The sequence below is a fragment of the Cydia splendana genome, chromosome 10 (assembly GCF_910591565.1).
Source record: "Cydia splendana chromosome 10, ilCydSple1.2, whole genome shotgun sequence".
NCBI lineage: Eukaryota > Metazoa > Arthropoda > Insecta > Lepidoptera > Tortricidae > Cydia > Cydia splendana.
Genome location: NC_085969.1, coordinates 15,827,371 through 15,899,459, shown reverse-complemented (window position 1 = coordinate 15,899,459; position 72,089 = coordinate 15,827,371). Strand labels below are relative to the sequence as shown.

The 72,089-nt window shown below is 37.1% G+C and overlaps 1 protein-coding gene across 1 annotated transcript; it reads right to left on the bottom strand.

Annotated features, from left to right (window-relative positions):
• Positions 1 to 28,205: 28,205 nt before the first annotated feature.
• LOC134794518 (uncharacterized) lies at positions 28,206 to 50,904 on the bottom strand. Its single transcript, XM_063766330.1, has 3 exons — positions 50,549 to 50,904; positions 49,012 to 49,072; positions 28,206 to 30,685 (listed from the first exon to the last, which is right to left on the bottom strand). The coding sequence occupies exons 1-3, from the start codon at positions 50,902 to 50,904 to the stop codon at positions 29,558 to 29,560; spliced, it is 1,545 nt and encodes a 514-aa protein (XP_063622400.1). The 3' UTR covers positions 28,206 to 29,557.
• Between the last annotated feature and the right edge of the window lie 21,185 nt (positions 50,905 to 72,089).

Below are 72,089 nucleotides of genomic sequence, written 5' to 3'. Positions count from 1 at the left end.
TAGCCTACATTCATTCATAATTGTTTCCGTGGAAGAAAAAAGAAGCCCTGTTGGAGGTGACATCTACGTGTACTTTTGCATACACACTTGCCCTAAGCTCCTGCTAGCGCATGATTTTGTCCAGTCGTTGCCGAAATGATTGGAAATTGAAATTTTGAGGCCAAGAATCTATAGTTCGTTTTTTTAGCATTAGGAAGAAGGTAAGCGATCTTTACATGGCTTTTAATAGAAAAACGTTTTTTAAAAAAACCGGTCAAGTGCGAGTCGAACTCGCGTCCCAAGGGTTCCGTACTGCACACATTTTCGAACGAGCGAGCAAAGCGAAGTTCTTAAGTACATTCAACTGTTCATTCAATTGTTGTTCCACACACGGCTGGCTAGGGGCACGCCCCGGCTTTTCCGCGTTTTTGAACTGAGCTATCAGAGGATAGTTATGTAATATTTTTTTTTAATTTTGTTCAAGTATTGTGTTAAGCATAGTGCCTACATTTTTTTGCATTGGTTAGGCGTATTTCTGTTATTTCAAGATAACAGGGCTATAACCGCGAAAATCGAAGTTCGCTAATTGCTGGCATTTCTCTCTGTCACTCTAATTACGGTTTCATTGGAGTAAAAGAGAAATCTCCGCAATTTGCTAACTTCGGTGTTCGCGGTAGACCCTCTGATATACGGCAGTTCAGCCTTCTCATTTAGCTACTCGTACTTAAACCAATTATTTGTTATTATTATTTTTTCTGTTTGAGCACTAACCTCCTACAGCTCATACTTCGACCTTACGTGGAGGCGCACCTCTCTCGGATGCTTCAGGCCTTCGGCCCAACGCAGAGCTTGGCCTTCGACCTTCACACTAGCTGTCCACACCACGTTTCACGTAAACAATTGCGGTTGTGGCCCTGATAGAGCTTATCCGCAATTCTTATTCTTAAGTCCGGCTCACGCTTAATTGCAGACTTCTTATACGTTTTTCCAGTAATCTATAGGTATCGGGCCCAATCGCTTAACAAAAGATAGAACAAAATCGACGATATCCTTTGCAGGAAGCATGCACATGTCAGAGGCTTCGGGCCTTCAGGGCCCGACCTTCGCATTCAGACACTTGTACTATAATTGTTCTGTGTTTGAGAGCACTAACCTCCCGCAACTCGGCCTTCGGCCGTGCGTTTCAAAATGTCTCTGGGGGACACTTCGGGCCTTCGGCGTTTCACGTAAACCATTACGGCTGTGTCCCTAAAACAACCCAACCGCGTTTTTTTTCTTAACTCCGACTCACGCTTGACTGTAGATTTCTAATAGGTTTTCCTGTCATCTAGAGGTGAAGAACTATTATGTGTATTTTTTTCAAAATTTTAGATTCAGTAGTATCGGAGTTAAGGGGGGGGGGGGGGGGGGGGGAATGGTCATTTTTTGCCTATTTTCTTAAATAACTTCTAAACTATTTCATATAAAATTAAAGAAATAATATATTTAAGCTCCTCAAAATAAGCCCTTTTATTTAATATGTAACACGATATGGTTTGCAAAACTTTGTTTTTTAATTTTCTCATATTCCCCCTAAAATGCTTCTGCCCTCCTATGCTTAAAATTCATTTGTTTTTATTACATGTCCGTCTTTGGCTCACAGACCTCCATATGTGTACCAAATTTCAACTTCATTGGTCTAGTAGTTTTTGAGCAAATAGGCTGTGACAGACGGACAGACAGACGCACGAGTGATCCTATAAGGGTTCCGTTTTTTCCTTTTGAGTTACGGAACCCTAAAACTCAGTAACTATTACTTATGATATTAAAGCAGAAGAATATAAATGATCGTATTAGATCGTGTTGATCGTATAGTTGAAAACCATCTGATTTGACAAAGGTTTATTACTTCAGTAACACAGCATTTTGTTTAATGTACTTAATCTAAATAGCTGTAAGCGGCGTAATAATTTGCAAATAGCGTAATAAGTAACGATAAAATCTGGAAGTGTCGAACAATGTCATCAATGCAAAGTATCGTGTTACTGCGCGCTCCCCAAATTTCGTGTCGCCCGTTAAGTTTGGGACTTAAAGAGAGCAGACACTGTATCTACGCCTATATTAACACCCGTATGTCACATTTTAAGAGAAGAACATAGACAATAATATAAAATATATAGAAAACATTCCTAAAATTAAAAACCGTCTGTATACCGTCGTCCGTATTCGGTGTACCTATCTATGTAATAATGCATACTTTTGAAACTAAGTACTTAGACTTCTTTTTTGCGTTGTGTTTGGTGGTGATCAGTGAACGAATGAGGAAACAAATTAATACTAATTCGTACACTGGTGTCTGGGGCATGTGTTAAGCATTTTCATTTCGAGCATTTCCAGACTAATTTATTTAAAGGGTGTACATAGGTATACAGAAATGTAAAATGTGATACTCGTATACCTACTCTCTATGTATAATGCGTCACGCTCACTTGCGCGTTGCGACATATTATAGCACATTTGCATATGGTCCAGCAAGGCAATCATGCAGAAACCATGATAGGGTAAACATGTTTTTACGTCTCTGATTACCTATAATCATTAATTAAGATTCGGTGTGCCGCAAGCCTAACTTGCTTCAAATACCAGCACCATAGGCTAAAGTTACTTCGCTAAAAGTTGCGACGAGAACACCGAGGGGTGAAACGCCACACGCACGCCATCTACATTGGATATATTATTATGTAGTTTCATAATGAAAGGAATCTTTGTTGAAGACAATGGTATTTTCGTACCTATATAAAAATTAGTAGGTAGTTGTTATGTATGTATAACTAGATTATAAAGTTATACATCTACGTCAAACTATTAATAAAATTTGCGGATAAAATATATTTTATCTACTTTAAGCGTGTCCGGGTATTTATCGTAGGTAACTTTGATAATCGATTGTGGCATCCATCATAGCATTGCTCCTAAACGGATAAAACGATTGTTTTACGAACGATGGCGAAAATTATCGATAATGTTAATTATCATATTGGCATATACATATTTAAAAATAGTTATTATGAAATAATTGTTAAAAAAAAAAATAAAAAAAAAACATACAACCGAATTGATAACCTCCTCCTTTTGAGATTTGGAAGTCAGTTAATAAACTTTAAATATACATATTACAAAAAATGTCGTAAAATATAAATTAGAGTAGTTTTGTTTTATTCATGGCCTTTAAAAACCAACCACACTACGAGTAGGCAACTTAACTCAACATTATCGTTAAAAGAACAAGCAATAAATAAATGTTTTTCTTTTTTTCGCGGTTAATGAAAAATCATGGAACAATCAGGAAGCATAGTTGTAAAAAGTCGTAAATCGTTTCCCCCATGCGGAGTGGCTTAATCCATAGCAGGAAGCGTTTGATCTTTTATTAAGGCATGGGTTTGGATAATTCAATAATCAAGGGTAGGTGTACAATGTACATATCTATTTAAGTAGTAGACAATTTTCAAAGAATTTCTTTTCTTTTAAAGATTTGTACGCCCGTCGTGAAACTATGATTCTACCTACTCTCTATGTTTGTTGCTCAAGTTTGTTGTTATTTATGCGTTCTAAATATGGCTTGAGTTTGGTAGCCGGTACGAAGTGTAGTACGATTCCGGTAATGTCGCTAAGGCACTCTTGTAAAGATGACAATACAAATACCAACTGCTGCAACACTAATGAGGCCTTGACACAGGCGCTGTCATTGTTAATTTACTTGATAAAATGAGTGACGAATTGAACGTTTCACGACGACGAATAAAAGGTTCATCATATTACGGCCCCGACACTATCATGAATCTGACATGACTTGTAATGAAACTCCAGCGTTTGGTCCAGTCCGGTCATGATAGTCTTAAATCTCCCCATACACTTATCAGTATTTTTATCAGTATTTTACATTATTACTTTTCACGGGGAGTTTTAAGTTATTATTTTCCTAACCGTTTGGCTTAGTTTTGTTATAGAGTACGCTTTGAAGAACACAAAAAACCTAAGTATTCAATCAACGGTTCCAATTCTTCTAACCTGTCGTAACCATACTATATTGTCGTACTCGTAACTCTATGCTTGGTGAGACAGAAAAATGGAGAAACAGAGATAGGTAGTTAGAAAATTATTTAGGGTAGTGGCACAAAAGATAACCGACCCCCAGAAGATGAACGTTTGGCTTTAAAATCTAAATAATAAATCGCATGATTTTACACAGGAAAGATTCTTGACTAATTCCTCTAACGTTTTTGTTGCTCAGAATTAAATATCTTCTTCCTGTATTATTTGTATTGTTTTCTGTAATGAGGTGTGCAATAAAGAGTATTTGTATTGTATTGTATTGTATCTTACCTTTTTTCATTAAAATATTTGCAGTTTACACATAAAAAACATTTTGATTTATTTAATCTGCTTTTATATGATACCCCACACGTGTATGTGCAATGCATGGATTGTGTATAATACTCAGTATTCTTGTCTTTGGATAAGTAGTTGAGATGCAATTAAAAGTTTAAAAGTATAATATTACGAAACCAAGTGGTTAGGATTTTGCTGACTCAAACAGCCCTGGGTTAATTTGTCTTTACGTATGAATGTGTGTATAATTTGTTGAGGGCAGTCATCAATCGCTGTGTGTTTGAAAATGCTTTGACGTAACCATGGCAACGAAGATAACAAACAATTAATGTCAGACAGAATGACAGACTGAAAGGATTTGCCTCACTCATTAGTGTAACTAATATAATATTATACATATATCTAGATCACGTCTCACATCTAAAAAAAGTGCCGAAGAAGATAGACTCTGACCACGATAGTCGATAAGTTTGCTCAACCTGCGTAGTAAGAATGCATAAATATCTCAATAAGCTCCATACTTGACGTACTGAAAGAACTACTGCTCGGGCACTGAAGAGAGAACTGCTCCCAAGGAGAAGCTCCCTGGTGCATTGTTGATGAGGAGGATTTAACACTGGTGTTAAGAAAGAAGAAGACGAGTACGGCGCCTCGTAAGACAGTGTGATACCGCCGAGCCGCCTAATTCCGGCTTGCAGATTGCTACACCCAGTGTTGCACTGTATGTGTCGCGCCTGCATTACACCGCCACGGCTGCTAGAGAGGTGGAGTACATATCTACACCAGAAGACCGGTTACACGCTGAAGGTGTTCCAGTTTCGATCGCGCCACTACGTGCACTTCAACTCTTATGTGATGCGCGTGCAGCGACCGCTGCAGGGGACCATCGAGTACGCAAACTTCTGGCCGAAGGGTGTAGTGTTTCGGAGGTTCCGCGAATCGGACACAAGAGTAGACGATTCAACGGAACCACGCCGCCGTTCTGTCGCCATAATACTGTTTAATTTTAAGTTAATGAAATTTATAATTATGTATGTTAGTCTGTGAAGTATGTATCTGTGTGCCGTTCTTGTCTAAAAATAAATGTTTTACCTATTTTATTTATTTTTTGTAGCTCTTATATATTATAGTGGTTAGACTCTAATCGGTCGTGGGAGAGCTCCGTCTTTCTAGAGTCTATTCGGAAAGAGAAGAGTCGTGAAATGTATTGAGCCCCATACATTCCACGACTCTTCTCTTTCCGCACAAACTATATTAGGGTGACCATCATCGTCCTAGCACCGTCCCGGCATTTTGCTACGGCTCAAATTTCCATAGTAAAAAAATATTATTTAATTATTGTTAACAATTGAAAGTATTTTTTTCCTGTATGGCAACTTTTAGAAAGCGACAGAGATTTTCTTTAGGTGTCGCATTCTGCATGTTTTTCTTTTTTCTTCAGAGTCAAGTGAAAATAAACTTTAGAGCAATGACAATAGAGTAGGTATACTTCACTTATTGACTTAAATGCCAGTAACACGTAGTGGTTATATTCTCTTTGCCAGTAATAACTCTTGTTAGTATAAAACCTTCTTGTTACGTACTTTAAATGACGGAATGAGGGATTAGAATGATGCGCTCCACTCACTATCAGTATAATGTCATTATTTTGACATTACTTCAAAAATATTAAAAATGTTTAATAACTTCATTATCGTCCATCATTCTTTCTGTCATTTCTGATTCCATCATTCTAATCAATTCACTGTCAGTATTCATGTCATTTCTAGTATCATTACTTTGACATAACTCCAATACTGACGGAAATTATTAAAATAAACTTCATTACTTGCCGTCATTCCTTCATTACAATCCCTACACTATCACTAAAAACGTCATTCCTTCAAAGTAATGTCAGTATTCATGATAGTGTCGGGGCCGTAAAAACAAAACAACTGCGTCTGGGTTTTAGGAGGTTAAATTCAGTATCAAATCTTGTAGGTAAATCTTACATTCCTTTATATTGGATGTTTTTTTCGAAAGTGACGTTATGTTTTTGATCGCAAGAAGGCTTGGTCGCAAAAAAACGCTTAAGCTTATAACATGAGCAAACAATACAGTTAGTTAGTGCGGAACCCGGGCCGCAATATACGACATCGTAAACTAGCGACGCTAAGCTTCGCCGCTTTATTATTGCACAAGCAAACGACGCCCAATTGTATATTGCCCCATCATTCAGGCGGCAAACTTTAAAGCGTCAGCTCTCGTGTATTCTTTTACCGTATTTTTTCTTTGATCATTGCTATAAACTAACTAAAAAAAGCACTGACGTAGGAAATATTCTTCCTCGTTTAAAAAAATAGAATAAGTTTTCTAGCAGTATCGTCAGATAATAATGTACGGGTAACCAGTAACTAAGCGGTAAGGTGAAAGTCCATTTCCAACGCATATATATGTCGCAACGCCACGTAAAATCCCGTCTTGGGCTCCCCTACCATAATTTATAACATTTTTCATCTGTTATAGTCCATTTTAAACGTCTATCTCTCGTATAACAAAGGCTTAAGAATACTCCATCAGGATACCTGACCTAGAAATGGTATAAATTGCACAGGTATAAAAATGTTTCAATTCGACTTTTGAAAACACACCCTGGAGAAATATTTCACTTATTTAGATCCCGGGTCTGACTGTACACGGCAGTCACGGCACCCTAGGGCAAAAATAGCGTTTATCTATGGAGGCTGATTCTATTTTAACTATTTGATTTGATTATCATCTTATTTTGATCGTGAGCACCAATAAACGTTAGCAGTTCATGTTGATTGGTAGTCATTAAATCAATGAAATGCATTAGAACTTAGAAGTCGTCCTGATGCAATAGTATCTGGGGCGAACCAATTAGTCCGAGACTTATTGGTTTGCATGAAGCTGTGTACGGATTGCGCGTACATTGGCACGCGTAGTCGGTTACGCGTGTCCGGGAACACCATGTCCGTACTTGCAGCTACGCGTACATGTAACTACATGTAAATGCGTACATGTACATACGCGTAACCGACTACGCGTGCCAATGTACGCGCAATCCGTACCCAGCTTGAGATCCTCGATAACCCGGCTCATGGTCGTGTCAAAATGCAGGATCAAATATTAATTTGTTATTACAGAATCAGCTTCCTTGTCGTATATAAATGTTCAGTTTATCTAAAATACTCTTAAAGTGCAAGACGTTGTAAATATGTACTTACCTAGTATCTATGGAGCGGATAAATAAAATGATAAATGTATACTTTGTATACTAATACCCACGCATGCTTGTATTACGTACACATACATACATACACAATGATAGCTTTTATTATTGATTTTACGTATTAAGATTAAGTATATAATTTAGCAGAGTCGGTGCCACAACACAGATGGAAAAACGTGATAATCAGTTCAAAGTGTACATAATTTGGCGTAAAATTGAAAGTCATAGAAACTATCACGTAGCTTGGTGTGAAAATAGATACCCCATACATTTTTATAAAAACCGTCCCTCACCGCGCGTTAACGCTTGAGCACCTCCCACGCGGAAGCGTTGCAAATCCGCAATCACAGATCATTTACGCGGCTATCATACAGATACGGATTCGCATGCTGTTTCAGTGTGTAGGCGAGACAATGAAATGAATGAATATAGCAATGTCTCGCTCGCACACTGTCTAACACACAACCTATGTTCAGCATCTTCGACAATGAATCACCTCTAAGCGCCACTTGCACCATCCCACTAACCCGGGGTTAACCGGTTAAATCGTTAACCCAGTGTCAAATTGTACTGGTAACCATGGTAACTCCAGGTTTAACCAGTAAATCCGGGTTAGTGAATAGTGCATGTGGCCCTAAGACATGGTTTGCATGACGTGTTCACCTTTTCGCTCATAAAACTGTATCTAATTAATGCTCGGGGCAGCCATGAGTGACCCGAGTGCATCGAAAAATTTAGTGAAATATACATACATTTTCTTGAACTTCTTAACCTTTAGTGCCCCACCGTACAAGAAAAAATTACAGTCAAATTAGAAAAAACACCGGGCAAGTGCGAGTCGGACTCGCGCACGAAGGGTTCCGTACCATAATGCAAAAAAAAAAAAAACAAAAAAAAGCAAAATAAAACGGTCACCCATCCAAGTACTGACCACTCCCGACGTTGCTTAACTTTGGTCAAAAATCACGTTTGTTGTATGGGAGCCCCATTTAAATCTTTATTTTATTCTGTTTTTAGTATTTGTTGTTATAGCGGCAACAGAAATACATCATCTGTGAAAATTTCAACTGTCTAGCTATCACGGTTCGTGAGATACAGCCTGGTGACAGACGGACGGACGGACGGACGGATGGACGGACGGACGGACGGACGGACGGACAGCGAAGTCTTAGTAATAGGGTCCCGTTTTACCCTTTGGGTACGGAACCCTAAAAATGGTATTAGAAAATAGAATTTAGTTTGTTTCGTTTTAAAATAGAACGAAACAAATCAAAATCGACCCTGTTCCATTTAAAAATGAGTCAAATTTCATTGGAGGTAACTTGTACTAGTATCTACATATTAGGACCGTCAGGGCGCTAGAGGTTAAACACTTCATAAAATGGAGCCTGTCGGTGGTAGTCTATGTGCGCAATAGAATCTATTACCGTTGCTTGTGAGTCGGCAAATTTGGGATTTCCGGCGTTCTGGAAAGGAAGTGTATTTCGCAAGATTTAGAATACACGCTGGGGACGGAATTTGACTTAGTTTTTGACAACACTTGACGTAACGACTATTGCTTTTCTCTTATGATCATTGTTTTGTTTTGAGTAAGTATATAGGAACGGTAACACCAGCAGCCAGAGCTTAATTCGATTCCAGAAAGGTTTACGTGACGCACCCATATTGCTACTTTCACAATGCGATGTAACAGTCAAAATTTAGTAAAATGTAGGTACATTCGTCAGGGTTTAATTTGTTCCAAACGCGATGACCATGATTAAAGATTTAATTTGTACCTAAAGTTATCTTCTTATAAATATCTCAATATCATTTCATTTCCCACAACATCTCCATCTATTTTCATTTAGGTACCTAAAATTCTTAGTACATACCATCTCTTTCCACTCTACACAAACCTTTTATAATTGCACAATACGTCAGCACGTCTCTCGGAAGAAGGATGGTGATATATCTCCCCGATAATCAGAGGGGCGGGAATCGGATCAGCAAATTAGGTTTGGCTCCTGGAGTAAGGATTTTTAAAGTATCGATCCAGGAGTTTTTCAAACGCTTGTCGATGCTGGGCGAGTTTGAGCGAATATAAGAACATATTTTTAATTCGCATGGTTATAGTGGTTAAATTATAAGGAAGCTCGACTCTGTAGTCTAAAGGTCACATACCTCAAAAATCTTGACCCATCGTTATCGCAACACGTGGCTTAGCATAATAGATTAATTATTCTTAACATAGTAGCTCCACTTTTTTGCTCACACAAAATGGCAGGTGCAAATAGAAGAAGGAGGTCGTATCGTTTTGTGTATGACAAAGAGTGTTATACTTAAGACAAAGATAGGGGCGCGATTTGAGTTCCTTTTATTCGGCGCCCGCATGAACGTGCTTAGTAGGTAGTGATTTCTTTGGGGTATCGAAAACAAAATTAAATTTTAGTTTTTATTATTACAAATCTTTTACTTCATGTCATTAAGTGAAGACTGTAAATAGTGTAAATATATCACGTTTTAAATTGCATCCTGCGCTTATTACGAAACTTCATTAAATTATTTACTCAATTTGAACGCACCAAAAGGTCCATACTTTTATTGTGTCATGTAGCTAATAGGTAACTTAATATCAAGGAGTGTTATAAAATTCCTTCATCATATTCTGCAACTTAACAATGTACATTACGAGTTTATGCTTCCTCTGACATACAAATGTTGGTTGCATATGCACGCTGACATATTCTTATTATGCTCTTGCAAAAGCTAATAATTTCTGCTTCCAAATTGAGTTTTGGAATGACTTCAACAAATGGTTTAGTTGTAGTAGCGTTGTTTTATGCACTTGTTCCATATAAGGTTTGTTTAGCATACACTAGAGTACCTACTTACCTAACTATAGCCAAGAATATAAGGTAACAAAGTGTAGTTAGGCACATATAATGAAAATGGCATTAGGTCACAGTAACTTGCAGTGATTTTACCTACTATAGTGTAAATAACATTATTTGCGGTATTTGACACATTATGACTGACGTATATAGAGATGTAACTAACGCAAATCGATTGTCACAGCAAGCGATTACGATTGGATGGCACGTAGACTGAGGTATCGAATTGTGTCGTATAATGAATTTTTATTTGAGATTTAAATAAAGCTAGAATTATATGGTTTTCCCGCAAGCTACCGGTCGGTCGGTGTATTTAATACACCGACCGAGTAGGTCGCACCCATTGTCAAAATTGAAACTAACTGGGGATCTATTTTAAAGTTTATTTATGTTATTTCTGTGTCAAATTTGTTGTCTGTTAAGTGACGATAAATATATCCATATTTACAGTTAATTATCCACCTTTTCCTTATTTTTATTAAAAGAAAAATGAAAAATTCATATCGATTTACTTAGACGACTACCGATTCATAACGGTGGTGTCCGGCCAACCCTAAAATTAAAAAAAAAAGACGTAGAACGTAAACGTTCGCAGTGCAGTTGTTTTCCTTTGTGATTTCGATGTGCAAAACATTTTACGTAGTATTGCTGTTGTGAGTGACAGACGTCAAATACCGCAAATAATGTTATTTACACTATACCTTTAATTAAATTCATGCACTACACAAGGTGGACTGTTTTATTTTTTTCTTTCTCACTGTTGGTTGTTGTGTGTCTTTTTCCGTATCGTTGTTGTGTAAATTTTCCGTATAAAATAAGTAGAAGCAGATCATTTTAGATTCGTCAATATTTTCATACTTGAATATAACTTAAATACACACAATACATAAACATATTATGTCTTCACCCATATTTTATCCCCATCCCGTATCATTGTTTCGCGAACCCGGTATATTTTACGATGCCTTAAAGAACACTCATGGAAAGTAATCGCGTTAGGCTTAATGGCTATTATTTCCCTTATCCCAGACTTTTGTGAATAATATCGGGACTTGCGGTAAATGATTATGATCTTTTGCGTCGTTAAGTGATAAACTTCGCCTTTATTGCGGGATAATTTGAGAAATATGATGACGGCTTACATACCATTCTTTGTCTACTAGAAAAATAGGGTACCCAGCAGAGACTAAGTTGGTTGAGTAAATTAATTAAATTGATAATGGTCAACAGTACCGTCAGTACTTATATGAATTTCCATCGGCAACTATTTTGTTTCTAGGGCGTGCATAAATTTATTTCTAACTGAAAATTCATACAAGTTCATCGAAACATATTTGATGTTAAATTACGGTTGGAACACCAAAGAAAGAAAATGCCACCCTGGTGCCACACCTATACCCACACCCTCTTGCTTCTTGAGGCCCTGAACCAACGGTTTTTGTGTTTAGAATGTAGACACTCTGTTCCCGTGTAAAATCTGAAAATATTCTTGTGATTAACCTTATAATGTGACTAAAATAATTCAATATTTGCCAAACACAATTTTTTTGTAGAACTATAATATTTTCCTAGGTACAATATACAATTCCACCTTCTTCAATCTGAATTCTCCAAACTCGCGTCTACTCTAATCCTAATGGGAAAAAAAAAATGCCCCAATATTTTTGTATCCATTCCGTTACCGTTTTATTGTAAGACGGCAACGGAATGGAAGGAATGAATAATTTATGGAGATTATTGTATGTTTTTTTCTCCTATTACTATCGAAAGATAAATGTGTGGTGTATCTACAACTTTCAATAAAATGGCCCGAACATGTTTGTGAACTCAACTGTACCAACATCAACACTTACCTAACAATGTGTAGACCTTTTGTCTTGGCTATAAGGTTTAGATTGTCAGTTAACAGTGTTAACGACGGGAACTCCGTAAAGTCGGTAAACAACCCTTGCCAAACTATGACATCATGCGAGTTCGCTGCACCGCCGCTCAATAAAACTTGCCGACATGACAACACAATTTTCAGCACGATATCACAGATAAAAAAGCACTAACAGTACGTTATCGTCAGAAATAAATTGAGCATAAATGTATTGTGTTCGTATGGATAAATCTTACTTGTGGCCCAGGCCGCGTAGCCAACATGCCAATCGCTAACGCTCAGTAGCGAACGAAACGCAACTGTCACTGTCACACTAATATGGAAGAGTGATAGAGAGACACGAAGCGATTCGATGGCGAAGTGCAAGCGATCGTCACCTTGGCTAGGCCGCCAGGTACGACGACACCACCAGACTGTCAACATATGTGGCTAAAAAATCTGATTATTGGCTTTAAGAATGAGGAGATGTTAATTGCAAATATGGTATTGAAAGTACTGCACAAGTATAAACTAATTTATGTTCGTTTTTCGTACCAGTAAACCAGTTTCGCGAACAAGTAGTAAGAACAATGCAAGGATTTTCTGTCCAAGTTTCACATTATTTTGCACATTTCTCTTTATAGTCATTTCTTTGATTTGTTTACCTATGTGAATTGTGTATTAAATGTTATTTGTAGTCACTGTAGATTAGATGTAGTGTAGGGACGCCTATCGCCCAGCCGGAAACAGGCGGGCTGTCGATCGCTTTAGTCATTGTATTGATCCTAATAATCAAATTGTGTAATATTGTTGAGTGAACGACCTCCTTTATAACAAACAAGGGGAACTCCACTTATCGTGATCATATTTTCTTTATGGATCACTTGTTGAATTTTAAATCGTAACGCTCTTGATGGATCTTTTCCACTCTAAGGTTTGGAAATTGAAGCGTTATTTTAAGACATACAGGCTAATATTTTAGTACTTACTTATAAAGAGAAAACTATAGCACCTATATTAACAAAATCAATTTTGAACACTAAGCCTGGCCTCATAAAATGAAATTAATTTTGTAGACCGAAGAGCAAGTCAAGTAGGCATAATAATTTACCTACTCTCCTGAATCTTATTAACGTACTTTAGGCTGAAAGGTTGTGCCTAAACAAACATTTTAATCCTACTTTGCCCACAGACAGTCCTTTTTACGTTTAAATAAAAACTAAGTTATGTTTAATTAAATTTCACCTGCTTAATATTCCAGGCTTTGTAATATGCTAGAATAAGTTAATCAGGAAAATAAATCATACTTAAGTGCCAACAAAGGCCAATATTGTTTGGCTTGCACCCAATACGTGCCCGTAATAACGAAAATCCACTTTCAGTTATGTTTTATGCGTCTGGCAACACTCAATAACCTTTGCACTGTTGCTGCCAACTTATCGATGCAGTTTGGAAAATATATTGTTACAGATATTTTACCTTAAAGTTCATTTCCCAAGAGATACAGAGGAAATCATTCGGCTTTATTGATTGTAAAATGTAAGTTGGTTTTCAAAAAGCAAATGGCTTCCTCCTAGAAGGTGACTGTTCATTCCCGTCCGTTCCACATAAACTTTTTGGGTGTTAATTTAAGTTATCTCCGCGTTTTCAAAATTATGAATGGGTACTTATTTAAAACCAACTTATTAGAATTGCAGCCCAATCACCTTACAGAGAACAGCCAAATAAATTTTGAGTATCGCTCGTAGACGTCTCTGCTTGATAAAAAATTAATGTAAGGTAACAATAAATCTATTTCCGTCTGAAAATATTTAGTTTCTTTTCTAAACCTTTATAAAGTCGGCTTTCATTTCTAAACAGATGGTTCCTCATACCTAATATAGCCTCCGATCGATCCAAAACTTTCCAAAAGTGACGTCATAACTGCAGTTGCTCGCAACTCGTAAGCCGTCTGGCCCAAATCATGCATGCGATAAGTGCGCGCTCAAGAGCGCCGTGTTCAAGTCAAGACTGCTCTTCAGTGGAGTGCAGTCACGTTCGATTAACGATTCAACGGCATACAAATGACAAACAATATCTTGTGAAACTTGGGGTTGAATACGTTAAAATAAGTTTATTAACGAACCATATATATTTTTAAAGCGACAGGTTTGTAATGTAGTGTGGGCGAATCCATTGTTAAGGGCAGTCACCGTTCGACGTTACAAAAGGATGAACCGATTTGAGAAAGCCTTATTGACTGTCGAGATGGCTTTCAGGTACGTTTGATGGAAATGTGTAGGGTTTTATAATATTTAATTTATAGATATTAACTTATTAAAAGTATTTTGAATGTTTATCACTTCCTAGTCAACTCTAGTTCTTAACACATTTAATTAAACAAGGAATTATGAAACGAAACGACAAAAGCGGCAACAAGAGGCATTGAAATTAATTTCCCGAGGACTTAGCACAGCGCTGAATGAGCCCTGTTGAGGGCATGGGATAATTTTAAATAAATTATCCCGGAGCAAATAATTAATGGGCCGCTGGGGTGAAAATTCCGAGCTTAGCGGAATTTCCCGATTTTCGCGCGAGCTGTGCGCTGAAAAATGTTTGGTGGAGAGTTTTTGTTCCATGGTTATTGGTGTGTCTGGGAAGAGAGACTTATGAAGTACGCTTGCAGTAAAACGAGATAAAAAGCAAAGTAAAGCTCAGAAGCGGAAAGAGTCGCTGGAATGCATTTGACTAAATTGGCTTTAGTTTAGAATAATGGACGAACAGTGTCTGAACTGCATAAGCCCTGGTAACAAAGTTGTACCCATGATTTTCTCGGAAGTTTTTTACAGAAGAAAGGTAACATTGGGATTGGGACTGCACTAACCTTACTGCTGCCGTATTGCGGTGCAACATTGATGCAGTAAATGCCAAACATCCAGCTATCAACATCGAATTTGACATTTCCTGCAGCCATGCTACTATGTCTGTCTTAACGTTTATTTGATTTTATTAAACATACTATTACAACAACAACAGTGGCATAAAATCTATTAGTACCATAATACCAACCGACAATGATCCAAATCATCAATTCATTAATACCAATGTTCTTTCCGGTGATTTTTTTGCCTCCGAACTGCATCTTATAAATAACTAGCGACCTGCCTGGGCTTTGCACGGGTTATACAAAACCTTAAAAAATTATACACCTAAACCTTTTTCAAGAATCACTCTATTGATAAGTGAAACCGCATGAAAATCCGTTTTTGTGTTTATCGCCAACACACATACACACAAACAGACAGACGTGACGGGGCACTTTGTTTTATAAGTAGTAGTGATAGTCACAAATATATTCGGGTTAGCTTTAGACTATAAATAGTTTGACATTTTAAGACTATAGTTGGGTGAATTTACGGTATCTAAGACCGTAAAACATGCACAATTAAACTGCTTTGTTGCACCCGTTACAATGACCCAGAACCTTTACTATGGACTAAACCGAACTAATATAAAAAGTAATTTCGATATATTTCAGCTTTAAAAACACGTGCCTGTGTCCCGCTCTCAGGGCAGATTAATCCAGTAACCAAGCAACACCTAACTGGATAGATCCGCTCCGAACTGGATTACGGCGGCTAGGACAAATTGACTTAGGTACATTGCACCTATTAGTCGATAGCTCTAAACTAGTATTTAGTAGGTAACACTGCAGTATTTAGATCTCAAAATTGTACTGTGTGTACATTTTAGATAGAAAAGATGCTCCTGAAATGCGTTCAGAAACCGCTTCGCTCGTTTCATAAAAACATCGTGTTTTAAGGCCTCTAATTATGCATCAGTATGCATCAGTTGAATAATAAAGTACTATAAACTATAATAGTACCTACCTATAAGGAGACAGTTTCAGAAAAAGAACATGATTAAAGATTGGGGCAAATCACAGGCGGTCTTATATTTGGTGATATTGTATATGAACTGACTGCAAACTTAGAAAATTTGTTCAAAAATACATGAAAAATGTTATTGCATTAGACAGCCCGAAACCCATCATTTTCGTTTTTTCTATTTCGGGCAGTAAAAAAAGGCAGGTACTATTTTAAAATTATCTGTTTAATTTACTGCTGTGACGTACCTAAATTTTCACTTATTAACAGCGAAAAGTCTAACAATATAAAGACATTTTCTTTAGGTACATCTGTAGAACGTAACAGAACTCAAAGAGATGGAAGTAAGTGCAAAATTTAATTGAATTTCAGACGTTTCTTCCAATGCACTTAACATTTTGTTCTCATTCTGGTGGCTTCTATAATTAAATAATAATTGTATTAATGTCAACGCGCTAGTTAATTATATGTACTTGAAATTAAAAAGAAGGTAATTGTATTGTTTTCTTTTAATTAGGCACAGAGTATAGTTTGACAAAAAAAAGTGGAAATTTAAAAGTGGCAATACTGTAGTGTCGCGTTTTCTTAGATTGATTTGAAAGGGACGACACTACAATATTGCCAGTTTTTAATTTCTACTCTTTTTTGTCAGACTATAGTTAAGTTAATCAAGAATAATAACCTCCATTCCATACAACGCCGCGAGTATCGTCATTGTTGTAAGTGGTATATATGTATGACGGAGGCATAGTACCTCAATGTATTACTTCACAACTAAATTAGTATGCGATGCTAACTGATTTGTTGTAAAATAAAATATCACATCCTTTCAAAACAACACATCCTTTATTTATTTCACAAAAGTAAGCTTCTAATGAAACATAAGAAATCAAAATAACACTTGGAATAAGACACTTAGCTAAATGGATAAAGAACGTTGGATTCTATAAGCTTTCAGAATAATCCTTCAGGTATAAGCCTTCAGGAACGTGGCGAGTTAGGCACGAGGTTGGCTAACGAGTACGTCCGATCTCTAGCGCGGTCCGATCAAGAAGAAGCACCAGCGGCGGAGCCTCGCTGCTCCAGTGCTCCCGCCTCAACGTCAAGTTGGTCAACCTGCTTAACCAGTCTACCAACATAACGACAAAAATGCCAACTCGTGCCTACGTTCACCCAAGAGAACCCTCTTGACGTTCCAAAGCCTTCTACCTGTCATCTTAGTTCAACAACACGCCAATAGATGGCGTTACTCTCTACGTTATGAATTTCGTTACAACTTCCAAACAGCAAACATTGCTAGTAGCCAAACATTGCTAATCAATTGTAAACAGGCGTCTAAAACTATGAACTGTCACGCTGCAATACGTCCTTCTGGAGTTACGTCCCGACACGGCCGTCCTGCGGTTCACACGTCCCCGTGTGAGAGAGCCGTATCTGAAAAGGAAAATAAATTTGCAACAGTAATTGCTCTAAAGCTCGGCCAACCTGACCATGTGAATAATAATAAAGAGTTGACCCTGTCACAAGGTATTGTCTTTATTTTATGACAGTAATGTACAAAAAGTATTCACATGAAGATAACTGACAACAGATAGTTCATTAACCTTAAACATGATACACAATTACAAGTCTATTCTCTCTCAAACTCTTTGCTTAACTGACCGATATTCCTGGACAATCCTCCAGGGTGACCGAACCACATGGACAACCCCGGAAGACAACCGACATTCCTGGACAATCCTGGGGTAACCGACAGCTACCTTGCCTTAGCTAGGTAACTCCGAGGATAACCCCAGGACGACCGACTTTCCTGGACAATCCTCAAGAACGACCGAAATCCATGGACAGTTCCTGAGGACGACCGATACTCCCGATCAACTCTCAAGGGCAACCGAAATCCATGGACAGCCCCTAAGAAAGATCAACACACATGAACAATCCTCAAGGAGGACCGAACCTCTTGGTCAGCCCCAGAGGACAACGACAACTAGAGAAACTCGCTCAAGAGTTCTAAACAGAAGTAAAACATCTCAAAATAATCCCAACGAAATGGGAACTGCTCACCAGATTAATAAAGTATGATGCACGCGTCCAAAGGAAGTCCAACCCAAGCATGACGGCTGATGCTTTCCGCCTTGCAGTTGCCGTTGCTGCAGCAGATGGCAGGATGCACGATGTGGTTTATCGTAGCTGGCTGATACTGAAATCATCATTTGCACGGTATCAGTTCCATCGTGTAAGTAGGTTAAAATTCAAGGATTACGAGTGTGCTCTAGAAGCGGAAACTAAAACATGTTATCAATGGATACAGGACTTTTAATTCTTTTATTTCAAATTAAAAGTTAATACTTCAATGAGTGTGTTTTATTTTACTCTGTGAATAAACACGTTTTCCAAAATAATCAAACTCTTTAAAAAAAATAACACGAAAAGCGACAGCTAATTAGTTAAACTAGACTATTGTTTAGCAATTACACTCTAAATAAAAATCACGAATAAACAATTGGAACGAAACCTGTCCTTTTATTTCCAATGCTCCAGCACAGCAGATACTGCACAGCTGCTTCTGTGTTACAGGTTACAGGTGTGATGGCGTCTCGCGTTGTCTCTGCTCAGGTTGCAGCACACTGTAACATTAATTTTCATACGCGTAGCTCATGTTTCCAAAGTACGCACGACTTGTGATCTATCACAGCATTACGGGCAATAATTTGTCGCAATTTTATTAAATACCTACTAAACGTTACAGGGTAAAGATTACATAATCCTATGCATTGGCAAATCAGCAGGATCAATTTCTAACGGTGCATTGTATTTTCATGAAAAAAAATTTTTTGAGGGTAGATGCACAAGTGAGCGATGAAATAATATCATGTCGCGACAGCCAATATTTGGTTTTAATTAACAATATGGATTTTACATTAAAATAACTTAAGATCACTTAGAAATCTAATTGTATTTTCATGAAAAATCAATTATTGAGGGTAGATTCACAAGTGAGCGATGAAATAATATCACGTCGTGATAGCTAATACTTGGTTTTAATTAACAGTATGGATTTCAAATCAAAATAACTCAAGATCGCTTCGATTTAAATGGATTACAAAAATTAATTACAAAGAAACCTAACGATCCCAGAGATGACGTCACGTAACAACCGTTATGCTAGACTGCCTCAATCATAATTCACAAATTCACAATAATTCTCACCAAATAACATAATGAATTGCACTCACCTTTCAATGAAGGTTAGGCACGTGAGCTTACCATTACCACGTGTCCAGATTATGGAATGTAGGTCACCAAAACACACGGAAATACACCACGCTCCCAGGTGGCTGTGCAAGCAATCCATGAGACACGGGATCCCAACTTCTGATGACGGAGGCACGGGCGACGGCAGTGGGCATAGTACCTCAATGTATTTCTTCACAGCTAAATTAGTATGCGATGCTAACTGATTTGTTGTAAAATAAAATATCACATCCTTTCAAAACAACACATCCTTTCTTTATTTCACAAAAGTAAGCTTCTAATGAAACATAATAAATCAAAATAACACTTGGAATAAGACACTTAGCTAAATGGATAAAGAACGTTGGATTCTATAAGCTTTCAGAATAATCCTTCAGGTATAAGCCTTCAGGAACGTGGCGAGTTAGGCACGAGGTTGGCTAACGAGTACGTCTGATCTCTAGCGCGGTCCGATCAAGAAGAAGCACCAGCGGCGGAGCCTAGCTGCTCCAGTGCTCCCGCCTCACCGTCAAGTTGGTCAACCTGCTTGACCAGTCTAGCAACATAACGACAAAAATGCCAACTAGTGCCTACGTTCACCCAAGAGAAACCTCTTGACGTTCCAAAGCCTTCTACCTGTCATCTTAGTTCAACAACACGCCAATAGATGGCGTTACTCTCTACGTTATGAATTTTGTTACAACTTCCAAACAGCAAACATTGCTAGTAGCCAAACATTGCTAATCAATTGTATACAGGCGTCTAAAACTATGAACTGTCACGCTGCAATACGTCCTTCTGGAGTTACGCCCCGACATGTACATATAGTTTTCTTTTACAAGCTTTTATTTATTTATTTAACTTGCAATAGATATCTGTTTGTCATAATATGTTTGTCGGGTAAAATCTTCCAAGCAAAATTAGACACACTCTCCATTAAGTATTCAACTGAGCTGAAAGTTCACATACATAAATGAGTACTGAGTATGCAATATGATGGTATCATCGAGTTAATATGGAGCATGTTATAAATATCACAAATATCACAATGATATTTGTGATATTTCGCTGCCAAAATATACGGCTTGATTCAAACAATGCTTATAAGAAGTCAACGATACCGATCTGTCAGTGTCAAAAGTAATGACACTGACAGATCGGTATCGTATCGCTGTGACTTCTAAGAAGCATTGTTAGAATCGGGCCCATAGGCAGTGTCAATTCTGTACTTTAAGGGGCACACTGATTAACAGTCCGCCAGACGGTATCGGCCTGTCAGTTGTTCGGAACTGTCAACATTTTGTTCTAACTGACAGGCTGATACCGTCCGGCGGTGGACTGTTAATCAGTGGGCCCCTTTACGCAAATAGTTATCTATTCTGTAACGTTAGTACAGTCTACAGGCTGCGTAGCGGCGTGTTCACGACCGTGTCATGGTGTGTACGCAATTTGTAGTGCAAGCTGACTGTGTACTTGGCCGTCGCTCCTCGGGGGCCTATTCTGATGGCTCGTTATTGCGATACATGGCAGCAACAGGTGAATTCACTTACGAGTACGTTATTATTAAGTCACTTACGATGGTTTTTTTTAATACAATGACATCAAACTATATATGTAAAGTTACAGGACCATTAAAATCTGGACTAACTTAAACATTATATATCAATGATATATATTTTCAACAAATGATTGGTAATGTCATCATCATTATTCTTAAGAGCCTAGCTCTTGTCGGTGGAGTAGTCGCCATTCCGTTCTTCTCTCTGCCACTGTTTTGAGCTCCTGATACGTCACTACGTTAATTTTCTCTTTGGCCTGGTCAATATATGCACGTCTCGGTCTTCCTCTACCTCTCTGTTTTTCTATTCTGCCTTCAATTATAGACTTTATGTAAGTATCGTGCCGTATTAGGTGCCCTAACAAGTTTCCCCTTCTGTTTTCAATTGTTTTTAGCAGAGATCTCTTCTCACCTACCAAATTTAATACTTCTGTATTTGCTTTCCTCTCTTTCCAGCTTATACCTTCCATTCTTCTCCATGTCCATATTTAAAAAACGCTCAATCTGTCGGTTGGTAATGTAGGTATACATACTTAATTCATTTAAACATTATTTAAACAGAAGTATAATTTCGATCAAATTTTCAATACATTTTCATTAGGTACCTACACCTATATTGAGGGCGCTTTGAGATAAATAACATATTTTTCAAATCGAAATACGAGTCCAGTTCTAAAAACTGAAAAACTTTGAATAATTAACAGATAAATCAAGTCTAAAAGCTAAATAAGATATTAATTCATGAAAATAGCAGCGTCACGTTGGTACGGCGAAGTAATTAATGCAAAATTAAATTGTAATCTTGCTACGTTAGGAACATAAATTAGGTCTTTCGCTCATCTATTCATTGTGTTCCTAACGACTGTTTGTGTCCAGAAATATGCTGGAGACAGATTTACATTTTGTGGATTTATTCTAATAGTTACACATGCAGAAACATATTTCATAAGTTTTTAATTATGAAAATTATACTAAAGCTTTCTTTTGAATGAACGGCAACACTGATAACGGTGTTTGCAAATGTCCCATGACTATTATTGACATACTAGATAATAGATAAACATTATAAATAGGTACTTGATTTTGAGATTCTTCATAACATTTATCGATCTAAGTATATAACAATATATTTTCAAACTAATAAGTAAGGCACTAAACTAAGGTGATGAATTTCTTAATGTATTTTGCTATTACAACAGATTTTTCTTTCGTTTGCATGTTTAATTTACTCATATGATTAAAGTTTAATGTCACAACTGGTTACTAATAATATATAAATAAGTGCCGTACTACAAGTACTCACCTGCGCCAGTTCTCGAAAATGGTCGTGCCACGCTCTATTGGGATCGATCTATCATCACTGACAGGACTATTGTAGCCAATAAGCCTGACATCGTGCTGATAGATCGATCGCAGCGCCGGACCGTGCTCGTCGACGTCACCATCCCCCATGATGAGAATCTCGTGAAGGCCGAGAAGGACAAGTCCAGCAAGTACCTAGACTTAGCCCACGAGATAACCGCTATGTGGGATGTTGACTCGACGATCATTGTTCCTATAGTCGTGTCAGCGAACGGTCTCATAGCGAAGAGTCTCGACCAACACCTAGAGAGACTCTCGCTGGGTGGTTGGATCAAGGGTCAGATGCAGAAGGCGGTAATTTTGGACACGGCGCGTATAGTACGTCGATTCCTCACTCTGCGGCCCTGACCACCGGCAGCTTGGACCCTGCCCCGCTGCCGGCGGCACCCTAGGTTAGGTTTTTTATAATGTGTTTATATATTTTTGTTATGTTTTGTAAGTGTTTTTATATTTTACTTTTATACTCACATTGTAAAACCCTAACCTAAGACCCTAATTGAATAAAGAGAATATAATAATAATAAATTCTTTATTTCAGGCCAGTTTACTCATATAATAAAATATTATTTTAATGTATCCTTCTACATATGTTTTTATTCTCAAGAGGATTATGTAGGACTAAAATCTACGCCTTGCGGCCTTTTATAATCCCAAAAGCCCTAATAAAGGAATCAGTAAACTATATAAAGCCTTTCAACTTTCAACCCGCTCCAACACAGTCGGGCCCAAACAGTATCTCGTATGCACCTCAATCTTGCACGTGAATAGGCCTGAATAGAGTCTTTGTATGACCTTGGTGCCGCAGCGCCACAGGCAATCCGTCGTGATGGAATTTTTAATAACGCCCGGCCGTTTCGCGTTATGACAATTTTCGTATATTGTCGCGACACAATAGAGATTAATACGAGCTGCGGGCATTTTGTTATTTGAATATGAATTTCGGACATGATTGCGTATGTGGTCTTATACATAATGCATGGGTAGTGATGTGCCCTTCTGTATAATATTGTTCTGGTGACATTGACAGAAGATATGTCATGCCTATTTACGAAAAGAGGCATATCTTCTGTCAATGTTTCCTATTCTACATAGCCGAGGATCTGATTGTAGGGAACCGTAGGACATTGTTTAAAAAAAATCTGCCTATATATACGTTTCACTGCAGCACACGATGGCCCAATGCGAACCTGCATACATCCGCGAAGAAATTCAAAGGTGTATATGTGAACTTGTGAAGTCCCCAACCCGCATTGGGCATTTTTTTAAATAATATCAAATTAAAATTACACAGCATTGATGATCACGAAAGGTATAAGTAGTTATGTGAAAACGAAAATGCTTTGCGCTTTCGCTTCACCTAGGTACCTAAACATTAATGATTTTATTCAAGAATTATCTCATTTAATTATCATTAAAATTTGTCAGACTATATCTCTATAATACGTCGCATTTGTAACAAATGGCCTCCCACTTGTCTGTATTCATTCAAGGTGACCTTTCCTGATAACGGGCATCGTCACCGTCAGGTGTCATAAACTACAAACCTCTTCCTCGCGTTATCCCGGCATTTTGCCACGGCTCATGGGAGCCTGGGGTCCGCTTGACAACTAATCCCAAGAATTGACGGAGGCACTAGTTTTTACGAAAGCGACTGCCATCTGACCTTCCAACCCAGAGGGGAAACTAGGCCTTATTGGGATTAGTCCGGTTTCCTCACGATGTTTACCTTCACCGAAAACCGACTGGTAAATATCAAATGATATTTCGTACATAAGTTCCGAAAAACTCATTGGTACGAGCCGGGGTTTGAACCCGCGACCTCCGGATTGCAAGTCGCACGCTCTTACCGCTAGGCCACCAGCGCTTCTACAAACCTATTAAGTAATGGTAATCGAAATTAATTAATAGTAGCTAAATGTTTAAAATTTAGGTCTATCTCTCGATTATTTTGGTATTTATGTTTGATCATGAGTCATGAGACAGCCTGATACTGTAGCTACATAAATGAAACATTATAACTTCTGTAAATAAGAAGAAAAATCTTACAAATTACGTAGACAACAATTGCCCTCAGCTATAGTCTGTATCTTTAGGTATTTAAAAAAGAGTAAACAAAATCTACCCTCAAATGGCTTCTTAGGGTGGGTAGATAAAAACATTACATGAAAAAAAAATTAGGTTAAAGTCAGGTCGTTCAGTGACAGATCCAGGTGGTTTTGTATTTGGTATACCTGTATTTCTCAATCCTCTTAGCAATGGCACATCATTATGCATGGGGACACATGCAGAATGGTTTCATTTGATATTGCATTCACGTTAAATTGGAGCTATTGTTTAAGGTACCTACATGTAAAGGCGATTCGTTGGATACGAACCTTTGTTCATCAGTAGCTTTTACGTACTCACGTCTCTGAAATCTGATCGAAGGTTTTTTAAGAATAAGAATAAGAATAAGAAATGTTTATTAGCACAAATAATAATTAATAACACAAGATGAAATAACACAAAACTAAGATTCAATTACATAAATATTTGTGCCAAAAGGTCCCCACTCAGCTTTAAAACTACATATTATTCAAAAGTAAGCTAAACGTGTCACTTTGTCAGATAATTTCAATACAAAGTATGTAGGTAGGAAGAGCATAGGTATAAAATGCACCTTAATTTTTTTTTACTATTTTCACAGAAACCAATTACAATATGTATGTATTTGAAAATTTCTTCTAAAAATGCGTTGTTTTATTAATAAAAAAATAATAATAATAAAATAAAATGAAATAAAAATAAAATGCGTTTATTTTCAGACAACAAGGTCCATAGTATTGTTAGTACGTACTTAAAATAACAAATATAAACTAAAATTACAACTTAAAATTAAAAACTAAAATTATTAATACTAAACTAATAGGTACTACAACTAAAATGAGTTAGTATTACTTAATTTAATAACAAAAAATCTAAAACTAAAAGCCCTGCATGACAGCCGTGCGAGCGGTTCACCGAGGCGCACGTACAATCGGAGCATGCAGCTCGTTAAACCTGCCGAGCACGGCGCTGTCCTGCCTCCCGGCCACGACCTGTAGGAGACTGTTGGGGCTTCCCCTAACCCGTCTGATGAGCGACGCGACTTTGTTGCGCATAAGCGCATAGAAGTCATCAATGTGCGCGTCGGCAAACATGCCTGACGCGCTGCAGTAACGAGGAAGCCCCACCATCGCCCGGAACAGGTTATTATACAATATTCGAAGGGTATTGTACGCTCTTTGGGTATAGTTGGTCCACAGACTGCTGGTGTAGAAAGTTTGGCAGTATGCCTTAAAAAGCGTGACCTTGACCTCAAGTGAACAGCCAGCAAATCTGCGAACCAGCATGTTCCCTCTTACAGACAAAGCCCTTCGTTCTCTTTCGATGTCACCATCATCCTTTAACTCCTCATTTACAATGTGCCCAAGGTATTTAAATTGCGAGACTCTCTGCAATGGCGAGCCATTGAGATATACTGGAGGAACAACTGCTGGCGGCTTATTTTTGCCTTTAAATACCAAGAGCTCACTCTTTTTGGAGTTGTATTTTAACCCATGCTTTTCAGCATAGGTCTCACAGATCGCAATTAATTTACGCAAACCCCCAATCGTGGGCCCCAACAGCACCATGTCGTCTGCGTAGCTTATGTTATTAAAACAAACTCCGTCCACATGACATCCAACATAGGTGCTGCTGAGTTCCTCGATCAGCTGATTCACGTAAATGTTAAAGAGCCTAGGAGAAGTTAGACCCCCCTGCCTTACCCCGCATTCAAGTCCATATTGGTCAGACAACGAGTTTGCCCATTTAACATTATTTGTTTGATGTTGGTACCAGTACGACAGTATGCTTATGAGCTCGGCAGGGACACCCGCATCCTCGAGCTTCCCCCACAGGACGTCATACGACACTAAGTCGAAAGCCTTCGACAGGTCCAGGAAACAAGCGTACACAGGGGTTTTACGGTCCAGGTAGTACTTAACTGTGTTTTTTAGAGCCAGTATAGCACTCTCAGTCGACAGACCCTCACGAAAGCCAAACTGTGCATCCTGGAGCTTAGTGTGTTTACTGAGATGCCGGTCCAGCACACTATCAAAAACTTTCGCTATTACCGTAGCCAGTGAAATAGGCCTGTAATTACCCTTGTCCGCTATGTCTCCTGTTCCGTTCTTCACTATCGGCACAACCAGTGTTCGCATTAAGTCCCGTGGGAGGTACGAGTGACTTAAACATAAATTAAACAGCAAGGTCAGCACTCGCGGTATGTGCGGTCCAGCATGTTGCAGGTGCTCGATACTGAGCCCGTCGTGGCCAGGCGACTTCCCTCTCTTCATGTTCTTAATTGCATCTTTAATTTCTTTGCAACTGAAGACGAGGCGTTCGCCCGGCCGCGAATTTACAAAGCCTATACTGATAAGGTCCGGATGCGAACTGAACTGGATTAGCTTTTGTTTGGACAAAACTTGACCAAACCCTAATCCATTACAGTACAGAAATTTACTGAAATCGTATAGACTTTGTTGGCTAAATTAATATGGATATTGTTGCTACAAATGCTAGCTTGTTGCGATCTAAAACTTGAATAATATTTTAGTAATGACTCCGATTGTATTATATTAATTACTGTTCGTGCTAATTACTTAAAAATGCCTAATTTTTTTTTTCATTTAACAACTATATCAGTTGAGATTTCTTATTAGGACATGTTTAGTGTGAAATCATAATATAAATTATAAGTCGACTGTATTTTATAATACATTGGTACATAATGAAGTAGATGATTTATTTAAGGACCAAGATTTACTATGCTATTCTGCCTTTTCTCCGAAGTTTTAGTGTCCGAATTTCACTTGCCAGACAAGTTTTCGCAGATGATTTACTTTGGCAACCAACATTCGCCAAATTTTCATCATGACAATGTTTTACTTTATAGAATTATTGTTAAGTATATTATTATTATATGTACAACGTTTGGAGTGTCATTTCTTTGGTCAAATCATTCCATTTGCTAGATAATTATTAATACGATATCGTCTAGTCATTTGACAGAGTTAACTGAGTCAAGATAGGTGCGACGACGAGCGAAGCGAGGAGGAGTGTGTTAGGTGAACTGCGACCAAACAGCGAACCGACTTTTCTTTACATAGAACGACTTTTCTGGCAACAGTTCATTTTCCTGGGGGTTGCAGTTCTAACCTAACCTAAGCCACTTTTCTGGCAACAGTTCATTTTCTTGAGGGTCGCAGTTCTAACTTAACCTAACCCAAATTTTTGGTAACAGTTCGTTTTCTGGGGGGTCGCAGTTCTAACCTAACCCACTTTTCCAGCAACATTTCGTTTTCTTGGAGGTTGCAGATCAAACTAACCTAAACTAATTTTTTGACAATTTAACGTGAATACTAGGTGAAAGGTAATTTAGTAAAAAAATAATTGTTGAAATCAATATTCAGTGAACTTTAGTGTCGTACAAATAATACTCGATGAATAATATTGAATAATGACGGCGAGACTCCGCTCGACTAGGTATTGTGAGAGCATTAATGTTTAAATATATCGCGACAAAATGTAAACCATTTGAGTAAATGAGTATTATTAAAATTTTGATATCACATTCAAACGTGACTGAACTTACTAAACTTGACTAGGTTTTGGCGTAAATAATATTTGAAAATATGTATGCCAAAAGCTAATCCATTTCAGTGAGTACTTTTTACTGAAACGGTATAGATATTGTCAAGTAATATGCATAAACAAAAGCTCACCTATTAGAATCTGAGTCGTGACTGAAATAGTATAGCTTTTGTAAATTCGCCGCCCGGCCGCGCAGGCCCCCGCTCGCGCACCCGCTGCACCGACCCTAGAGGCGAAGTCACCCTAAAGTGATCCTTAAACAGATTTGCAATTTCAGATGTTTCTGTAACTCCATTGATACTAATAGGTAAACTTTTATTTTTATTCAACTTCTTAGTACCTTTCCAAAATTTAGAAAACTGTTTTTGAAAATGATGAGATGCTAATTTATCCAACTCGAGTTGTTCCTGCTGTTTGACACACCATTTTAACTTTGATTTGAATATTTTACGTTTATTTCTCATATTCTCAAAAACAGGTCCCCTATTAGGCTGACCGTACGCAATCCAGGTCTTAAAAGCATGCCTAGCCTGCGCGTGCGCCTCCTTGACATGCTGATTCCAACCCCGTACACCCCGCGCCTTCTTATTACGCGACACAATATTTTTACCACGTACGGCTGCCTCACACAGTGTACCAACAATTTTCGTATACATATCTGTAATAAGTTGTTTATGTAAGGAATCATTGCAACATTTATCTGCGCATAAGGAAAATTCTGGCAATAAATCAATAGACTTTAATATATCATTACAATATTTTGTATAGGTATCAATTTCTTGTGCCTTTCGCTCACCCCAAAATACATCATTATGAGTGGACGACTTAAATGTTGTTTTTAAACTAATTGCACTTATGTTAGACTCAATCAACATAGGAAAGTGATCCGACCAATACGCGTCATAAATAACCTTGACATTCATTACGGTTCGCACAGCTGATCGGGTGGTTAGGCAGTGATCTAGCCAGCGTTTGCACCCATGGGCTTCGCTTATAAAAGTAAACGTCCCCGAATGGATGCCAAGGTTAATTATGTCCTGACACAATAAATCTCGCTCCTCGCAAAATTCTAAAAGTTCGTTACAGAATGGCTCACCTGGGTGGGCATTAAAATCTCCTAACACAAAAACTGTCTCAATACCGCTATTGTCAATCATGGCATACATTTCACCAAGGCATTCCGTGAACAATGGCAAGTTTTCCGCACTGTCCGTTGGCATGTAAACATTTATAACCATAAAAGGTCTATCGCACATCGAAACACTTATTGCACAAAACCGGTTATTTGTACTATGCACGACCGAAACAGATTGAAACATGCGTTTACGCCACAATATAGCCACACCTCCGTACGGCCTTCCTCTTATAATCTCCGCTGACGTATCCATAGAAGATTTTCCCGTGAAACTAAACCCTGGATCAATTTCGCCCAGACAGTCCAATTCATGGTCGTACAACCAATGCTCTTGTAAGACTATAATGTCAGCTTCTTTGCATATCGAACGTACACAGTTCAATGACCTTTTCACATTCTTACAGTTAAAAGTAGCCAGACTAATTGTGGATGTATTATTCTCCATTATTATGAGTATGAGTATTAATTTGCCGACCGTCCTTATTTTCCTCATTCGTACGCCGAATAAAGCGCCTAAATATGATTCCGTCTGGCCACAACTGGTCATCCAAAAATGTGCTTAACTTAGATTTAGACACATAACACTTAAATGCATTATAGGAACGCTCCTTTTTCATTTTTATTTGATGAAGTGTAACACATTCGCCCGTCTTCATTTTAATGTATTCGCAAATGTCTTCCTCTGCCGCCTCTTTGTTTACGTTCGATATAAACAACGGTACCCTAGTGTCCGCCGCTCTGAACTTGTTATTTGTATTGTCTACCGCTGCTCCTTTTCTGCTTGCAAACCTTCTCGTCTTTTTACTTGACGCTATTTTCCAGCCCTCTGTGGATTCATTCGACTTCCAAGCCCCGGTACTTGCGATTTCCGCCATCGTAGGTTGTTTTGAACGTACATCCCGAACATCGTCCGATTTGTCTATAGGTGATTTTTTTGTGTCAGTATGCGTTTCCAACACCGTTGAGTTTACCGCCGCGCATGGGACAGACACATCAGCTGGGGCCTGAGAGTGAGCGAGCGCGCAATCCTCGCTAGCGCTACAGCGCTTGCCGCTCGCCTCTAACGAGTTTTCGGAGACGTCAAGCACGGATAATGCAGGTGGTCCGCTGTCTAGCATGTACCCTCCTCGTTTTATATTAACGTTGCGATTTCTTAAGGAATCTGGTGTCTGCTCTAGTGCTCCTGATTGGAACTCCTTTTTCAGATCATGCAACTGTTCTATAGTTGCGTATTTTTCCTTCATGGAATCCATGTCTATACGCAACAGTACCAACTCCTTTAAAACCTTTGTGACATCTGTGTGGTCAAAGGTCACGGCCGGTAATTTATGCAAATCACGAGCCACAAACACTGGAATATCATCCGGATCCAACACTTTCAACACTGCTAAAATATCCTCCAAATCTCGTCGCTTTTGCCCATCGTTTCGCCTTTTTATTTTCTTTTGGGACGTTTTGATGGATTCAAAAAGTAACGTCTTGGCCTGTTTGATTTCGTCTACTGAGAACGCCGATTCACATATTGAGATTAGATTCGTGTTGACGATCACATCAATTTTATTCTGTATAAACGCTAGTAGTTCACATACTACTAAATTACAGTTCACGCACTTTAACGTATTAACGGACATCGTCACAACTACCGCGTTGTATCCGTTCGCTCGCGCGTTCGGACGACGACTGCTTTTTAATGATCGAACTCATAGATTTTGTTAATACAGCCATCTCGCTCACGCTTACCTACGCTCAGTGAGAGTGAGAGAAGAACCTGAACGCACAAGGCCTTAGAACGATTGCAGTGACATCTTCGATAAGGTTTAGGTACCTACGCGTTTATATCATTCCATGTGGTCGTAAACTGAAATTCGTAGGTATCCGTTTTTCATCCAACACCCTCCTGAAGTCCTGATCCTGTAATTCCTGTAAAACAAGCACGTAGCGAAATTACTTAATCTAAGTACTGCCGCCACGGTAGATGTCTGCAACGCTTGCCTTTATAGCCTCTTATCTGAGTACTAAAGAAGGCCGTTTCGCGATTTTGTTGCGTGCGGGCGGACGAATTGTCTTAATGGATTGTTGAGTGACGATCCGGTTTGTAAAGGCGGGGTAATTTTTTTTGTTACTTGTTATATAAAAGGGCGTTTGAGGGAAAACCGATAGGACGCCGCCCGGTCGGTCGACCTAGGTATCGATGGGCGGGTCACAGGACCGGGATCAGTAGCGAGCAGCCGAGCAGTCGTGTTGGAGGCCAAGACACACTTTGGGTCGTTGCGCCAGAGGAGTAAGTAAGTGTTATATTAATTTTTGTTCTTGGCTAGGGTTATATATATCTATCTATCTAAACATATAATAAAGCTGAAGAGGGTCGAAAGTCTGTACATGGAAGATATTCGAAAAAAAGTTGGCTGGGGATACTTCGAATCGATAACAGAACACGTTCCAATAGTTTTTAGAATTTTTGTCTATTTGTCTGTTTGTCTGTTTGTCTGTTTGTCTGTTTATCTGTTTATCTGTTTGTCTGTTTATTTGAACGCGCATCACGTGAAAACGGCTGAACGGATTTTGATGAAAACTTAACTAATCTGTCGAGAACATCCCCGGCCAGGTTATAGGCTATAAAAATTCAACCCCTAAAAGGGGGGGTAGCCACAACCCTCGATTGACTTAAGTTTGCCACTGAATCTTATGGCGCTACTTAGGAAGGAGGGGCAAACTTTATTCAAATATGTGCTACCACTATAGAGTACCCTGGTAAACTAACCGATGGCGCTGAATTTAATACGTGTTGACATGAATAAGCCACCGAGGAAGGATTTTGCCAAATTAACTCTAAGTTTAGAAGGGAGGGTACGGATATCAACAAATTTAATTTAATAATTATGTTGATTTAATAATACAACAAAATTAAAAGACAGTCAATTAATTGCCCCTCATTGCACAGTGCCATCTTTTGGGGAACTGAGTAAACATTAAGTAATCAAGAAAACTAAAAATGAGTTTACATAGTTACGTAATGTTAAAATAAACACACATATCAACACGCGTATAATTGCATAATTATTTAAAATTATTAATTTTCTCCGTCATGAATTATACCTAATCGTAATTATATCAAATCCATATTCATACGTATACAGCACTTAATAATGGCCACGAAAGTGGGTACTTTGAAAAAAAACATTGACCTCTGTCATTTGCAGTGCCGGATTAACCCTTTTAAGCAAAATAAGCACTTGATTAGGGCACCACGTCTACGGGGCACCAAAACCGTAGGCAAAAAAACGCGCAGGCTGCATGAGCATTGCAGTCGTCGTGGAGCAGGTACCTACATGAAACTTTTATACGTGTACAAGTACCCATCTAATAACGAAGGGTCGTAGGGATCAAGTAAGAGTGTGAGGGTACGTAAGAATATCTCCAACGTAGGCTTTCGATTTGAACTTACGCGGAGGCCCTTAAAGTCATGGAAAAATATCTTGTTTTCGGGCTTGCGGCCAGCCGATTTTTTCGACATAGGTTACCGATTTAATAGCGAAGTTTGCTCTCTTGCACGCCAGATTTGTGGGCCAAACCGAGTTGCTCCTTAGCCGCGATCCTGAGACCTAACTGTCAAAGTGTAAGGGGCCCCGTGAAAGCCGAAAACTAAAAGCATCGTATCAAGTAGCGCTTTCGAGTGAAGCCGAAGAGCGAGCAGTAGAAGAGTCGTGATTACATGCATAGATTCGATTTCAAGCCACTATTTTGCAGTTCAGCGTTAGGTCTTATGCGAGGCCTTCTGCCTTACGGCAAAGTTGATCTTCTGCCTTAATTACACTTGGGCGTGGATCCAAATCCAAGCTTTCCTCTTTCGCAGTTGGGCCTTCTGCCTTGCTCACACTTTGCCAACTCAATTCACTTGGTCAATTCCAAGCTCTGCTTTCTTGCATCTTTTCACCTCTCTTGTATCAAACAACCTCGCTGAGACCCTTAAATATCGAGCCCCATGCGAAGCTAGGCTGATAAAAAACTGTCCCATCCCTTCTCTGTATGAAATCCTGGATTCACTCCTGGTTGGGACGAAAAGTAAAAATGTACAACTGTCTATCAAATTGTGTTTTTTATATCGAAAAATTTTCGCGCTCGCTTCGCTCGCGTTTTCAATAACTTTCTAAGATATGATAAAGGTGACATTCGGGTGGCGACTGCAGCAGCATTATTCTGTTGCAACGTTACTGCTGCAGCACTGTCAATTTTCGAGATAAAATGATGTGACTAATTTCCATAATAAAAGTAAAAATGTACAACTGTCTTTTAAATTGTGTTTTTTATATCGAAAAATTTTCGCGCTCCCTTCGCTCGCGTATTCAATAACTATAAAATAATGTGACTGATTTCCATACTAAAAGTAAAAATGTACAACTGTCTATCAAATTGCGTTTTGTATATCGAAACATTTTCGCACTCGCTTCGCTCTCGTTTTCAATAACTTTTTAAGATATAGCAAAGGTGACATTCGGGTGGCGACTGCAGCAGCATTATTCTGTTGCAATGTTACTGCTGCAGCACTGTCAATTTTCGTGATAAAATGATGTGACTGATTTCCATAATAAAAGTAAAAATGTACAACTGTCTATCAAATTGTGTTTTTAATATCGAAAAATTTTCGCGCTCACTACGCTCGCGTTTTAATTACTTTCTAAGATATAGCAAAGGTGACATTCGGGTGGCGACTGCAGCAGCATTATTCTGTTGCAATGTTACTGCTGCAGCATTGTCAATTTTCGTGATAAAATGATGTGACTGATTTCCATAATAAAAGTAAAAATGTACAACTGTCTATCAAATTGCGTTTTTATAACGAAAAATTTACGCGCTCGCTTCGCTCGCGTTTTCAATTACATTATAATATATGATAAAGGTGACATTCGGGTGGCGACTGCAGCAGTATTAGGTACTCTGTTGCAACGTTACTGTTGCGGCACTGTCAATTTTCGTGATAAAATGATGTGACTGATTTCCATTCTCAGCTGTAATGCGGCAATGAACCTCAGTCAATTTACCACAAAAATTCAATGTAATCTTGATGACCCTAGGGAGAGGCCATGGTCTAGAAATGCTTAGGGCATCAAAATATCTTAATCCGGCACTGGTCGTTTGCGGAGTCAAACGATTTGGGACTCGCATTTTATACGCATTTCCATGCCTTCCCGAAAAACATCGAATCATTCGCGAAAGTCTCGCAACGCATTGATGTTACAAGGGACACGTGGTCTTCCTCGGGAGTCTGAAGAAGACCACAGTGAGTGGCGCTCTAGCCAGGCAGGCTGCTTCGCTTTCGCTCGCGCGCGTATATCTTACTGTATCGTCCGATATACACCTACTACTCCATCGTTTAAATCACGTGTAAAATTTGAATAAGGGCGAAAAAAACTATTGATTTTGGAGTGTAGTTTTATTTAGTGGTAACTAACTGTAAAATATTTTATCTGGACTACAGTCTTCTAGAATATCCATCTGTCAACTTTACTTCAAGTTCCGCCTCCAGGGAAGAGGGAGAGAAATTAGGATTAGAAATTAGCCGCTAACTGACACAGACCGAATTCCACGCGGGCGGAGCCGCGGGCACAGCTAGTTTACAATATGTATGGATTTTTTTTTTTAATAAACCAGTTGTTATTCGAATTCAATTAAATGGACCTCCCTCTTGCATACAAAGGGAGACAGCACTGTGATGGGAACAAATTATAGGATGGAGTAAGATGGAGGTATTTCACTGAAATTATACTTAAACTACTAAGTAACAAGTAAGTTGCGCTATTCTCGACTTACTAGGATGAGTTCTGAGCTTGACTCTTAACTTTTGAACTAGGTTCTAATAGAGCGTACGGAGTTGTCTGCGCTTTTCGTAATAATATATGCTATGCTAATATAATATGCTAGGTAATATTTATGCGAAGTTGTAGAATAACTGATATTAAAGTAAGGTGGTATTAAATAATAAAATAAATGTTAAATTAAAAATTAATCTTTTCAAATTTTAATAACAAATTGACAGGCGTTATGCATACCTGATATGTATGGTAAATAATAATCTACATATCGCTGGCCCAATATTACAGGGTTCTGTTTCACTGTTATCGAACTGAAATTTGAACATTGTCATAGTGACAGTAAGTCGACTTTCAACTATCTTGAAAACGTAACATAGACCCTGTAATATTGGGCTAGCGATATGTAAGCATGTATTGTATGTATAGGTAATACTTGTATTAACCAGCCCGCTGCTAATGCCAAAGGAAATTCATTTAAAGAGCAAAAGCAACTTACACATCGGAAGTGTATAATATATTGGTAGTTAGGAATGTTGTGTTAAATATTTCTCGTACATTTTCCGAGCCAATGAGGGTGGCCAATATAAATTCTTATGCGAATTACTTTCCTCGGATATTTAGATATTAAACATGTTTCTTTACTTAATAGAGAGCCTGAATACTTGAGTTACAACAATATGAATATGAGGTATTTTTTCTCTATTTTCTTTGATGCAAGTTTATTAAATACAACTAAATAATATTCAATGAATTCCCAGGATAGTTAGTTTAAGTATATAGGTTATAGGGCGTTTTTTGTTTAGTTTGTAAGCTGTAAGTGTTTATTAAAATAGTATTTAATGTACTTGTAATTAATGTGTATAATTGTATTTCTTATAATTTATCGTATTTCAATAATTAATAGGTACATTGTGACCATAAATCCCCATACTTTACAAGGTTATTTTTTTTTCAATATCTTGAATCTTAATCTTTGCTAAGGTAGGTCCCTAAGTCAACAATAAATATCATTCTTTCTTTCAAATATGTATTTGTTAAATTTTGAAGCATCGAATTAATGAATACTATAAGAGTATCTTAAATATAAGTACCTAGATATATAGTAAATTCCGTGCAATAGTTTACTATCATAAATAAAATCAGAGAAGATCTTAAGCACAAGTTAACCGAGAAACAGATTCGCGTAGTTTACGAAATTACCGCACGCGTACGCTAATGCCTCCAGTAAAGCCAGAAGGCGACGGCTGCGATAGGAACGTGCCAAACCCCGTAGAACAATATACTAGCAATAATCGCGGCAAGCGATTGCACCACTTGTAAATATACTAGGTAGGTATTGGTGAAAATATAAACAGGCGCAAGCATAAATAAAAGAATACAAGCTTTAACATAGAGATAACAAATAAACAAATGCTTTCTTTTGACGTGATAACGTCTTATAAATCGATGAACACCGGTAGCATGCACGAAAAAGTGTCACGTTGTGGACAGATCTCCATATGGTAACGTTGTGGACAGACCTCCATGGTAACGTTACGGCCACGTTTTCTTATGACGTTATCACGCAAAATTATCGTCCGTAAACCGACTTTACATACAATCATATGTTTTTTTCATCACACTTGCTCTTGCGAGAGTTACAGCCCATTTTACTTTAGGATTTTTTTAGTACCTGCGTCATTCAGTTTTTTTATACCTAATTTTTAATCTTTATTTTTATATGTATGGAAAACGCCACCGCCACGCCCAATATTTTTTTGTTACAAAAAAATAAAATTATGTACAAAATGCCTACTTTGAAGTGCTACTTTTCAGAATATAAATAGGCTAAACTTTCCAATTTTTTATTACACTAGTGTAAATGGCCACACTGTGATTGTGAAGGGCAAATAGTGACAAATAATTAGGTACTTACTTAAATAAAATTTTCATTTCTTGTACAAAGCTTCTTTTTTTGTATGGAAAGGAAAACGATTAATTCATAAATTAATTCCTTGACCCTAATTTATACGAAAATGATACCAAACTTGACCTGCTAGCTAACAGAGCGTGAACTGGGCCGCCGCCGGAGTCATTTGGCGGGTAGCCGTAGGGCATAGAGGTAATCTCGAGGCATTCGATTACACGGTGGAACAATATTGCCATTTGCCAAGCGACGGCGTCTCTTTAGACAAAAGTGAATACTGTTCCATACATTTCTACACTTTCCCTACTAGTCAATTGTATAAAACCCTTACTACAACAGGTACCTATACCTATACATACCTACAGAGACGGATATAAAACTCTGACAAAAATCTCTGACATTGTTACATGATACTTATCCAGTAGGTAGCCTAGGGCGACATAAATAGCTTCTTAACAGCAGGTAAGAAAAGACAAGGGTGTTTAAACATAGATTACGCCACACCCCTCCGGGGATCACGTTACAGGGGGTCCCTGTAACTGGAATAAGATTTACAGCATAGTTGGCCGGTTTCATGTTTAAGAGAACAGCGTTCGTTCTTCAAATGTAGGTATATCTACCTAGGTTGTTACCTATTTCGTTGAAATTAAAAATTTCTACGTATCAACCGCTTAATGTACCTATCTACCCCCTTATTCATAAAACTTTACGGGCCTGATTTAGTTAAATTATGTTTTATCCCTTTCCTACAAATACATAAGTCAAAATGACAGATAAAGACAGCCGATTATTAGCTAATGGAGGCCTGTAGCGCGTTTATGAGGGGGGTTTGTCTCTGCCTTTAAAAATAGTAGTAGTATTAGTAATCACTTTATTGTACATAACAGGTTTACAGAAATAGAGGTACAAAGGCGAACTTATCCCTATAAGTCATCTCTTCCAGCTAACCTTCGAGTAGATGACGGGAGAATTCAAATTAGATAGACGGAACGCACAATACGAGTAACCTATTTAAAATTTTGCTCGTCGGATCCCTCGGCTATATCATTAGCTATTTTATACTAAAATTATACTGTCTCCTCCATATATTAATATATTGTTTACGTCGAAATAAATCAGGAATTATATGCAGGGTACGATGTACAACTGAAAATAACTAAAAATTAAAGATGTTTTAGTGATTTTTTTTATCGACCCTTTAGGATTTTGGTTGGAGTCTACCCTTGCAACATAGACTATAAATTCCGTGTAATTTTTTTGATGGCATTTGGCTTTAATTATAACGTGTAAAAATTCAATATAAAAATTTAAGTTAACATAACTTAGTTTTGTACCTATATTCATTTGAGCCTAATGAAGTAATTAAAACATTTACACAACTTAAAGCTAATTGTACTTATCGGTAATTTCAATATTTCCATTTAATTTATTGTTCATATTCTACCCATTCAACTAGATTATGAGATAAAATTCAACATATGCCATTATGTCTACTCTGACAAACAGCTTCCCGTGTTTTTTTCGATACCACTCTTCAATTACTCTGTCGTAGTAACTCAGCATTGTACGCCGTAAAAACAACTAACTCGCTCGCATTTTTCGACTAATCGCCTCAATGAACCAATTAAAGGGCAGTGATAATCGCGGATGCAATTTTAAGTGCGACGAAATGACTCGCATACCGCCTTAATCCTGGGGGGTTAATGGTAGAAGCAATCGATATTTATGTACCTACCTAAAAAAGGGAGATGTTTAAAATAATCCGAACATGATTACAATAAAGTTGAAAATAGTTTGTTCACTTGAGTTTCATATCCCGTAAGAGCACGCATTTCACAACCAAGAAGAAATATTACCATTCCTTGTTTCTGATAACGTAGATAATAGCTTAGATTTTGTGATGTCTGATCATTATTGTAGGTACAATGTTAGATGTATCTACATTTTTTTCGATATATAAGATTACCAAGCGTTTTTTATACAATTCTGCGAATTAATTTAATAAGTGCTTGTATGTTTTTCTCAATAATGAAAATATTACTAAATCAGGCGGTAAGTAGAGTCTCATTTACAAAAATGTTTGTTTCATGAATCCAATTACCTTTACAATTACAATACTTGCTTATAATATAAGTTACATTATCCCTACGACCTACGTCATTACGTAAATAGTATCATAAAATATATCTAATGCCTTAACTTTAATAAAATTGAAATGTCACTAAATCTGTGAAACAACTGAAAACTAGAAATGGGCCCCATCTCCATTATAACTATAAAGGCGGTCTACACATTGGATTCGCATTCGCACGCCGCTCCGGTGTGTGAGGACATCGCCGCTATATAGGTACCGGACCGGAGCGACGTGCAAGTTCACATCAGTGTGATACCGCGTAACACTCCCTGGCGACATTTGTCTACCACTTTGCGAATAGCGCCCAGTTCGATGCCCCCGCATCCGGCGGCGCGTCAAAGGGCCCGCATCCCGCAAGCATGATTCGCAACCCGTGACATCTCACTAATTCCTCTTAAATACTATGCACATGGCGGGGCAATGACCTGTACGGTTACCATCAGTTTGTCACTCACATAAACGCCGTCGAGAACGTAATTTACTTTCTATACATCTCGCTCGCACTCGCATATTAGTGCAAACGGGATGTATAGAAAGTAAATTACGTTCTCGACGGCGTTTATGTCAGTGGCAAACTGATGGTAACCGTACTGTGATTACATGATGACCTTTTATTACGCTGTGAAATTGCCGTTTATTTAACTATGAATATATAAATATTTTTGTCAAGAAAGCGGATTGGAGGTTAGGTAGGTGTAAGTTAGATCCATGTAGGTACCCCGTTTTATATATTTTTCTACAATTCAATGAAAAAATCTTTTTTCTTCATTTGATTCACATTACAGTCTATGAATAATCAAAATATACCTACTATATAATTTAAAGACTGTACCTGCCTAGTTTATGCCCTTTTAAGAAAAAAACTGACAGCCTTTAGTACGGACCCTTTAGTAAGTAGACTGGTGACCGAAGAGCTGGCGCCTACCTCGCACAACGTATCAGCATTGCGATACAGCGAGGAAATGCCGCCGGCATCCTTGGTACAATGCCTCAAGGGCCTATTTTAGATTTAAGCTAGTTATTAATTTCGTTTAGTAGTACCACTGTATATATATTGTATGTAAATAAATTATAGTAGACTGTTCGTATGTTCCATAATATTAGGTATAATTTAATAAAAGGAAAAATATCTCAAGTAAATATTGAGAGCTCGTTCCTGTAATGTAAAAGCTCGCTGTTTGATCTCTGATATCCGTAATGTAGGCTTTCTTTACATTCCTTAGGATTTGTTCACTTAGGTCAAAAAGAAGACATTGTATTCGATTGTTTATTTGATATAACCACAGAACTCTGTGTTAACTAATAGATAGACATATACAAGATAGATAGAATACTCTTTTCAACACACTTGCTCGTAACATGGAACTTAATTGAACCGCTTTTAGGCTCATAATCCGAAATATTACGCACGCGTGCTTTTTCATGATATTATAGCACTTGTTAGGTAATGAATGATAATCCAACTGACTTAAGAAGGTAACTGATTGCTAATAATATGTATGGAAACGGAGTCTTCTTCAATTGGTCGAGTAGATTCAGTCCTCAAGTTGTGAATGTGTGCGAGTTGCGCGTATACACGAGGATATCGATATCGACGTGTTGAAATCACAGTATTATCTTAGGGTGGAATTCCACCTGTCCAATATTTGATCAAAGTCCTTAGCAACCTTACCTCGGCCATCCTCTGCCTCTCTTTAAGCTCAATTAAATTAACTTCAGAGTCACATGTTCTTAGCCGCCGCCATACAATCACAATTCTATAGCGTCCATAGCGATGACTAAGACGCCGACGCTAAAAAAAACGCTAGTGTGGGGTAGCCCTCACATTCATATTTCCACAGAACATTTGCTGACAGCCTTCATTATGCATAAGGCTTTACTGGCGCCGTGGCATAATAATATAATATTTGTAGGTAAAGAGCTTTTATTAATATTAGATTTGTATTGCTAGCTGTAGCTATTTTATGTATCATATCGTATTAGGTATCATATACTGGAGCTGCCAAGGGCACGTACTAAATACATACTTCACCCTTTCAAACTAACAGGCCACTAATATGTATTAACATGATTCAAATTATGCCCTCTAAACTGTGCGAGAAAACCCGAAATGACTAGACTTAAGGGCTGATTTAGACGGCGCGCGAACTTGCCTGCTATTTTAGTTACATTGCGGACTGTTGGTTACGTCCAATTCAACCGACCGATCAAAACCCTCAATGTAATGAAACTCGCATGCGAGTTCTCGCATCGTCTGAATGAGCCCTTAAGGTTTAGGGCAATTTAGTTAATTCCACAACTATTTAATATTTCTAAAACTTCAGAACTTGCCTGGCAAAGTTGACTGCTGGGGCTTCTGTTGATTTTGCTGGAAACTTGATACGGGCCAGATTACGTGGCCGATATCGCTATCGGGGACGAGACGATTCGAACCCAATAGACTTAAGCAAGGTGCCTTTTGGATCGTAGTTGGACTCTGAAGATTGATTTCGTTCTTATAGATAACTTATAATAGCTGTGACCATACTATACGTTTATTTTACCGTTTATTTAGAAACTGGTGTAAAGATAACTTTGTGAAGTAGATAAATTAAGTAGATACCATACATACATACATGTATACCTAACCAAAAATGTATCAGCTATTCAAAATATTGATAGATTTTCGTAGGAACTTTCTTCCTAAAGATGTTTTTTTAATGAAAATATAAACAATATACTGAGAATACCTTTAAAGGTAGGTACTTAATTGTCCCATAATTACCTAACTGCCGATCGTATTTAAATCGTTGTAATAATACCTACATAATAATGTTTAAAAATTGTAATGATAAATACCTGAAGGGAACAATAATTACATCTCTTTTACAGTAAAGATAAAAAAGATAAATAACAGTTTATTCAAGTAGGCATATTACAGTTTTATATATAGGTAATTAGGTACGTATTTCGTCTTCAGTTCGTAATATTTGAGGGGCTTTTTTGCCTTCGTCGCACTTCGAAGGGGTTTGCCTTCTTGGATTTATTTTGCCTTTCGCATTTTATTCGAGGGGAACTTTTATGGTTGCTGCGGTCAGTCCGTTCGACCCTTTGGTCAAACAAAAATTAGCTTAAATCGTAAATATGCGACTGCCAAATTGCGCAATTTTAGTGACAATAACATTTGTGTAACAAATGATAATAAAACGTTTTTGAAACTCAATTCGTAACCTTACAACGGTAAACGTTACAACGGTTTTCCATTTTCAACACAATGACAAATATAATCCGTCAGACACTTTGAGTTTAGAACTAAATGAATTATGTGCAAATATATATGAAATTGAAGCTTTTTCATAAAAGCTTTGTGTACGGTGTCATAAAAAATAGGAAACTGGGTCATCCAGAGAATAATAGTAAATCTGTGGGTGTGGGCAGTATGCTATAAGCGCAACCTGACGCTGGGAAAAAATACGATTCGCGTTTTCATTCTTGGGTTAATATCAAAACCAACACAATACAACAATATTATGTAGTTAACTGCAAGTGAAAATTTGGCGAATAAAAAAGTTTGTTGTTTACAAACTTTTTACTTTAAAAGGCACATAGCTAAGATAATAATAATTCATCCGCGTTGTTTCTATTTTAAAATATAAAATATTTAAGGTTCAAATTATAATCTTCTAAATTAAACAATGATTAGTATAAAAAATATATAGCTTTAATGTCAAAAATAATCCACTCAGACTAATGCCACTCAGACTCGTCTCAAAAGAAATTACTCTGAAATAAAATGATATTTAAAGGTGACGGCTAAGTTTATTTAAAATATCTTAGTTGCGTTTTAAAAAATAGCAAAGTACCTAGTTATCTAAAAAGCAATAAAAGTTGAATTTTTAACCGACTTCCAAATCTGAAAGAAGGAGGTTATCAATTCGGTTGTATGTTTTTTTATGTTTGTCATTACTGGACCGATTTTGAAAATTCTTTTTTTGATTGTATGTATATGCATACAGATTAGTCCCGTTTTTGTCAAAACCCAGTTCTGATGATGGGATCCATGAGGAATCGAGGGAACTAGAACTCCTCAAATCTTAAAGGCATGCGTATAGAGATTTTTGTATTTACATCAGAAAATCAAGCATTTTCATTAAACACTGTCGCATTTGATGAAGTGGAACTGCTGATGATGACCAGAACAGAACTCTTCAACGACGCATAGTACCTACACGTTTGGTGATTTCGAATTTCGATTTTGACTTGGACTGCGACCTGGACTCGGACCAAGAACCGGACTCATACCCGGATCCGGTTCGGACCCGGACCCGGACCAGGACTCGGACTCGGATTCGGACTCAGACCCGGACTCGGACCCGGACTCGGACCCGGACTCGGACCCGGACTCGGACCCGGACTCGGACCCGGACTCGGACCCGGACTCGGACCCGGACTCGGACCCGGACTCGGAACCAAACTCGGACCCGGACTCGGACACGGACTCGGACCCGGACTCGTACCCGGACTCGGACCCGGTCTCGGAACCGGACTTGGAACCGGACTCGGACACGGACTCGGACCCGGACTCGGACCCGGACTCGGACCCGGACTCGGACTCGGACCCGGACTTGGACCCGGACCTTGACCCGGAAAACCACTATGATACCTTAACTAAATAAACCACTATGATTACCTACCATAAAATGTAGGTATAAAGTATGATGATGCCAATCTTACTAGCCCCTCCCGCTCAAACCCCCGTACACCGCACCGCATGCGCCGTTAAGTGGGTTAGGTTAGGTTTGAACTGCGATCCTCACAGAACCGAACAAGGGTTAGGTTAGGTTAGAACTCCGAGCCTTACAGAAACCAAATGCTACTTGAAAAGTGGGTTTGATTAGGTTCGAACTGCGATCCTCACAGAACCGAACTGCTATCAGAGGAGTGGATTGGGTTAGGCTAGAACTACGACCCTTACAGAAGCGAAATGCTATAAGAAAAGTGGGAGGTTTTACCTCCTTTTCTACATAGTGCACCCTCTACAATAATTTTTCATTGGCCCCCATAGAAGTCGGTTTTTTTTTCTTAAAAATTATCTAGAAAGTGTTCGAAAGTTTAATTATAATATAATAAGATGTAAATTTTCTTGATAACAAGTTTTTTGGACAGCTGACTTTGAAGTTATATAACCAATTACAACGTCTTGTTGTCACTCAATATATTGTTACGAAAGTCATTACAAAATGTGATTCAATTACTGTGTTTTCATGTTTTAATAGTACGAATAGTAAGCAAAGCATCCGTTGGTTATATGTATGTACCTATACATCAAATTATCAACATATTTTGTTAAGCACAGGATTTTGTATTAAATTTGACATAGACAATTTTAGAGTCATACAAATTTCTTGCTAGCATATAATATCATTGTATTTGCAATCTAACTATAGCCATGTCGGTGAATCTAGAGATACCTACACTTCTGCAGGCAGATCCTAAGATAGTAGGAGCTGATAGTGGCACTTGGCAGGCTTTAAACTAGGTACCAAACTAGATAGAAATAGAAGCTTCTATCTATAGAAATGATGAAAATGATGTATTAAAAAAAAATGTATTTATAATTATGTAGAGTACGTACAGTTGCGACCGTCATTGTTATTACTATAGCTGTTACTTCAAAGTTAAAACCTAAATCAGAGTTTAATGGTCTTGGCTGATGGTGGTGGTTTATGATTTATCTGGTGGTATGGTTATGACTTGGCTACACGTACCTGACCTACATTCGTACAAACCCTTCTAAATCCTAAAATAACATTTCGAAGTTACAGCAACAATTTAAATACAATCCAGATTAGCACTCCACGCACGGCGCGTTCGAAAAACACTGGCGCGGTGAATAAATAATATCTCCCGAGCCTTCCCAAATGAGTCTAAGAGAGTGGGCTTGTACTCAATCGGGAAGTGACCGTTTGGTTGATTTAAAACGTTGCATTTTAGGCACACATTATAATAATATACACTATAGTTAAAATGTCTCCCATTTTAACTATAGAACTATCAAGCGACTTTAAACATTAAATTCGTAACGGTTCAAAATAATAAAGATAAGATAAGATAAAGATAAAAAATAGTTTATTCAAGTAGGCATATTACAATGCGCTTATGAACGTCAAATAAACCTTTACCGGCTCCAACCGTACACCTCTGCCCCGAGAAGATTTAAATCCCCCCTCAATTGGAGGAGGGTATCCCAATATGGGACCGGCAACAAACTCGGCGGGACACATCTTTTCAAAACATTATTACATCTTATAATTAACATGCATTACGAGTAATTAAGAAAAATACAATTTAAATTACTATAGAATTCATGCAATTATACTCAGTGAGTACATAACTTTATACAAATACGTAGCTCTTTCAGAAAACATATCAAATTCTTACAAAAGGAAAAGAAAATAAAATCAATAAAAGAAATGAGAATACATATTATATGAATCTGACTGATTGTTATGAGATGCTTTCATACAATTTAATGTGCTTTCTTACCTGAGCTGAGTCACCTTTAACTCTACACATAATACAATGCTTTTAATTGCTACTTGTCGTTATTACAGTTTCTGGTTTGGACCATGCATGTTTGTCTGTCAAGTAGTCCTCGACTCTGTAATAAGCCTTCAATATCAATGACTTTTTTAAGTAATTCTTAAGAGCTGTAGGGGGAAGCGGGGCAGATAGGCACAAGGGGCAGTTTTGAACACCCACACTAATTCCTTAACTAAAAACTTATGTTCACCTTCTGCAACACTAAAACGTGGCTTTGTATGTGTGAGTGAGGTACCAGCTTCGGCACATCTCTCCTGCCAGCCGTTGCCGCTTAGTGCGTGAAAACGTGTTTCCGCGGTCGCATAGTAAATAAATTATGATTTTTTTATCGAGTTGTGGTGCGAAATTTTAGACTTTACCGGATGAACATCATAATGAGCGCTTAGTTCGTTTATTCACTAATAGAGTAAGCTTATTATTTTAAAGTAATACTTAATAGTATATTTTTAATAAATTATTTTTCATTTATTTGACCATTGGGGTACTTTGGTACAATAAAGATTGGGGCAGTTTCGAACATGTCAAAGTGCCAGTTTTTTTGTTGTGAAATTTTTTTTTACTGAATAGTGCGAACGTACAAAGAGAAAAAAAATTGACAAAGAAAAGTTAAAAGAACCAAAGTAGCTTTTTGTGAAAAACTGACACTGATTTCATTAAAAGTTTTTTTTTTGTAGTTTTAGTGCACCTGCTTAAATAACTGTAGTATGTTCTAATAGCACCGCACTTAATAGACGTTTTGTAATATTTAAAAAGTTTACTACTGGTCAGCTAACTGAGTTGATCTGTAAAGTGTGCTCTGCGGGGCAGTTTGAAACACTTACGGGGCACTTTGATTCACGTGCCAAAGTACCCCAAAACGATGTATCAAAGTGTCCCATGTAATGTATCAAAGTGCCCTGCAGGTGGGGCACAATTAAACAAATCCCATTTTTTGTTAAAATCCATATATCTCTTTTACTGGCCATAAATTTAACAAAAAAAGATATACTTTGTATACCTTAGTAAATTTGTTATCTACTAAGTACAAAAAATATATATTTAGAGTTCATTTTGAGGCCTAAAATCGATTTCAAAAAAAGGTGTCGCTTCCCCCTAAAGGGTAATCTTAAAGCATCCTCAGGTAACTTGTTATAAAAATGAATGCATTGCCCAACGAATGACTTCTGTACTTTACGAACACGAAACTTTCTGATAGCAAGCTTGTTTTTATTTCTAGTATTACAGTTATGGACATCAGAATTCTTAGTGAAGGAGTCTAGATTCTTAACAACATAAATAATACTATCATATATGTATTGGGAAGCTACAGTTAAAATATTAATTTCTTTAAAAAGTTCTCTTAATGATTCACGCACCCTTAAATTATATATAGAACGAATAGCTCTCTTTTGTAAGACAAATATAGTCTGTATGTCAGCTGCTTTGCCCCAAACCAGAATACCATATGACATTACACTATGAAAATAACAATAATAAACAAGGCGAGCTGTTTCAACATTAGTCAATTGTCTAATTCTCCTCACAGCGTAAGCGGCCGAACTTAATTTGTTTGCTAGTGTTCTTATATGAGGACTCCATTGTAGATTTTTGTCCAATGTTAAACCAAGAAACAGTGCTTTATCTACCGTCTCTAAGCATTCATCATTCAAAAGTATCTTAGTATCGACTGGTTTAACATTCGGCAAAGAAAATCTAATGCATTTAGTTTTCTTAGCATTAAGAAGCAAATTGTTCATAGTAAACCAGTTAAGTACATTAACGAGTGTGCTGTTAATTACACTGTAATCGGTAGATTTCCAATCAACCTTAAAAAGTAATGATGTGTCATCAGCAAAAAGAACAATTTCACAAAGATTTTCTACTACACATGGCAAATCATTTATATAAACCAAAAACAGGAATGGACCCAAAATATAACCTTGTGGCACTCCTAATTGGACTACAGTACCGCTAGACCGGGTTTTGTTTACAACAACTGTTTGTGTTTTGTTGCTAAGGTAAGAAGACATAACGTTTAGGGCATTTACTGACAGACCATAGTGTTCTAATTTCAAAATGAGCGTTCCATGATCCACACAATCAAATGCTTTAGAAAGATCACAAAATATGCCAATTGCATCACAAGTATTTTCCCAAATATCATAAATATGTTTAATAAGTACCGAAGCAGCATCGGTCGTGGAACGGCCCTTTTTGAAACCAAACTGATTGCTTGTAAGTAAAGTATGTCTGTTGAAGTGACTCAGTAGATCATTTAACATTAACTTTTCAAAATCTTTACTTAGTACAGGAAGTATTGATATTGGACGGAAATTAGCCATATCACTCGAATCACCCGATTTAATATGAGGTATGACTTTGCTATATTTCATAAGATCTGGAAAGACGCCTTGTGAAATTGAAATATTATAAATTACGGATAAGTAAGGCGCTATTACGTCTAAGACATGACTAATGACTCTAACTGATGTTCCCCATAAGTCTTCCGTTTTCTTTAAATTGAGTGACTTGAATGTTTTAACAATAATTGCTGAATCTACTAGACTAAACTCAAAGTTAATATTACATTTCTTAACATTAGCACAAAGCAAGGAATGAGCTCGAGAAGAAGATGAATGTAGACATTTAGTGGTATTAATAGCTATTTTAGAAAAATAATCTTCGAATGCCGAGGCAACATCGTTGTTTGACATGGTCAGTTGTTTATCCGAGACAATGTTGACTTGACAATCGCGTGATTTACATTTACCAGCTTCTCTATTTATAATATTCCATGTTGTCTTCACTTTGTTGTCCGACACTTTCAGTTTAGAACTTGTATAGTTTGCTTTGGCTGTTAAACACACTCTCTTGAAGATTTTTGAGTAGTTCCTCACATAGTCCAGGAAATCTGTATTTTTGTTCAGCTCTCTCTCACCATAAAGTTCATAAAGCCTTTTTCTACTTTTATAAATGCCTGCAGTAGCCCATTCACTAAACTTTGTTCTAGTTTTTGACCCACTAATAGTTTTCATACTGAAATTTTGATTAAAATGATAAAGAATTACGCTAAAAACATCTTCATACAAATTATTACAGTTGTAATGTGAAAATGGTAAAATACAGAGACTTTTTTGAATTTCATTTTTGAATAATTCCAAGCGACTACTAGTAATGGGTCTATATGTTATTGTTTGTGGAGTATCATGAATATCGCTTAAGAAAACAGCCCTTTGACCGCTATGATCAGAATGAAAACAGTTAAATATTTGCTTATCTATACATTCACAATTATAAAATATATTATCCAGACATGTTGCACTAGTTACACCTACCCGAGTAGGTTCAAGAAACAAGTTAAATAAATTGAATGATTTAAACAAACACAGCATTTTAACAGTATTACTAGAGGACTCGAGCAAGTTAACATTAAAATCTCCACAGACTATAACATGTTTTTGGCCCTTACATACTAACCTCAGCACACAGCACACTTTCCATTGTAGTTTCAAATGTGCTGAAGTCAGCTGATGGTGGTCTGTAAACACATACAATAATATATTTTTCTAATTCTACACAGGAAATTTCGATAATTCTTTCTATGGAATAATTTACAATATCTTTACGCTCTTTAGATTTCATGCAATTTTTAACAATTATCAGGGAACCACCATGAACAGCAGACTGTCTAGCAAAAAAACTGACTAATTTAAAGTTAACAAAATCAAATAAAAACTGCCCATCTTTCAGCCAATGTTCAGTGATACACATAACTTCAATATTATTATTATCTAAAAATAAACCTATTTCTAATTCTTTGCTGGAATGACCCTGAATATTCTGGTGAATAATATTCATACTCAGGCGTTTTTCCGCTGTCTTACAATCTAGTTTAAATTTGGCATGGGGTCCTTGACTTTGTCAGCTGACTGAGAATTAGCTATAACACTACTAAGTCTATTTGGCTCAATATTATAGGCCAATAAATCCACTAGGTATACAAAATATTTCTTTGGCAGAAATACCTTCCTTGGAGCAAGCATGAAGCGCTCAATGAATTTATTTAAGTCAAAGAAATGGTACTTTTTATTGACAGATATGGCATGGTACATCAAAGAATTGTAGTGTGCTACTTTACTATTATAGTCATAAGACATATTCTCTGCATAAGGCAGTGCACATAAAATGATTTTCCCCACACCAGATTTTTCAATAATACTTATTTAAAGTGGACATCAACTTATCTATGCTAAGCTTGTCTACATTAAGGCTATTTCCTAATAAAATTACTAGTGTAGTACTGCTATCATAACATCCCTTTGAAATAAGGTCACATAAGTGAGACAAAGTAATGTTTTGATAACAGTAATTTGAGACTTTCTGCTCTAATCTGTAGCTTAATAATGGGCCCATTCCTAGCCCAATCTGATCTGAAAAAACAACAGTCTTACTGACTGCTCTAGGGGGCTGTGTGACTACTGGTACAGCTGGCCTAGAAGTGTTGAGGGCCACATCGGCTTCAACAACCTTTGCTGGTGGCATTTGGCCACAATTACAAATATTTTCATTAAGTAATGATTTGCATCGCTCCTCTAAATTTTGATTTTCTTGCAGCAATTTATTGAAAGCCTTGATGTGCTCCTCAACTTGTTTTTTGGTGGTTTCATACATGGTGGTTATTACCAGAAGCTCATCTTTTAACCTATTTATATCGGCATGTAACTTCTGGAAATTTGATTCCTTGGTTTCAAGCTCCAAATGACAATTTTGAACCCTATTTTTCATAACTGATAATGCATGTTTTAATTTACTATATTTTTTAATGCATGCCTGGCCTTTGATAAGCTTCTGGGTTCTCCTAATATACCTATTAATCTTAATATACTTTTTTAACTTATTGCTACTATTAAAATATACTAAATATCTAGAGTCCTTACTAATTTGAGTTTCACCGCTTGCCAACTCTTGGTACACATTTTGTAGTTCCGAAGCATCATAGTGCTCCCGCTCTCACCTAAACAAATTAAGTTCATCATTAGCCGCACCCAGTTCCTCTTCCAGATGTGTGATGCGGGTTAAGGCCACTTCATGCGTAGAAGCACACTGATTGAATGAGTCTACTGCCTCTTGCAAACGGTCCACTTCACCACGGACATCAGTCAACTGCACATCATTGTCTGCCAGGGCCCTTCTTAAATCTGAGTTTGTGTCGACCAATTTCTTGAACTGTAGTTCGCTTTCCTCCCTATCCTGCAACAACTGCTTGGACAAGGCCCTCGACTCCTGTAGATCTTGTGTAGTAGTCTTCAGTTGCATCTCTAGTTGGCGCGCAGTTGCCTTGCGAGTGTTGGCAGCGCTTTTGGTGGTCATTGTCACTTGTCACGATTTCTGAAAGGTGTAAATAATAAAGGATGAGTACTTATCTCAATAAAATTGAGAGTGGAATTTTGCCAAGACAAGAGAGATGAAAGCTAGAACATATGAACTATGAACGATGTATGCAGTATGTCAGTAGTGGGCTGTGTCTGTGGCGAATGTGCCTTGTCTCAACTTTTACTTCCACTAGTTCGTCAAGCAAAGAGAAACTGCACTGAGCCAATGTATTTGTGGTTTGGCGTTGCTCACGGCTGTACAATGAGCTTTGTATAAATGTAATACTAAGTAATATATGGTATAATATAATAATAACAGTGTGGTAACAGTAAAATAGAACAAAATACTCTCCCGGTTTCAAATACGAAAATCCAACGGCGATCACTCGTTGACAGCTAGGTAGTTCCGCCCCAAAGTCCAGTAAATACTCGATGTATCGTCGTCAATTGCACATAAATTATATAACCAATGTTTCTTCACTACTTAAATCTATTAAAGTTCACCATAACTCTAATTTTAAACTAAAAATATAATTAATTTTCTATATTTGAAATCAGCTGGTCTCAGAGACAGCCTGACAGCTCGGGGACCGTTCGGAAACTTCAATAATATGACAAGCGATAATTGAGCGATAAATTGCGTTAGTAACAAATAATTTTCATGCTTAGATAAGTACCTACATTCCTGAGACATCTTCGAATAAAGTTAGATTGAATTTTAAATAAACACCCGTCATTAATTTTATGTCATTTTGTCTTGCATTGTTATAAATGAGAAAACTTGGTTTTTAAAACGTGAAACTTTAGATATTTGTTTTGTAATCACGCTAAACCAGCAAATATTTTACAAAGTAGTCAGACTATTGAGAATAAAAATCTATTTTACCTACATTTGTAATAAAAGCAAGTTAAATTAGGCAATAGTTGTGGCCTACCATTTATCGATGATCACTAATTTCTGACAAAAAACAATAGGTACGAGTAACTATAAGTAAACACTAGGTAACCAAAAATCTAAACTCACAAAATATTTGAAAGCCTTTTTTGTTGTGACGAATCGCAAGCAAATCCCAGCGCGCATCAGCCCGCATCGAATTCAAAAAATGAATCTATGAATCATTGATGCCCCACGCCACTGGATGTTAATGCCAGACGGATTGTGGCCCCTAAAACATTCTGGAAAAATCGAATTGTAAACAATAAGTAATTGTGTTGAGCTTGTGTGTCTGCAAAGGTGTGAATATTGTGGAAAGACTTGGTTGAACTAGGTGATATCACAGAGAAATACCATAATAAAAAAAATGCCATAAGTAAGCTTAGTGCTTATTCCATACATCAGTTCTGTTACTTATTATAATTTATATGGGAGGGTATGATAAAAATGATAAAACGTATTATTTAAAAGTCTTAAATTAGCTTAAAACTTAATACTTACCTACTAAGCTTAAATTTTATTACAAATAAGTTTTCGCAAAGCTCGCTGAAAGTTTATTACGAACGAGTTTTTATCTATTTGTGGAGTAAGCACTCACTTATTACTCTGTGGTGACATTAAATAAGTCTCTTGTTTAAGGGAATAACTGTTTCGATATAAAAAAAGAACACTACATTATCTAGGTTACATAGTTTTTTCATATTAAGGATCCAATATTAATTTTTGGTTATTATTTTCACAAACTTTTTAATACTCGTATATACAGATTTTCCATAACGTTTAGTTCTAGTCAAACACGTTTCTAGTGAGTCAAATAATTAGTTACATATATATATTAAGCTGTTTAGAAATAAATAAGGGCAAAATGCCAAAAAAAATTGTATTGCTCTGGTTAAAAATACGCTCCACGGTTTACCTTTCACAACCCTTAGGTATATGTATTGTTATGCGTGAGTTGCTTGTAATGTAAACTACCCTAGCTTAGGGTTGTTAATTTGATTATAATTAGGTATTTTATATCACATATTTATAATTATTATAAGTACTTATTTATTGACAGACTTCTTAAATTATTATAATTAGAATTGTACCTATAACCACACAAGCCTTATAGAGCTTACTGAGGGACTAGTTCGACCTGTGTAAAATTGTCCTAATTATAATATTTATATATAACCAGTGCCATAAGATTTAAAATACCTTAAAGAATTTCGTCACTATCGCTTGAAACTCATATTTTAGTGTTGGACGTAACATGAAATGCACCTTATCACGTAATAAATAAAATTTTCATTTAAAAATATCTAGTCCTGGAGATGTAACTTCTGTGAAGTGAGCGACCGATATTAATGATGCGATGTCGAAGCCAGAATAATGTCTTTACTTAGCTTCCGTCTTATTCAATATTCCTTTTGCTACTTATCCCTATTGACCTATTTACGGACGCGACATTAACGAATATTGTCTAATTTATAGGGGTATTAAAATATAATGGGTGTGGCCTGTAACACGAGCAAATAATTAATAGTACATTATTGTCGAGGCTCGGAAGTAGCTACTTGCAGGCTGAGGATTCGTTTTAAACGGACGACCTTGGGAGTCCGTTTAATTGAATCCGAAGCCAGCAAGTAGCCTTCCAGCCGAGTCATATATAGTGCTTTTCTCAAAAATGGTGCAAGAAATATAAATATCATAGAAATATTTTACAAAAGCAACTTTCTTACGTATATATTTTCACAGAAAAAAGTAGAAACAATTGAAAAAATTAGCTTGGCCGCCTTTTTATTTTTTTAATAAAAAAATAGAAGTGTATTTTTCTGCCGAAAATACGCCAACCTATTTGAGACAGCTAAATAGTCGCGGTACTAATCATCTGTTTGGCTGTTTAATGGGCCTGTGCCTTCATTTGATATGGCCATTTCAACTTTTAAAAAGTTTGGAACCCGACAAATAATGGAATTTGTATGCAACATTGCAGTCCCTAAATCGAGACTGCAATGTTTTTAACTTTTTAATTTTTGACTGACCATAAACTACGCGTTTCGCAACCTATTTTATAAACGGCAAAGTCGACTTTGCCGTCCATTTTTGAGAAAAACATAGATTGTACTCCTCAAACGATGACACTTTTGTTCAACTACTTTTAAAAATTATGAAGTATTTAGAGTTCCTATTTTTCATACAAAATAAATATTATCTTCAATGGACGCCATCGCCACGCCATATCAGTGTGATGTGTGATTGACGTAGCTTGTCACGCCTTAAACATAGCAATAATAATGTAGTTCTCTGATTCAAAACATGTTTCCTAGGATAGAAGAGAAAGGACCGTGAAAGGCTGAAACTACCACTGTATTTAATTAGGTATCTAATCTATACACGGTGTGGCCTGTAACACGAGCAAATAATTAAAACATAGATTGTACTCCTCAAACGGTGACACTTTTGTTCTACAACTTTTAAAAATTATGAAGTATTTAGACTCCCTATTTTTCATACAAAATAAATATTATTTTCAATGGACGCCATCGCCACGCCATATCATTGTGATTGACGTTGCTTGTCACGCCTTAAACATAACAAAATTCGCAATACATTGCGTCTTAGAATAAACTTTAAAGTCTGTTAAAAATCAAACCACGAGTTAGTTTTAAAAGTTGCTGAACAAATGTTGGTCAGTATGAGGAGTACAGCCTACAGTTAAATTTTTTGCTCGTATTACAGGCCACACCCGGTATGAAGTTAAGAAAAACGCCGCACTTGTATCGTAATTAACTATTTCCGTATAAGTAAGTGGCGGAAGTTCAAAATGACAAGACAGGCATAATTATGTTCAAGACTCCTCGAATCCACGAAAAATGCAATGGCGTCAGGTGTAACTGCAACTATTGGAAATACCTGTTCGTAATCTGTGATTGAATTAAGTTAATTGTAATGATTAAACTGAAAACCGTAATTAGATTCCAAAAAAAGTAAGACAATGTTGCCACTTTTTAATAGCGCGTCTTGTATTTATGTAAAAATAAGTAAATAAAAGTACTTCTTTAAATCGTAGGAGTAAAATTACCAATAAATAAATTATCTTAGCGTGTTTCTTTATAAAAAGGAATTTACTATTTTACAAACAAATTATTGCAGTGGCAACATTGTCTTACTTTTTTTGGAATCTAATTACGATTTTCAGTTTAGATTGTAATTAGCTACCTTAAAACCACCCGAGTACCTATAGTCCAATACTAACACTATGGTCCACAACAGTTTGTTTAAGTTCTAATCCCAATGTTATTTTAGTATTTTCTGGGTGGTTTCCGCCATTTATGAAACTAAATATGTTGTCTCAGAACTAAGTCATTCAAATAATAGTCACATCTAAACCAAGATATTCGAGTTATTTTTGGATTATTTGGGAGATTTTGGACTAAAGTTGGGGTTTTAATGATGACTCACGTTAGACTGGGCCGTGTCCGGGCCGGAGCTTCCGGCGCTTACTATTCTGTGACATGACAGGTGATCACGTGATGCTTTCCATAGAAAACGATGCGCCGGAAGCTCCGGCCCGGACACGGCCCGGTCTAACGTGAGTCATCCTTTACGCCTTGGGCTTGTGACATAACGTGAAAACGTCAGATATTACCTACTCGTAGTACCTCACTTATGGCGCAGTGACAAACCTAAACCTAGTTTATTTTACAAGATCAACAATTATTTACACCTTTAGTATTTAACATAGATCTACCTCTAGAGCTTTCACTTTTACTTTTGTCCACTCAGCGCGCTCGGCGCCATGTTGCTTTTATTGCCGTTGGAAAGAACATCTGTCAAAGGCTTCGCGTTTTTAAGTTGTGTTTGAAATATTATAGGACTTCTTACGAGCCCGAAGAAATATTGTAAGTTTTTCAAGAGTAATTTATTACAGCGATAGCAAGGTTACTTGGGGATAGCAAGGGTAGGTATCCCAGAAATAACATTGCGTATATTGTCCAGTTACAAAACATTGGCCACATTGAGTACCACTTAATGCGTATTGAAACTGTGGACCATATAGCTGTAGTATTGAACCATAGTTGGGTGGTTTTTGGTGACGGTACATATAGTTTAATATATATTTAGCGTGGCAATATTGTGTTGTAACATTTTATCAGAATCATAAATCTGTTGAACTTTACACAAACGCCGTACGAAGCGAGGTTCAATGTCCTGTGTCAAACCGACGTGTATATCAGTACAGAGTGAAATGAGATGTCACGGAATGATGCCTGATATGAACATACATAATATTTCAACGTGTTACGTAGTCACGTGAAATGTTGTAGGTATCTTAGGTAGATAATGCTAGATATATATAAATATGTTTACTTCAAGGAAAGGTAATGTATTGAACATATTTATTTAAACGTAATGGCAGAGCCTTAGCAGGATTCGAACCCGGGACATCCTGCTGTGAAGGCAGGGTCACTACACTACCGACTAGGTTAGGAGTTCGTAAATTTTTATAGGTAAATCCATCTAGCCTTTTAGGATGCCAAAGACAAACTCACATACACATACAAACCCGTTGAAAAATAATAGGTACTCGTACATATTATCCTCTTCCGCCGAGTAATTAATATGATCCACCATAAACCTACAACTAATCTGATTTAACAAGGAAAGCTCTTTGTTTCGAAAGTTTAAGGAGCTATAAGCTGAAGATAATGAATCAATGACCTCTTGCGTACCTAAGTACCAAATAATCCTTGAAGAACTTTATGGAAGTTTTAACGAGCTTATAGGACCTACACAACTTTGCTAGTATTATGGCGTTATCTACCTACTTCTGTATCATGCTTGGACAGGGAGACGACAAGCTGGTAAATGATGATCGTATTTTTATCGCTGTGACTAAACATTCAACCTGATTTTATGTGTTTCATAACATGTTTCATGTAATACAATAAAAGGTAAGACAAAGTTTGCCTTAGAAGACTTTAACAGTCAATTGGCACAAAACTTACTTCAGCATATTTCTTGTTCTCTAGATTACAAAAACGTCACATTCAACCTAAGACTGGCTTTATATACATTCATATCTCTCTATACATATTATCGGCTTCATACGAGTCATAACCACTCTCAAAAACCTGTGAAGATGCAATCTTCTACATATATTATTATCAGGTATAGGACCTCCTACATCAGAAAGGAATTTCCAGAGCTGCTACCACCAAAGAGCCGCATTTTTAATAAATTTTCCTACAAAAGGCTTGGTTCATCCGTTTCTCGATGAGTTCCTGATTGAACACCTATTTTCGTTAAGGACGGCGAATCAAAGCCGTATCTCAGTAAGTCTCTGGTTCAGTAAGTTCATGGTAGTTCTAGAACAGGAGTATCAAGGTTATTTCCATCGTAAGACATTTGGCGAGGTGATAGGTCATACCGACTAAACAATTTTTAGTATGGGATCAAGTGGCGAAATCGAAACCGAGACCATAATCGAATAAAAAATGTTTCGGCCAATCATAGTCGATGTTTTTATGATTTTCTTTTCATTAGCTCGCAAAATAGGTACCTGATAAAACATCCTGTATATTATTTAGAGTGGTCCTTTTTTGATTTAGATATTGGTCCAACAACAAGGCGACACCGCGAGATACACTTACACCATCCCCTAACCCCGGGGTTAAGCGGTTAAACCGTTAACCCAGTGTCAAATTGTACTGGTAACCATGGTAACTCCAGATTTAACCGGTTAACCCGGGTTAGTGGAATGGTACAAGTGGCGCTAAATATCACAACTTATGATCCTCAAGGAAGAGGAAAATCAGCATCCCCAAAATATGATGTTATCCAGAACCTTGTACGGAATGACAATAGTCTGAATAGCTGCTAGTTATTGTAAAATATAAATATTTGTGTTTTCTGACAATCTTCTCCCATATGGCATCACGTAATAACAAGTGCTGCAAGACCTCACCACGGCAAGCCTTGAGATTGGACTTAATTAATTCTACCCAGTAAAATGGGAAACTATAAACGACTGGGTCAATTAAGCAAATATAAAAAAAAAACCTTAATAATAGCAAAAAGTTACAACGAGGAAGAGATAAAATACTTATGAAATGAAATGAAAATATTTATTTTCAGACAACTATTGGCCCATAGATAAATACCTTAAAACTAGCATACCTATTATTATAAAATATATCATACAACTAAAAACACACAATTATAGCTGCGATACAATTCGCAACCCGAAGCGTCAGGGAGCCGGCCGCGGATCCGCCGGAACTTGACACTCTTCGGCCAAAACTCCTCCTTGGTGAAGGTCGCTAGATGTTCCGTCTTATGTGATTGAACTACTGTTACGCATCTACCGTTATGCATACGCCGCCACTTCCAAAGATAATATCACATCGCATTGTAATCCGATGCAAAATTAATCGACAGAAGCCCGCAGAGCCAGGCTGAATGCAGTCGTATACGGAAAATGTAGGACTGAACATCTTTGCGTGGCGCTTACGCTCTTCTTCATTGAGAGTCTGTCTAAAAACATTAAAGGAAATGCGTATAGGTTTAACTTATTTACTCAGATTAGTAAAAATACTGCGAAATAAGGATGTTTTACATATATCTTTCTATGAAATTTAGTACTTACAAATTATATTGAATTTTAGTATGCAAAGGCGAGATTCCATCCACAACCACACGCTAAAATATGTAGGTAATGGGGCAAAAACTGTTAGAATTGACATAAGTAGGTACCCTAATAACTTAATAAGTACCTACAATAGTACTTTAGGTACACATAGTTTATTGGTATGTATTTTAGATAAGACTTTTCCTTCTAACATCCATCCAAAAAATTTCAAAAAGGCGATAATCCCGATTGAAAAATATGAGGTTATAAAGCGCAGAATTTTCTCCAGCACGTACATAAAATATCCCAGACATCGTGGCACTTGGACTTTTCAATAACATCCGAACACGAGGGCGCTTTCAAATATTATTCCAATGATAGAAGTTCGCAGATATTTTTGCAGACTCCAGTCCTTGCCTAATGTTTTTCTTAGATAGAAATTGTGAGGAGTTTTTAAAAGGTCAATGTTACCTATTGAGTAGGTATTATTTTATAAGAGAACTGATAATACGGTTAGAAATCCAGCTATCACTTTACTAAAAGCAACTACCGAACAACGTCATGCTCTAACTGCTTGACATTGGCAAAATCATCATAAATTTGATGGAAGCCATTTTTTAAAAGAAGAAGAATACGGTTAGAAAAGCTTCAATGATCTGGGGCAGCCTTTATTGACAATCGTTTGTCGACGACTCGTTTTTCGATTGGCGGTTTCATTGCCCCCTGTTATTGCTATACAGAGAGAACAGAGGGTGATTCTTAAATTGTGTCCAAAAAATTTTTTTTTCATAAACGTGTTTATTTTTGACATATTATTACATATATCAAATGTACATACAAAAAGCATTTTTTTGATTCATATGGTCAAGCTTAATACCCCCAGGAAAGGTAAATAAAATGAGTACATACACACGGTTGTGACAAAGTGTCCCTCAGTCGTGACATTTCGGCATTTTGGTGGCCAACTCGGCTATTTTGATTTATATAGTTATTTTAAAATAGCCTCCTCCTCAATCCTATGACTACGACAAACCTGACAGCTCAGACGTTGAAATCCGTCAAACTATAGCGTGACAAAGAATTCGATACACATCATACATAGGTACATACAAGCGAAAAACATTTTTTTTTGCTTTGGCAGTCGGGCAATAATAGCAAATGATCTGTAGCTAATAAAAATGCATTTCTGAAAAGTGCATGTGCCTCTAAATTAATCAAACGAATTAAGAATGACACGACCTCGTGTCTAAATGTCACAAACGTGGACTCAAAAGTCTGTGGCGGTGACAGATTTTTGAGGCCACGGTCGTGATAATTTGGAACATGTTCGATATTACATAAAAATTTCCTTTGATTTTGCAAATGTTAAATAATTAGCTTAATCTGCAATGTATGAGGTATATCTTATGTTACAAACAATAACATGAAACTGCAACTTACATTTAAAACTCTAACATGGCGGTGACGCGTTAAGATTGATTGTTTTTTCAAATGAACACAAATAAATAATTTTCGACAAAACTTCTCCCTTCAGCCATTTGTAAACCTCATGGTCTAATAAAACATGGTCTTCTATTCCCAGAGTGACACGGGCCTACGTCACAATAACATTGCCACTTTATTTCAACATAACATGTTACATGGGTACATTATAGCTATGGTTAATAAGTTAAAATATTTCTTTATAATTTTATAATTTTCATTTATAATGTATTTTATCTTAAATTTTACAATAACACGTCATTTTTAATTATTCGTTAGCAATATCTTCCGATTCACGAAAGAAATTTCAGACGTTCGGGTAATTCTGTTTACATTACTGGCAACACAGGATAGCGCTGTCACATTTGACAATTCGGATCTAGATAACTTCATGCCCTGACCGTCATCCTTGTCGAACGCGTGTTAATTGTTATTTCCTTCTCGCTCAGTGTCAGCAGTCGCAGTGTTTTCCAAACTTTTCACGTCGTAAGCTTGGTAATTAATGTGTAACTGTGAATTAGTTTTTTAAACGTTTGTCTTGTATAGATAAATAAAGTTTAATTTAATACACTAGATTTGTTTTATTTTACTATGTTTCTACATGAATAACTTAAAATTAATGCCGTTAAAATAATTTTCACCGTTGGTTAAAATTCTCCCACATTTTAAAGTTTGAGAACCTGTAAACAGCATGATGACGTAGGCCCGTGTCAGTTAGGTCATACGCGAATCTCGGAATAGAGTACCAGGCGGAGTATATTATTATACCATGGTAAACCTGACAACACAGTGTTGCTGTTCTAAAAAAACTTTAATAAGGCTGCCAGTAGTAAAGATAATTTTCTACCGAGTACCGCATGTTTATATTACCACGCGCGGTGGTAACGCGAAAACTAATCACAAAATATATGCTGTTTAAAATTATATAAAATCGTTATAAATCCATACAATTTTTAAACAGTGTTGTAGAACAAGTATTAGTGTTTTATATTTGATATAAATTATTGCAAAATCACTTCATATTTTTTCAAAAAAAAATCAAATATCACAAAATCTGGGGAAGTCACACTACACGGTCCGTGACATTACGCACTTGTAATTTTTTTAAATATGTTTCTAATACTCTTAGGACAATACATTTAGGTGGACCTAAAACTAGAGGTAAATTGCTAAGTATATTGATATAGAGTTTACTTATTTTCACAAAAATACATGCTATTCTTACGTGTTACACAAAAAATGCATAAGAATAAGAATTACCCAGTATGTAAATCGAGAGAATTATTGATATGTTATAGGTACATTGACTACAATGTCCATAACACGGTTAATCACTAGATAAGGGTATTTTATAGTAGGTATGTAATTCGTGTATTTTCTCTTGGAAACCAATATTTGGTCGAGTTTGACTGCAACTGCTGATGAAGTCCCCAAAATGCACACATTGTTTTTTGTCACAGCCTGTTCAAACATAATTCTCTTATGGTATCTGATTATGACTGATTTTTGCTTTAAACTAAGAACTTATAGTTTATACAGAAGTCTGTTAGCGTGGTTTTGGTTTATGTTCTGCTTGAACTGTTATATAAACATATAAATATAACAGTTCAAGCAGAACTTGCTGAACTGAAACACAAACTAAAACATACGGTTATTCTCAGACAGAATATATTCCTAGATAATGCGTCTGCAACACCCTTGCAAATAAATCAGGGTCTAGAAATGTTTAAAACAAGTCTAATACTGAGTATATTCGTGTTTAATTAACATTAATCTCTTTTTCTTAACACTGTAGGCTACAACCTTCTCAGAAGTATTAAGTAAAATTTATAGACACTCATTCATAAATGAGACAAATACTTTTAAAGTTTTGGTTGTACAGTCAGCAGCAATAGTTGATAAGTGGGTGAGGTGTTCAAAATAATCTTGACGCGACTTTATTGTTAACCCATTAGCGGCTGAATTTTTTTAATGTCGCCGATTTTGATTATTTTCAGATATATTACTATATTAGGCCTCAGAAACAGAAATATGAAATTTAAATTTAAATCCAACCTGTAGTTTAGAAAGAAAATACTGATGCCGCATGGCATCGCTAGCCCTCTACCGTGTCAATAAAAACATGTTGTTATTTGTCAGCATTTATTGAACATGAAAGTTATAATCACATTTGGCAAAAAGTCCTGCAACATTGCAATCTGGATTGGCTTTTACACTGTTTCAAAGCACATTCTACGTACATCCTCAGCACATGGTACCAAATAATGACCAGCACCATCATAGCGAATATCATCAGCAACTCGGATACCAGTCTGAGATTGTCGCAGCCCTTGAGGACAGACCGTTTATTAAGAAGTCTGCATACGTCTGTGTACTAGTAACCAGCAAATGATAAAAACTGTCATCACAACGTAGCATGATGTTCCCAATTCTACTATATTGGCTAGAAAATCAGTGACTCGGCGTATAGGAAGACCCGGTTTATGGTTCTATCTGAAGTTCTCTATGGAATGGAAACCGGTAACGCGATGTCTTAGATGTAAACAGCATCACCCTACCACACCAGATATCTTAATAACAACCAGTGATGTTACCAATGAAGTAACAACCAACTAAGTGGGTTGGACCTTGATAGACTGTATGGGCAAGGAGGTTCAACATAGCCACTAAAACTCAAAATCCTCACTTTTTTGACAGTAATTGTATTCGAGATATTTAAAAAGCCCGATAAGTTTCTAAAATCATGATGAAAACGATAACAAATAGGGGAAAATAAAACATAGAACATGTAACACATATCATGTGATAAGACTACATAAGCGGCTAATGGTGCCGTACGGCATCGGACAATTTTCTCATGCCATATACAAAAACTGAAATCAAAGTTTAATAGTCTACGTATATCATTGCATCAATTATACATAACACGTCCTGATAAAATGCATTACATAAATATTTTACTAGAAAAACAACGATTTCTGACCAGTTTACCTAGAATGAACACCAAAAATTTGTATTTTTTTCAATACTCTATTTTTGGGTACCTGAAACCAGTAGGAACAATTCAAGTTGCTTAAAATATATAATTAAATCGATAACTGGTATCCTTGAGTATCTAATTAATCACAAAACTCCTTAATTTTCTGCTTATTGTATCCTCAGAGAGCGAAATACTAAGCACAGGAAAAGGGATGCCGTGTGGCACCACTAGCCGTTAATGGGTTAAGAGAATAAGAGCGCGTCAAGGTAATTATGAACACCTCGCCCGCTTAGCAACGTCTGCTGCTGACTGTACAGTAGAAACACTTCTACACATAGTTAGGTATAAATATACTGCTAAAGCTGTAGTCTTTCTTTTAGATCGTAATCTTTTCCTTGTTCGCCAAAAATGGTGAAGTTGGTATCTATTATTTTGTCTTCCTAAATATTATGGAAGGTAGAGGTACCTCTACCGTCCATACTATATATGTATGATCTGTCGTTAGTTATTTGAAAAATTATTTTAACAAAAACATGACAGTAAAATTTACCTACAATCATTCGGCTGGCCGTTGCTAACCGCCATAGTTATATTAAATTTAACGAACCAGAGTCAATTAAAAGTTGGACCAGACCGACCGGAGTTTTACCTCATTTCTTTTTTATGGGTTTCATTAACTGCAATTATATACTTATTTTGGTTAATTCAGGCGTATTATGGTTGCATTTATCGTGTACGTCATGACATCATACAGCTCTTGTTTCTTATTTGTTTTTAGGGTTCCGTACCTCAAAAGGAAAACACGGAACCCTTATATACAGTGTGGAAAAATAAGTCGGGCCCTGGAGGGAAACTACCTTAAATCCTTAAGTTGGCTCATTTTACTTAAAGGAGACATTCCTTTATTTTTAAAAAGAAACAAAACTGCATTCAAAGATTTTCTAAACCTCGCTTGCCTCGCCCGAGACTCGAACCGACTAAAAATTAAAAAAAAAAATAAACACTCGCAATTTTATTCTAGTAGTCGATACAGTTAACCCATTAGCGGCTGAATTATTTTTATGTCGCCGATTTTGATGATTTTCAGATATATTAATATATTATGCCTCAGAAACAGAAATATAAAATTAAAATTTAAATCCGACCTGTAGTATAGAAAAAAAATACTGATGCCGCATGGCATCGCTAGCCCTCTACCGTGTCAATAAAAACATGTTGTTATTTGTCAGCATTTATTGAACATGAAAGTTATAATCACATTTGGCAAAAAGTCCTGCAACATTGTAATCTAGATCGGCTTTTACACTGTTCCAAAGCACATTCTACGTACATCCTCAGCACATGGTACCAAATAATGACCAACACCATCATAGCGAAAATCATCAGCAACTCGGATACCAGTCTGAGATTGTCGCAACCCTTGAGGACAGACTGTTTATTAAGAAGTCTGCATACGTCTGTATACTAATAACCAGCAAGTGATAAAAACTGTCATCACAACGTAGCTTGATGTTCCCAATTATACTATATTGGCTAGAAAATCAGTGGCTCGGCGTATAGGAAGAGTCGGTTTATGGTTCTATCTGAAGTTCTCCATGGAATGGAAACCGGGATCACGATGTCTTAGATGTAAACAGCATCACCCTACCACACCAGATATCTTAATAACAACCAGTGATGTTACTAATGAAGTAACAACCAATTAAGCGGGTTGGACCTTGATAGACTGTATATGGGCAAGAGGTTCAACATAGCCACTAAAACTCAAAATCCTTACTTTTTTGACAGTAATTGTATTCGAGATTTTTAAAAAGCCCGATAAGATTCTAAAATCATGATGAAAACGCTAACAAATAGGGGAAAATAAAACATAGAACATGTAACACATATCAAGTGATAAGACCACATAAGCGGCTAATGGTGCCGTACGGCATCGGAGAATTTTCTCATGCCATATACTAAATCTGTAATCAAAATTTAATAGTCTATGTATATCATTGCATTAATTATACATCCCACGTCCTGATAAAATACATTACATAAATATTTTACCAGAAAACCAACGATTTCTGACCAGTTTACTTAGAATGAACACCAAAAATTTGTATTTTTTTCTATACACAATTTTTGGGTACCTGAAACCAGCAGGAACAATTCAAGTTGCTTAAAACATGTAATTAAATTGATAACTGGTATCCTTGAGTATGTAATTAATCACAAAACTCCTTAATTTTCTGCTTATTGTATCTTTAGAGAGCGAAATACTAAGCACAGGAAAAGCGATGCCGTATGGCACCGCTAGCCGTTAATGGGTTAATGTTAATGATAACATTTCTTCAAGAAACATTAGATCTTACACTCGTCTGTCGTAGAAAATATCCATAAAATCTAATATAATATTTAGTACTCAAGATTTTTTTAGACAAGCCAAATAGAAGAAAAAAGAAAAATCTTTGAATGCAGTTTTGTTTCTTTTTAAAAATAAAGGAATGTCTCCTTTAAGTAAAATGAGCCAACTTAAGGATTTAAGGTAGTTTCCCTCCAGGGCCCGACTTATTTTTCCACACCGTAGGATCACTCGTGTGTCTGGCTGTCCGTCTGTCACAGTCACAGCCTATTTTCTCCGAAACTACTGAACTCACCAGCAATGACACCGCAACAGTAATTAAATATCAAAGTTCATAGTTGTTATCAAAACTCATTTTTCATCGGTTTACTTTAACCCCAAATAACTAAAATATTTGTATTTCTTTTTTGCACGAATCCTTGCTTTTAGCAATATTAATAATAACATCATCTGCCTACACAAACCGCTAGTTTTGGTCTACAAAATATATACCCCCGTGCTTGCAGATATTGATAGGGTTTTAAATAACTTACGAATTAAAATATACATCAAACTTCGTAAATCCCGCACAATCCCGGCTTAACACACATAAATTTGTATTTTGTACAGCAATAAGCAGCAAACTTGCTTTTTATGTCCGCCATTTCAATGCTTAGCCTTACCACTACTATTGACGCCAGCGATCACACTTCGTGCATCTCGCTCGTACAGCTAGTACTGATTAATTGGTGCGAGCGAGATGCACTGCGGGTTTACGCAGCTAACGAATACAGTTGGGTAAGGGTACAGTTGTAAATATTAATTCGTTAGCAAAACTCAACGGATTTTATTACCGTTGAACTGTGAGACGGAAAATGTTTTCGAATCCAGTGTTGATGTTTTTGAAGAAAATAAAGCATTTTTTCGTTAAAAAGTCGTGGAACTGTTTAATGCTTGGAAAGTCAGTAATTATAGCCTTCGTAAGGTAGGTCAAGTGGAGTAAGAAAAACACCGCTGGTGTATTTGAATAGGTAATGTAATGAACAAGTATGGAACTTCCATACTATAGGTATATTCTTATTTCATCAGCACCGCACGTTGTGTCAGGCTCAGCGGCTCACGGTTATTGGTGATCACGGTTAAGGTAGTATATGCTTTTTGAAGATAAGACCGCCTGTTCAGTTGTTTACCTCTTCTTGATTTTTTTGTATTTTTTGTATTGTTTTCTGTATTGAGGTGTGCAATAAAGAGTACTTGTATTGTATTGCAGTAATAAAATAAGAAGTAAACCAAATAAAATCGTTAAAACAGAATCGGCCTCCATAACGTAACAATAAATGCTTGCGAGAAGTTTTTCATCCATTCTTTATACTTTATTACCGCTTATTTGCACTGAGCTCCTAATCACTTACAGTACAATAGATAAGTTTAATTCAGTTCCAAATCTCAGCCGTTCCGGAGCAGTTACCACCGACAACTTTGTCTCAATATATCTTTTGTGCAAGAAACTTTTATCAGAATGTTTGATGCCAAAGATCAAGCGAGCACAGTTGAGGTGTTATTCACAATTGTTTGCTGCATGCTGCAAGTGCATCATGGACCTAAATAATGAATTTTACTATGGTCAGTAGGAAGTTGAAAGACTTGACCCCATGGGAAAATGGAGTCATCGTTAAAAATTCAGTTGGAAAGTACATATACTAACTAATACAACGACAGTGATAACTAAACTCACGGAAAATCTAAAATAATCATGAATAAATATTCAAATCCAATCTCCTAAAAGTTCATGTTTCCCGGATTCCCTCTATACCTTACGTGACTAAGAGGATGAGGTTGACCTACTTGTTTGTATGCATCTTACGTATTTTGAGGAATGTGTCAGAGGAATTGCACTACCTTCAAAGGTCAGAAAGCATAAGCGATTTATCCTTACATTTTCAAAACACCGTTTGCAATAGTCAGTTTATAAAGTGAACCACTAAGGATTTTGCGCTGGGCCATGGACTGTATACCACCATACAAAAATAAATGAACCGATTACAAAGCAAATGATAGAGAAGACAGAGAAGACTTCCTGGAGTCTTTTCTGCGTCATCACCTTCAGTAGGTACCTTCACGTACACACTTCCATCTTCCATCTGCGATTGACCGCGTAATCTCGGTCAATCGCAGATGGAAAGAATTCCTAGCTCAAGTTACATCAGGGATGTGTTCTCAATAGAGACAGAATGTCTTGTGAATGACGAGGAAACTGGCATTGTGCCACGCTCGACAATACGTAGGTACAAACAATACAGTATTGTCTGCTTTGTTCTGACAACTCGCAGGTGCTCCGAATTAGCTAGGTTCATCCATATCTCACAATAATAATGTAGTTCTCTGATTCAAAACATGTTTCCTAGGATAGAAGAGAAAGGACCGTGAAACGCTGAAACTACACTGTATTTAATTAGGTACCTAATCTATATATTAGCATAGACGAATAAAACAAAGAGACTGACATTGTCTATACAAAATCGCGTTCCTCCATCGTTTAGGTTATCGGCAAATGGCAACACTAACGCAACATAGGGCTTAGCCAAGATGCCGCTATCACAGAGAGACGTTTAATTTAGCATGTCGTCCGCTATGACGCAAACGATCGGCATCCTGGCTAGGCACCCAGGTCTCAGTAAAGTTACATCTATTCTGTTCGACCTCTTGTCAAAAAACACAAATCGCATTTCATAGTGACGCTGAACATTAGAGGAACGCGATTTTGTATAGACAGTTCTTTTCTTTGTTTTATTTGTCCATGATATTAGGTATTAAACTGTTCTATTGTGATCATACATAAATGTTGTTTAATATCCATGCATAAAATACGTTACAATTCCGAATACTTCAGGATTTCGGGGGAGTCAGAATACCACCCTCTTAATTCTACCAAATTTATTTACAGTAAATTTTCGAAATTACTCGACAATATTAATTATTCGTATTTACATATTCGAATATTTATACCTTAGTGTGTCGTTTGTGCTCGGATAACTTCTATATACACACTATAAAGAAAGCAATCAATCAACTTTACAATTGAAATTGGGAAATTGACTTAGGTTCTGTTGTACCTATTACGGCTCGGCCACGACATCGAGCGACTTGCGACGGCGGGAGCGATAACCATAGGTTGGAGCGTGACACAGCGATCGGACCTTTAGCTCCAACCTATGGTTATCGCTCCAGCCGTCGCAAGTCGCTCGATGTCTTGGCCGAGCCGTTACAATGGGCAGTTGCCATCCGAATGTCAACCTTAGCGAAACTAGAGGAAGTCTACGCTAGACACCGGTGTGACACGTTTCTTCACAGCTAGCGGGTAATTGTGAAATTTTCTGCCGTGTATCGGCCGCTTTAATTCGCCCAGTCGGCCAATTTCCGCAGCTCGTTGCTTCGCTTCCGCCGCGTGCAGTGACGGATCGACCAGTGGCACAAGTTATAAACTGCAGCGGTATCATTGTCGCATTTTTATCACCTTTCATACCATGCGGCACTTTCGCATTTACATGTTTGTTAGAACGTGACAGACATGTTGACAAATGATAAAGAGCTGACCATCTTGGCCCTACTGGTTGAGGTAGGTATTGCTAAAAGCTAGGATTATATAGAGCTGACAAGGAAATAATAATACCAAGTCAAAGTGGGAGAGTTTTGTGGAACTTTTAATATGATTGCAATGAATGCGCTATTATCGTATATTTTTGTCTGCTTCTAAAAATGGCACACGTCTCGTTGTTTGCCCCGCCAAAGCTTAATTAGCAAACAAATAACAACTTATTTTTCTTTTCACACTTTTAAAAGGATATAAACATTGTAGAATATAAAGAAAATCTTGGAAGTTTATAACTTGGACAGCGTAAACTCGAAGCCAAAGTCCGGTCCGCAAGAAACGGAGGCGCTCCGCCCCGCTGCTCGGATCGGACATGCCGCTAACTACCCGCGCTGCGCTTTCTTTCCGACATCGTTGGCAATTTGCTCTGAAAGCAGCGGTAAAATCGAATGGTTTGAGCCGTCAAAGCAATATAGAGTCTTGGCTTTTAGTTTGTGCTCTTGCAATGCAAGCTGACGTAAGCTGCGGAGTTAGTAAACTTTAATCAATGTATTATTTCAGTACTTTGCTCATATTCAGGATGACATACAATTTAAATTTGTATTGAAGTAGACTTTTTATTATTACAAGTTTCCATAAGTTCATTTTGTTGTTGATATACATTTTTTTTGTTACACTTACGAAAAAACCGATATACATATTTTAGCTGTGCATCCCTTACGCACTTCACTAGAATCACTTACGCATCGTTTATACCTACTCGTACCTACATTGTGAAACACATACAAACTTACCTATGCACATGCAGTCATAATTTGAACCTAAAATATCAATAGAGGCAACTATCAAGCATTATATATTAGGTAGGTATATTCATTATTACATTATTACTAAACTTACGTTTGTAAAACTCAGACAATTTAAACGTCTCCTGTTAATTCACCAGTGTCCCTACAAACCTGTGATTCTTTTGATTCCAAATGTAAAAGCCATTTTCAAAGCATAGTTACAAAGGAGCCAGCCGGACCTCGCATTGTCCGGGTGGAATCTGAAGTGTATTCATACTACACGAGGCTTTTACGTAGACTGATGGAATGTAGGGTGTTCAAACTTTTGGAATGCGGGGGACGCTTATTGTTATGAGTGATGCGTAGTGAAATGTTGTATGTGGAAATTTTATTCGAATAGCATAGGTAGCTCCTAAGAATAATAAGCGTGTATTCAATTTAAATACATATTACACCGCATAAAAGATTATTTAATATGTTGATTCACTTTTTTACCTATATTTCGGCTCATCATCATCATCATCATCATTCTAGCCTTCAGTCGCCCACTGCTGAGCATAGGCCTCTCTTCGTGTACGCCACTTATCCCGGTCCTGGGCTAGTCTCAACCAAAAGTGCCCCGCTATTTTCCGAATGTCATCCACCCAACGAGCTAGCGGACGCCATGAATCATTTCGGCTATGAATCATTTACTATAACTACTATGTATAAGTAAAGGGACATGAATAATAAAATAACGTTGTTTTTCTTTACAACTATGTAGACGATAATTACTTTTAATTTAAAAAAAAAAGGTTAAACGTGACATTATATGGGTGTTTTAAGATATGCACCTACCTATATCTGCAACGAGTTCCATTCACTTCTCATCACATTATGCACTTTTAAATACTAAAAGCGTATTTTTCTTTTAAAAACTCAAATAAAAATGGAAGCTGTAAATATTCAACCGTATTGATATTTAGTTGAAAGGAAATCAAAGAGTTTTGTTTAATTAAACCAACCGGGCGTTAAAACGCCAAAAAGCCAACTAAAGCGGCCAACTCAGGGAGTAAACAACCTCTCAAAAAGACAATCCAAGTTTGGCAGCAAAAGTTTTTTAATATTCTCACCGCTCAATGTAATCCCGACCCTCAGAAATTTCTATTCTCGGGGCTTCCCGAATGTAATTTTGCATGAAAGAAATCACAAAGTTTCATGCAAGTTGGCGAATATCTTTCAATATCTGTATTACGATCGAGTTAAGCCGGTTTCCTCTTATAGGGGTGAATCAAAACTAAATTAGATGTTTTTTTGGTACGAATAAGGGGAAAAAATATTATGATATTCAGAATTAGGTAGGGTAGGTAAACTGACAGCAAGCACTTCCATTTTTTGAAACTTTATTTGGGTAAGTATGCAAAAATGATTGAGCGTTATGTATGGACCCATATACATAATTAAAAGTAACTTCAAGTAAATTGTAAATGTTATAAAAATATTTTAACTTCAAGTTAAAATATATATAAGACTAGCTGTGCCCGCGGCTCCGCCCGCGTGGAATTCGGTCTGTGTCAGTAAGCGGCTAATTTCTAATCCTAATTTCTCTCCCTCTCCCCTGGAGGCGGAACTTGAAGTAGGTAAAGTTGACAGATGGATATGCTAGAGGACTGTAGTCCAGATAAAATATTTTACAATTAGGTACCACTAAATAAAACTACACTCCAAAGTCAATAGTTTTTTCGCCCTTATTCAAATTTTACACGTGATTTAAACGACAGAGTAGGTAGTAGGTGTATATAGGACGATACAGTAAGCCGTAAGGTATACGCGCGCGAGCGAAAGCGAAGCGGTCTGCCTGTGGCTAGACCGCCACTCACCGTGGTCTTCTTCAGACTCCTGAGGAAGACACGTGCCCCTTGTAACCTCAATGCGTTGCGAGACTTTCGGGAATGATTCGATTGTTTTCGGGAATGCATGGTAATGCGTCTAAAATGAGAGTCCCAAATCATTTGACTCCGCAAACGACCAGTGCCGGATTAAGATATTTTGATGCCCTAAGCATTTCTAGACCATGGTGCCCCCTCTCCCTAGGGTCATCAAGATTACATTGAATTTTTTTGGTAAATCGAGTGACGTTCATTGCCGCATTACAGCTGAGAATGGAAATTATTCACATAATTTTATCACGACAATTGACAGTGCCGCAGCAGTAACGTTGTAACAGAGTACCTAATGCTGCTGTGAATGTCACCTGCATCACAACTTAGAATGTCATTGAAAACGCGAGCGAAGCGAGCGCGAAAATTTTTCGATATAAAAACGCAATTTTATAGACAGTTGTACATTTTTACTTTTAGTACGGAAATCAGTCACATAATTTTATCACAAAAATTGACAGTGCCGCAGCAGTAACATTGCAACAGAGTACCTAATGCTGCTGCAGTCGCCACCCGAATGTCACCTTTATCATATCTTAGAAAGTTATT

Bases quoted from the DNA above. Each gene is read 5' to 3' on its own strand.
- LOC134794518 (XM_063766330.1), bottom strand. From the start codon at position 50,904: ATGACCACCAAAAGCGCTGCCAACACTCGCAAGGCAACTGCGCGCCAA. The intron at 49,073-50,548 runs GTGAGAGCGGGA...ATGTGTTTACAG, and splicing joins GATGAACTTAATTTGTTTAG to ACCACCATCAGCTGACTTCA. The intron at 30,686-49,011 runs GTTAGTATGTAA...GCGTTTATACAG, and splicing joins AAAGTGTGCTGTGTGCTGAG to AATAAAATTGATGTGATCGT.